Source organism: Pantherophis guttatus, chromosome 3 (assembly GCF_059756535.1).
Source record: "Pantherophis guttatus breed Tessera chromosome 3, ASM5975653v1, whole genome shotgun sequence".
NCBI lineage: Eukaryota > Metazoa > Chordata > Lepidosauria > Squamata > Colubridae > Pantherophis > Pantherophis guttatus.
In genome coordinates, this window is record NC_142065.1 from 207,193,582 (window position 1) to 207,265,670 (window position 72,089).

Below are 72,089 nucleotides of genomic sequence, written 5' to 3' on the forward strand. Positions count from 1 at the left end.
GCGGTGTGAGGCTCCGTCCACCCTCCTGGTTGTCATTACTTCCTGGTTTTTAATGCCTTGGTAGTACAGTGGTCTAAGGCACCCTGTTATTAAGCTGGTTATTAACACCAGCTGCCTGCAATTACTGCAGGTTCGAATCTCGTCAAGGCTCAAGGTTGACTCAGCCTTCCATCCTTTCTAAGGTAGGTAAATTGAGGACCCAGTTGTGGGGGCAATAAGCTGACTTTGTATAAATATACAAAAGGATGAAGGCTATTGCTGAGCACATTGTAAGCCACCCTGAGTCTCTGGAGAAGGGCGGCATATAAATCAAATTTAAAAAAAAAATAATATGCAGTGCGTACACTTCCGAACCGGTAGGGAAGGTAAGTAGATTTCACCCCTGATTGGTTGCAATGGTGAGAACTGATTGTAAGTCACCTTTTTCAGTGGTGTTCTAACTGAACAGTCACTAAATGAATGGTTGTAAGTCGAAGTCTTTAGGACTTAGGAGTAGCTTCCTTTTGTATTTTTTGGACATTTGTCCAGGATAAGAACCTCATGAACCAGAGACTAATGATATTTATGGGGTGAAATGTGTATTTCTCCCTCTTCTCTGAATTTCCCACATATTCTTTTCCATTTTCAGATGCAAATTAAGAACTACAGCTGTGCCATCTTTTGGCCCTTCAGTATAGGAACCCTTATATACATCTACAAAATGGTTCCAGAGACCACGAAGCAAACTTTCCCTGAAATCAAGAGAGTCATGTCAATGAAGACAGCCAAGAGGTTCCATTCCAGAGAGTCCAGGAGAAAACTGAACCTCAGAAGACATGTCTGAATTCTTCTCTCCCTCCCTCTCTCTCTTTTCCTCCCTCCCTTCCTAAAAGGAGAATCCTGCTTATCCTTAATCTTCTTCAAATGTTGACATAAATAGATATAATGTTTCCTCCTGATCAAATAAGACACCGTCTCTGTCTTATTTTGATTTATATTTGCTAAAATGTGTTTTCCCATTTTAATAAAGTTATAGTCCTTTCAAAATATGTTTCAGTTGATTTATTACTATTATGGGGCACATAGAATTATGAGTGTGGGCACGCACACGCACAAACCTTCCCCGCCCCCCCTCCTGGCATGTGATGGCAAAAAGGTTAACCATCACTGTGCAATGTTCAGTTTTGTTTGGGTAAATATGGGTAGTACAACCTTGGGAAAAGCCAACTAACTCTCTCTCTCTCTCTCTCTTTCTCTCTACTCCTTTGTAGTTGCTAAATGTCCAGGACTCCACTAACCTTTCAGCTATACCTCCAATTGGTATAACTCTTAGGAACAAGGCATGTAGTACTGCTTTCATCATAACTTACAGGAGAGATTTAGAGGTATAGATTCTACCTCTATAATTAGATACTTTCAGCTCCCTTTTCATGTAAAATCTATAGTAGTACAAAGATTTTTTTTTTAAAAAACAACAACCCAATTTTAGCTCGTGAATGAAGTAGAAAATTAATTATACAGAAGATTAATGCAACGGTGTTCTAATAAATGGACACTATGGAAAAGTAGAATGATTGAAAATGTAATGCAAATCAAATTTGTTGGAAACGGGAATCCTTAATTTTTATATGATTCACTTAATAGGGTCGCAATTTATTCCAGGGCACATCAATTTAATAAGTAAGTGAATGCTCTGATTCTGGATAAATTGATCATATTTTTAAAAGCTTCATTACGCACATTATTTTACTTGAAGAAGGATTATGCCCATGAATGAGCATATCTGTCATACTATGCACCTATTTCTTTTTCTTTTCTTTTTTTTTTAAATATTGGACCCTATCTAATAAACTGGGACACGGTGGCTCAGTGGCTAAGAAGCTGAGCTTGTCGATGGAAAGGTCAGCAGTTCAGCGGTTGGAATCCCTAGTGCTGCATAACGGGGTGAGCTCCCGTTACTTGTCCCAGCTCCTAGCAGTGGCTAAGATGCTGAGCTTGTCGATCAGAAGGTCGGCAGTTCAGCGGTTCCAATCCCTAGTGCTGCATAACGGGGTGAGCTCCCGTTACTTGTCCCAGCTTCTGCCAACCTAGCAGTTCAAAAGCACGTAAAAAATGCAAGTAGAAAAATAGGGACCACCTTTGGTGGGAAGGTAACAGCGTTCCTTGCGCCTTTGGCATTTAGTCATGCCAGCCACATGACCACGGAGACGTCTTTGGACAGCGCTGGCTCTTCGGCTTTGAAACGGAGATGAGCACCGCCCCCTAGAGTCAGGGCCGACTAGCACGTATGTGCGAGGGGAACCTTGACCTTTACCTTATCTAACAAACTGAAATTCAATGTAAATAAATGTAAAGAAGGTTTTACACTTAGGCAAGAAAAACCAAAAGTATAGGTATAGATTAAGTGAAACCTGCCTCAATAGCAGTAACTGTGAGAGGGTTCTTAAAGTTTTAGTGGACAATCACTTAAATATGAGCAAACAGTATGCAGCAGTAAACTAACAAGCCAATGCAATGTTAGGCTGCATTAATAGAGGGATAGAATCAAAATCACATAAAGTATTAGCACCACTTTAGAATAGAATAACAGAGTTGGAAGGGATCTTGGAGGTCTTCTAGTCCAACCCCCTGCTTAGGCAGGAAACCCTACACCACTTCTCTTTCAGTTGTGTATTTATTACTTTTTAGGGGAAAGGCGAGACAAGAAGCAATGGGTGGAAACTAATCAAGGAGAGAAGCAATTTAGAAGTAAGGAGAAATGTCCTGACAGTTAGAAAAATTAATAAGTGGAACAACTTGCCTGCAGAAGTTGTGAATGCCCCAACACTGGAAATTTTTAAGAAGATGTTGGATAACCATTTGTCTGAAGTGGTGTAGGGTTTCCTGCCTGGGCAGGGGGTTGGACTAGAAGACTTCCAAGGTTCCTTCCAACTCTGTTATTGTATTCTAAGATGTCCTACCTGGCCAGGTGGAATATTGTCTCTGTTTGGAACCAGACGTGGATCTGTGCTCTGCACCTTAGAGACCATTTTAGGGATGATTTTTGAGAGTCCCTTGGACTGCAAGGAGATCCAATCAGTCGATCCTAAAGGAAATCAACCCCAGCTGTTCTTTGGAAGGACAGATACTGAAGCTGAAGCTCAGATACTTTGGCCACCAAATGAAAAGAGAGGATTCATTGGAGAAGATCCTGATGTTGGGAAAGATGGAAAGCAAAAGGAGACGGGGAGCAGCAGAGGATGAGATGGTTAGATAGGGTCATTGACACAATGAACATGAATTTCGGCAAACTCCAGGAAACAGTGGAGGACAGGAGGGCCTGGCATACTATGGTTCATAGGTCTTGAAGAGTCAGACATGATTTAGCGACTGAACCTTGGAGACATCCATCTGAGAGATCATAAAGAGTCCAAAGTTTCTTCTGCTAGAGTCATATTATAAATAACTGGATTAAGTCTTTATCCTTATGTGCAATTAGATGCCGAACGTTTGATGTGATCATTAAATATGCAGTGAAAATAAATGCAGAAGCTTCTGTCTTTGGAGCAATGCCACAGTGAAATAATATTCCAGTTTGGTTGGCAATGTTCTTGATTGAAAGGGGGCGAAGAAGTACAAAATGTCCCAAAGTAAGCCTCCCACAAGGACAGACATGATGAGGAACAACCCCAGAGACATTTAAAAAGATAAACTGAATTACGTAAAAATTCTGAATCCAAGAAGGCTGCAGTAACATCATTCAGGATTTTATCTTGAAGATTTTATCTTCCATTCAATTGTCTTGTAAGTATCCCAGTCTTTTCCAGCCCTTTTATTTTCTAGAATAATACTTCTTTTTGAACTTCATATCAAAGTTCTCTGAGTAAAACATGATGACCAACAGAATCTCTTCCTACGTTTTGGGGGACTCAAGATAACGTTGGTCTCAGTATTCTGAAACAACAGTCGTTTCCAGAAGATAAAACATTTCCATGTGAAATATCCTGTTTTGAGAAAACAGTTGCTTTATGCAAAATTGAGATGGGCGAAAGATTCTCTTTCTCCTTCCCCTTCTCTTTCTCCAGTGGTGAAATCCAAATTTTTTTACTACAGGTTCTGTAGGTGTGGCTTGGTGGGCGTTGCTTGGTAGGCATGGCAGGTGAAGGATACTGCAAAATCTCCATTCCCACCCCACTCCAGGGGAAGGATACTGCAAAATTCCCCCACTCGTGGAGGAAGGATATTGCAAAATCTCCATTCCCACCCCTCTCTGGGGCCAACCAGAGGTGGTATTTGCCAGTTCTCCGAACTACTCAAAATGTCTGCTACCGGTTCTCCAGAATCTGTCAGAACCTGCTGGATTTCACCCCTGCCTTTCTCCCTCTCCTTCTCCTTCTTCTCCTCCTTCTCCTCCTCCTCCTTCTTCTTTTCCTTTTCCTTCTCTCTTCTTTCTTCTCTCTTTCCTACTCCTACTCCTTCTCTTTCTCCTTTCCTCCTTCTCCTCCTTTTCCTTCCCTTCTCCTTCCCCTTTCTTCCTCCTCCTCCTCCTCTTTCCCCTTCCCCCCTCTCCCTCTCCCCCTCTTTCTCTTTTTTTATTTGTCCTCTTTCTCTTCCTTTCCTCTATTTGTTATCAAGCTGATTTCTGATTTCTATCTGCTTATAGTTTACTTAGAGCATTATTCTTGAGTTTTCACTCATGAAAGCTTCTGCACATTCATTTATTAGTTAAACCCCAACCTCTGTACATTAAATGAAGGCAGTGCACATACAGGTATGTGCATTGCGACCATTCAGTCTGAATCCGTTCATACATGGCACTGAAAAAAGTGACTTATGACTGCTCCTCACATTTATAACCATCACAAAATTCCCACGGTCATGTGATTAAAATTTGGGTGCTGATCACCATTTGCAAACTTCTCTGATGGCTTCTGACAAGAAATTACAATCTCTGTGTTACATAATATTAGCTTCCCAAACATCCATTCACAGGCTTAATCCTGTGGCAATTTGTTGTGTTTCTCCAAAAAGAAAAACAAAAAAACCCACAACCCAAAGGTTTTGAAGTTCAAGAGTGGTCTGCAAAACCCTGTTGTTTAAAAACTGTTACTAAAAAATGAACAATAGTGTCAGTAGGATTTGCTAAGCAGGATGTGTGCATGACTGTAAATTCTGTTAACTTAACCTTTACTAACCTAATCTTTAGTGTAGAGTAGTACTAATAAATGTAATCTATGTTCAAAATGGATGGCTAGCAATTGGGACTGGGAGGGATTTCTTTTTAATGTGTGGAAGGGAGGGAGGGAGGGAGGAAGGAAAGACATAAAAAGAGGAAGGGAGGGAGAGAAGGAAGGAGGGAGGGAGGACATAAAAGAGGTAGGAAGGACATAAAAAGGAAGAATGACAGAAATAAAAAGAGGAAGGAAGTATATAAAAGGAAGGAAAGGAGGGAGGGAGGGAGAGAGGGAAAGAAGGAGAGAGGGAGGGAGAGAGGGAGGGAAGGAAGGAGGGAGGACATAAAAGAGGTAGGAAGGACATAAAAAAGAGGAAGAATGAAAGAAATAAAAAGAGGAAGGAAGGATATAAAAGGGAGGGAGGGAGAGAGGGATGGAAGGAGGCAGGAAGGGAGAGGGAGGGAGGGAAGGAGGGAGAGAATGAAGGGGGGATGGAGAGAGGGACGGAGGGAAGGAGGGAGGACATAAAAGAGGTAGGAAGGACATAAAAAAGAGGAAGAATGAAAGAAATAAAAAGAGGAATGAAGGATATAGAAGGAAGGAAGGAAGGAAGGAAGGAAGGAAGGAAGGAAGGAAGGAAGGAAGGAAGGAAGGACCATCCTGAGACACATTAAAAAGAAATCCCTCCCAGTCCTGACTGCAAGCCATCCATCTGAAATACTGTATAAATTGCATTTATTAGCACTGCTCTGCCCTGATAGAACAAAAGTTACAGTCCTGCACACGTCCTGCTCAGCAAATCCCCCTTTTTTCCTTTAACACTTGAAGAGCTACAGAAAGAGTGCAACAAACCATGAAAGCAACAAGATCGAACATCTCTAGGCAGCAAAATGCACCACTGACTGCCTCTTAGAATACTAGATTGGATGAGATTGGAAGGTTATCCGACCAACCTCATGCCCTGCAGACATCACCCGGCCTCTCTTTAAACCCCTCTCTTTGGGAAAGCAGAATAACAGAGTTTGGAAGTCTTCTAGTCCAACCCCCTGCTTAGGCAGGAAACCCTACACCACTTTAGGCAAATGGTTATCCAACATCTTCTTAAAAACTTCCAGTGTTGGAGCATTCACAACTTCTGGAGGCAAGTTGTTCCACTGGTTAATTGTTCTAACTGCTAGGAAATTTCTCCTTAGTTCTAAGTTGCTTCTCTCCTTGATTAGTTTCCACCCATTGCTTCTTGTCCTGCCCTCAGGTGCTTTGGAGAATAGCTTCGCTCCCACTTTTTTGTGGCAGCCCCTGAGATATTGTACACACACACACACATGTAAGTGAGCAGGCCAAGTGCAAGAAAGTGCTGGATTTTGTTGCTATTTTTTTTTTTTTTTGCCTTTTCAAAGACATGCTGAAGTCTTCAAGTCCATTAATCCAAGAGGAGAAACGAATGCAACAAGGTGTGTCCCCAAAATATGGGCAAAAATGGCAAGATGATCAATGCAATGGTGTGATTGAAACGCCCCTTGTTTTGTACATGCATCAAACATGTGACAATATGAAGAAACAGGAAGGATTTGACTCCACCTCATGGCTTCCTTCTTGAGTTTGATTTTACCGTACCCTGTGGATACCCTTGAGGCTTGGAGGCAAGGACAAATGACCAATGGCAGACTTAACAAAGTCCAAAAATTCCTAAAGATAACCAGATTTCACTCAAAGCCAGACCAAGCAATTCTTGTCCACACATTCCCGAGAATAAGTTATTTGAGTTCCATTTGACTTATTAAAATATTTTGCTCTCTGGATAGAGATATACTGGAGTTTTCTTCTCTGTCCTACCTCTATCACTGTCCCACTGAATAATCATTTTAGAAATATTTTCTTACCTAAATTAAAAATAAAAAAACCAGAATGATCACAGGTAGGCAAAAAAAAAAAAAAAACAGCAGGAGTGGGACCAATTTTCGGCTTCCTGCTGGCTTCCCCATTGATCTTTCTTATGGAAAGTGGGAGGGGAACATTGGAAATCACTCCTTCTCCTTGGCTGATCCAAGAACTGCCTGCGACTTTGCTGAGGGGAAGGGGGATAGAAATAGTGAAGGTGCAGGATAGGTTCATTCTCCGAGCTTCTAGGTTAATTTCGGAACATCTTGGCTAGGTAACATCTTCAGTAGAGTTTAGCGTGTCAGTGTTCCTCTGTTCATAAGGGCTTCAGACAGGGGTGAAATCCAGCAGGTTCTGACAGGTTCTGGAGAACTGGTAGCAGAAATTTTGAGTAGTTTGGAGAATCGGCAAATACCACCTCTGGCTGGCCCCAGAGTCGGGAGGGAATGGGGATTTTGCAGTATCCTTCCCCTGCCATGCACCAAGCCATGCCTACAGAACGGGTAGTAAAAAAAAATTGGATTTCACCATTGGCTTCAGGTGTGGGTGTGTCAAGTGAGGGTTGAGTGATGGGTCAGCTGTGAGTCATCAGTGACTCTTGTGATAGAAATAGCATCAAGGAATTGTGCAGCAGCTGTTCAAATGAAGTCAGAAACACTACACAAACTTGTCATAAATACACACACACACACACATATATACACAGACATATATACACACACATATATATGTATATATACTCATACATTATATATATATATATATATATATATATATATATATATATATATATATGTATGTGTGTGTATATGTATGTATATATGTATGCGTGTGTATATGTATGTGTGTGTATGTATATATATTTATGACAAGTTTATATATATATACTCATACATTATATGTATGAGTATATGTGTGTGTGTGTGTGCGTGTATATATAATATGTATGTGTGTTTGTGTGTGTGTGTAACATTCAAACCTTCAGCAGTCTTGGTCATCATCCAACAACAACAACAACAACAACAACAACAACAACAACAACAACAACAACAAAACAAGATAGTCAGGAACACAAAAACATCATGAGGTAATTTAAACAGTATACAGAACACAGGGGGGAAAAAGGAGGGAAAAAAGGGAAACTCCCCCTTTATACTTACATTAGCCAATCAGAGCATAGATTTCCTCATGCATGAATCAGCACTCTCTAACTAATCAACTACAACTATGTGTTCTGGCCTATTGTACATTTTATTGTTTCCAGCAACTAAATTCAATATCCTAACAAATCGGAATAGAACTTAAACTTTTATACCGCCTCACAGTGCTTTACAGCCCACTTTAAGCAGTTTACAGAGTCAGCAAATTGCCCCCAACAATCTGGGTCCTCATTTTACCCACCTCAGAAGGATAGAAGGTTGAGTCAACCTTGAGCTGATCTGGATCAAACTTCTGGCGGTAGGCAGAGTCAGCCTGGAATACTGCATTCTAAATCACTGTATCACCAAGGGAACAAAGGGAACTGTGGATAATGAAGAAAACTTAATTCCCTCTCCATACTCAAGTGTATCGCCATGGCTCCTTCCCTTCAGGGACTAAGAGAGTTTACCTATAGACTGCTGTTGACCCCATCCAGCCAGCCCTACCTCACAACGAAGCATCTGAGTCACTCCATCCTTCCTTCACCAGCCACCATTATGAAGAGATTTCAAATTTTAGAATAGAATAGAATAGATTTTTTTTTTTATTGTCCAAGTGTGATTGGACAGACAAGGAATTTGTCTTTGGTGCATATGCTCTCAGTGTACATAAAAAGAAAAGATACATTTGTCAAGAATCATAAGGTACAACATTTAATGATAGTCATAGGGTACAAATAAGCAATCAGGAAACAATATCAATATAAATCATAAGGAGATGGTGCATATACTCTCATTCATCAAAAATCATAACGTACAACACTTAATGAGAGTCATAGGGTACAAATAAGCAATTAGGAAACAAAATATAAATCGTAAGGATACAAGCAACAAAGTTACAGTCATACAGTCATTAGTGGAAGGAGATGGGTGATAGGAACGATGAGGAGATTAATAGTAGTGCAGATTTAGTAAATAGTTTGACAGTGTTGAGGGAATTATTTGTTTAGCAGAGTGATGGTGTTCAGGAAAAAACTGTCCTTGTGTCTAGTTGTTCTGGTATGCAGTGCTCTATAGCGTCATTTTGAGGGTAGGAGTTGAAACAATTTATGTCCAGGATGTAAGGAGTCTGTAAATATTTTCAGCCTCTGTTCCAAATTAGACAATCATCACTAGACTGTCTGACCTTGCTGCCAGTGGATTGGATGCAACTGGGAGGTGGGGAAGAAGGTTGAGACACAACATTCCCATTTTTCTTTGTTCACAAAATCTAGCATGGTGAGAAGGCATGATGGAGCTGAAGTGGCCACAGCATTTCCGAATTTCATTGCCATGGAAGTCATCGCTCCCAGCATTCTGTAAGTTTGCTCATTTGGAATTACCTTGGTTTAATAACGGTTGCTCTATAAATTTTCAATTTCGCCCAGTTGAAGGTTACAAACAAACAGGAGCTCTGGTGGCTCAGCAGACTAATTAACATCCACTTACATCTGCTGCCTGCAATTACTGCAAGTTCAAATCTCACCAAGCTGAAGGTTGACTCAGCCTTCCATCCTTTCTAAGGTAGGTAAAATGAGGACCCAGTTTGTGGGGGCAATAAGCTGACTCTGTATAAATATACAAAAGTATGAAGGCTCTTGCTTAACGCATGGTAAGCTGCCCTGAGTCTCTGGAGAAGGGCGGCATATAAATCAAATTAAAAAAAAAAAAAAAAAAAAAACCAGACACAAGAGTTTTAGTAGTATTGTAGGAAGTTAGCACCCACCCGTCTCCTAGAAAAATGAAATATTGTAGGAAATATTAAAAGAGCAGAATATTTCCCCTAAAAGGGAGGCAGAAACTCAGACACCCCACCACCTTTGTTAATGGGCCATTAAAACCTGGGCCACTCTATTCTACATAACAAAGATCTACCTCCTTCAGGCAGAGCCATAGCAGGAATTGCCCAAAGCCCCTTCATTACATCATCACCCAGCAAGGCTCAACCAAGCCTGGGACACAGACAACCTACAAAGTCACCCCTGCATGGCCCCATGGGAATCTGACAACCAATCAGAATACAACTCAAATTCAAAAGCCCAGAGAGGGCATAAAACCCAGGCACTCTCAGCATTCTCTTCCCTTTTTTGCCCAGGACCTCAAGCCATGTGGTCCTGTTCACCATTAAACCATCTTTCCAATCAGCCATCATGTTTCTAGTGTCTTTCTCCCCACTTGGAAATGAACCCCAAAGGATATTTCTTCCAACAGTATATAGATGTCTCTAAAAACATCAGGAGCCACGTTTGCACAGTGGTTAGAATGCAGTATTCCAGACTAACTCTGTCCATTGTCAGGAGTTCGATCTTGACTGGCTCAAGGTTGGTTCAGCCTTCCATCCTTCAAAGGTTGGTAAAATGAGGACCCAGATTTTTGGTGGCAATGTACTGACTCTGTAAACTACTTAAAGAGTGCTGTAAAGCACTATGAAGTGGTATATAAATACTATTTCTATTGCTTCCTTAGACATTCTATTATTCTACAGTAGTATCCCTAGAAGGCAGCCCCAGAAAGTTGATCTTGTTGGGTCAATGAAGTTAAGCAGGATCAGGCCTGAGTATTATTTGGATGGGGGACCTCAGTCAGGAACAGATCAGGGAACTGGAAAAACAGTCCCAGAAGAGTAAGATAAATGAACAACCATTTCCATATTACTAGCGTATAAACAATATAGATGCATCTCTAAATTCATAGGGGTTGACCTCAAGTGGAAGGTAACTTTTCTTTTCATTCAATAATGAAGCTTCTTACTAGATAGGACAATAGACTTTCTAGATGCAGTATTATAGGGGATGGAAAACCCCATAATCATTCTACCTTCAATAGCCACAAATTAGCCTGTTTTCCACACTCTTAATTTTGCCAGAGCACAAATGACCATCCTCAAATTGTCCTACTTCAGACACATTGCGTGAAGACCTAGCTCTTTGAAGGGAGGGTCTAATGCTGGGAAAAGTAGAATGGAAGAGAAAATGAAGAGACAAGTTGGAAGGCGGATGGATTCAGTTACAGCGATGACGGGCACATTAATGAAAGACCTGAAACCAGGTTAGGCATAAATCATCATGGAGAAAATCTGTCTATGTTGAAGTTAAGGTTCAAAATGACTTGATAGGACATCATCAATCAACATAATTGGATGCATTCAAATTTAATGACCAATATTATCCAGTGGCAGTATTTAAGTAAGACTCAATGAGTCTTGAGGGCAATCTAAGCCAATAACACACCAAAGAACCGAGGAATTTGCATTATATTGCTTCAAGCAAGCAATTGTCTTGGGCCAACCTCGAGTATTTATAATAGAGCTGAATTTGTCTTCTGCTCTTAAGCTTATCCTTATCCAAATCCCTCCTCAAATATATTTTCCCCCCACAAAATGGAATGAAAGAATAAACAAATACACAAATCTGTCGTTATTCTTTCCTTTTTTACATCCAACTTTTATGCGTAGTCCATAAAGTTTTTTTTTTGTTCTCTCAGGTGTAGATTAATGGTAGATAAATGCTGCAAAGGAATTTTGTTGATGTCACCGAATGCACAAATGCACCACTGTTCTTTACGTGCAGTATTTCTCCAGGTGTGTTCATTGATTAAAAATAATTTTTGAGTCCTGGAAAACAGAGGTCATAAATTGAGAACGCTCTACAGTTGATTGCATCAATATTTTTAGAGACTTTTCACCACCCTTCAAAAGCAAACAGTTTTCTCAAAGCGGTGAACAAGCAAACCCAAAAGTCAATAATACACATCGATTTCTAAATATTACGCTCAAAAAAAAAATAAAAATCCTAAAGAGAATCTTGCCATACTTTCTGCAAATTATTTAAAAAAAGAACACCAAATCAAAACAATGACAAGATGAAAGGCCATAAATTAAAACCAGTCCAATTTCAATACAATAATTTCAAAGCCAAAAGATTTTATAACCTGTCCCAAACTGACAGAGAAGAATGTTAAGTGTACTTCTTGGGGGCAGAGGGCTAAGAAGGGCAAGAAACTTGGGCTTCTGTCAATTTGATAGTATCTTCTGGAAGATTTGAATGCAGGAGCTCAATGGATGACCTTCAAACCTACTTAAAGAGAGTTCTGTCCATTATGGTTGCATGTCATGATGGAAGCTAAGCAAGAAAGCATCACTTAGAACATAGAATGATAGAGTTGGAAGGCAACTTGGAGGTCTTCTAGTCCAACCCCTTACTCAAGCAGAAGACTCTATAGCAGTGTTTCCCAAACTTGGCTATTTTAAGATGCATGGACTTCAATTCCCAGAATTCCCCAACCAGTATGCCTGGTTGAGGAATTCTGGGAGTTGAAGTCTATGCATCTTCAAAGGGTCAAGTTTGGGAAACACTGCTCTATAGCAATAGCACTTTGTAATAGTAATAGCACTTAGATTTACCATATTTTTCGGAGTATAAGACGCACCGGAGTATAATATGCACCTTAATTTTTGGGGAGGAAAATAAGAAAAAGGCTGATTGGCAGGTGGATAGGCCTCCCAGAATACCCCCAATCAGCTGTTCCCAGAGGTGAATTTTAGCAACAGGTTCCTTGGTTGTGAGCTCTGTGCCTTGCTTTTTTTTTTCTTTTTTTTTCTTTTTTTCCTGCCTCTGAAAGCCTCTGAAACAGAGCTTCAGAAAAAAAGCCTCTGAAGCTCTGTTTGGAGGCTTTTTTTCTGAAGCTCTGTTTGGGGGCTTCTTTTCTGAAGCTTCCTTTCTGATGCTTTTTTCAGCTTCTGAAACCTCTGTTTGAGAAGCTGGGCGGGGCACCCAGATTTTCACCCTCTTTTTGGGGGGAAAAAGGTGCGTCTTATACTCCGAAAAATACGGTATACCCTGCTTCACAGCCCTCTCTAAGCAGTTTACAGAGTCAGCATCTTTCCCCCAATAATCTGGGTCCTCATTTTAATGATTTTGGAAGGATGGAAAGCTGAGTTAACCTTGAGATGATGAGAATCGAACTGCCGAACTGCTGGCAGTCAGCAGTCAGCAGAATTAGCCTGCAGTACTGCATTCTAACCACTGCGCCACCACGACTCTTCAACCATTTCAGTCAAATGGTAGTCCGGTCTCTTCTTAAAAACCTCCAGTGATACAACACCCACAACTTCTGGACGCAAGCCATTCCACGGGTTAATTGTTCTCAGTGATCAGGAATTTCTCTTTAGTCCATGTTGCTTCTTTCAGATTATATATTAACAGAGTTGGAAGGGACCTTATAGGTCATCTAGTCCAAATCCCCCACTCAAGCAGGAGACCCTACACCATTTCTGACAAATGGCAATCCAATCTTTCCTTGAAAGTCTCAAGTGATGAAGGTCCCACAACTTCCGAAGGCAACTTCTGTTCCATTGGTTGATTGTTCTCACTGTCAGAAAGTTCCTCCTCGTTTCTAGGTCTCTCCTTGGTCAGTTTCCATCCATTATTCCTTGTCTGGCCTTCAGGTGCCTTGGAAAACAGCTTGACCCCCTCCTTTCTGTGGCAGCCCCTCAAGTACTAGAAGATGGCTATCATGTCTCCCCCTGGTCCTTCTCTTCACTAGACTAGCCAAGTTTCTGCAACCATTCTTCGTATGTTTTAGCCTCTAGTCCCCTATTGCTTCTAGGTGTTGGCAGATCTGTTTTTTTATTATCTTTTCCAGTATCTTCCCAGTATTGATGTTAGGCTGATTGGCCTGTAGTTTCCTGGGTCTGTTTTTTTTTCCTCTTTTTTTCCTTTCCTTAATTTCCATCCATTGTTTCTTGTTCTGCCTTCAAATGCATTGGAAAATAGGTTGAGGCAGGGGTGAAATCCAGCAGGTTCTGACAGGTTCTGGAGAACCGGTAGCAGAAATTTTGAGCAGTTCGGAGAACAGGTAGCGGAAAGTTTGAATAGTTCAGAGAACTGGCAAATACCACCTCTGGCTGCCCTCAGAGTGGGGAGGGAATGAGGATTTTGCAGTATCCTTCCCCTGGAGTGGGGTGGGAATGGAGATTTCGCAGTATCCTTTCCCTGCCATGCCCAGCAAGCCACACCCACCAAGCCACACCACGCCCACCTCATCACGCCCACCTAGCCACGCCCACAGAACCGGTAGTAAAAGAATTTGGATTTCCCCACTGGGCTGAGGCTCTTCTTTGAGGCAGCCCCTCAAATATTAGAAATTTTCCTTGGCTTCATCAGTGGTCCCCGTTTTACAAGCCCTGTGTCTGTCCCCCCCAAGAATTTTGCTCATAGGGGTGGTGTAAGAATTGTCAGGTGGCAGGAAATGATTCTCTCTCTCTCTCTCCCTCTTTCTCTTTCTCTCTCTCTGTATCTCTCTCTCTCTCTCTCTCTCTCTCTCTCTCTCTTTTTTTTTTTTTTTCTGTAGGAAATTACACAAAGTGCCCATATCCGCCTGCAGATGAGGTCTACAAGATTCTCATTTCAGTCTCAAGCAGATGGGGAATTTGATATGTGTTCACCACCTCCCTTTTTTTTTCTTTCTATTGGCTTGCATACTGTCCCTCCCTCCTCATAAAAATGCAAAAGAAGAAGAAGAAGAAGAAGAAGAAGAAGAAGAAGAAGAAGAAGAAGAAGAAGAAGAAGAAGAAGAAGAAGAAGAAGAAGAAGAAGAAGAAGAAGAAGAAGAAAGAAAGAAAGAAAGAAAGAAAGAAAGAAAGAAAGAAAGAAAGAAAGAAAGAAAGAAAGAAAGAAAAAGAAAAAGAAAAAGAAATTTTTTTCTTCCTATTTGACTAAGCACGATCAAGCTGAAAAGGCATAGAGTGGGAGGCCATCTGGAAAAGAATACAGGGCTGATTCAGGATGCAGAAGCCAAACACAAATCTGCTATTTATCTTCTTCCACTTTACAACCTAACAGATTAACAGAGTTGGAAGGCACCTAATTGGTCATCTAGTCCAACCTCCTGCTCAAGCAGGAAACCCTGTCCAATCTTTTCTTGAAAGTGATGAAGCTCCCACAATTTCCGAAGGCAACTTCTGTGCCATTGGTTGATTGTTCTCCTCGTTTCTAGGTTGAATCTCTCCTTGGTCAGTTTCCATCCATTATTCCTTGTCCTGCCTTCAGGTGCTTTGGAAAACAGCTTGACCCCCCTCCTCTCTGTGGCAGGAGGACAAACATTTTTGGCCTAGCTGACCTCCTCTCCCTCCTCTGCTGTAAATTCTTTCCTTGAATGATGCAGAAGGGATACCAGGATAACCGAATAATAGAGTTGAAAGGGACCTTGGAGGTCTTCTAGTCCAGCCTCCTACTCTGGCAGGAAACACTATATCATTTCATACAAATGGTTGTCCAATCGCTTCTTAAAAACTTCCAGTGTTGGAGCATTCACAACTTCTGGAGGCAAGTTGTTCCAATGATTAATTGTGGTCACTGTCAGGAAATTTCTGCTTAATTCTAGGTTGGATCTCTCATTGATTAGTTTCCACCCATTGCTTCTTGTCCTGCCTTCAGGTGCTTTGGAGAATAGCTTGACTCCAGGGGTGAAATGCTCCTGGTTCGGACTGGATCACCTGATCCGGTAGCGATGGAGGCGGGTGGTTCGAAGAACCGGTAGCAAAAATCCCTGCCCCTCCTCCATGCCCAGCTGAGCCGCACAATCATCAGAGGCTTTTTTTTTTTTTTTTTAATTTTAAAAGCATTTTTACTACAACCTCTTCGGCAGAAAAAAGGCTTTTAAAAGTAAAAAAAAAAGCCTCTGATGATCATACGGCTCAGCTGGGATCCTCAAAGGCTTTTAAAAGAAAAAAACCCATTTTTTTTCTTTTAAAAGCCTCTGACGATCCAAGCTGAGTTGCCTGATCGTCGGAGGCATTTCAAAGAAAAAAGGTCTCTGCTGATCAGGCAACTCAGCTGGGATTGTCAGAGTCTTTTAAAAGCATTTTTTTACCACCTCTTCCCCGAAGAGGTTGTAGAAAAAAATGGTTTTAAAAGTAAAAAAAAAAAATTGGCCACGCCCACCCAGTCACATTACTCCCCCCACCAAGCCATACCCACAGAACCGGTAGTAACAAATTTTAGATTTCACCACTGGTTGACTCCCTCTTCTTGGTGGCCGTCCCTGAGATATTGGAACACTGCTACCATGTCTCCCCTGGACCTTATTTTCATTAAATTAAGTATACCCAATTCCAGTAACCATTCTTCATATGTTTTAGCCCTAATCAACTTTGTTGTTCTTCTCTGCACTCTCTCTAGAGTCTCAACATCTTTTTTATATCTTGGTGACCAAAACTGAATGCAATGTTCCAAGTGTGGTTTAACCAAGGCATTAGAAAGTGGTATTAACCCTTGACGTGATCTTGATTCTATCCCTCTGTTAAGGCAGCCTAGGACTACATTGGATTTTATTTCCCTTTTAAAATCATCTAAGTTAACATTGGCTTAATGGGGTATCTTTGAGAAATCAGTTGAATTAAGATTATTGGAAGGTTTTAGCCTAGCTCTAGAAAATCGTGGAAAATAATATAATATAGACAATAAGATAAAATCTACTAGGTTGTGTGTCATTGGTTCCCACCACACTCACCCGTAGGAAACATGTTTTTTTTTTTATGTGGCGACCAAAACTGGATGCAGTATTCCAGGTGTGGTCTTACTAAGGCTTTATAAAGCAGTACTGATACTTCACATGATTTTGATTCTACGCCTCTGTTTATACAGCCAAGGATTCAGTGGTGGGATTCAAATTTTTTTACTACTGGTTCTGCGGCCATAGCTTGTTGGGCATGGCATGGCATGGCTTGGTGGGCGTGGCAGGGGAAGGGTACTGTAAAATCTCCATTCCCTCCCCTCTCCAGAGGAAAGTTACTGCAAAATCCCCATTTCCTCCCGATCAGCTGGGACTCGGGAGGCAGAGAATAGATGGGGGCGGGGCCAGTCAGAGGTGGTATTTACCGGTTCTCCGAACTACTCAAAATTTCCGCTACTGGTTCTCCAGAACTGGTCAGAACCTGCTGAATACCACCTCTGCAAGGATTGTTGTATAACAGTGAGAAGCTGCACACTGCTGGCTCATGTTTAAGTGATTGTCCACCATGACTCCCAAGATCCCTCTCACAGTTACTGTTTTTGAGTCAAAAATTTCTAATTTCTACCTCATTGCAAGGGACATTCTACAGGCTCCATCAGACTCTCGGAGTCTTTACTCCACCTGAGCAGACCGATCCTTCGATTATACCGGCAGACATCTAAGAGACGGGCGACATGGAGAACAAGATATTCTCACCTTTTCCATCAAGTCATGACATCCTGATCTCCTTCTCGGAATGAACAATAGCCAAAAAAATGTTCAGACAAGAACGCGTGAAAGAAAAATCAAGCTGAACTCCAGATGAACATGTACTGAATGAGGCATTTCCTTTTTTTCGCCTCTCTGGCCTCGTCACGCTAATCCTTCACCCTCTTTTCTTTCCATTCTTCCGCGTCTTGCCTTTGTAGATTGTGAGCTGGCAAACAGGGCATGTCCTTTCTACATGAAAGACTCCTTAGTCGGGAGATTAGAATGGCCTGAAAAGGGACATTAAAATGCTGCAACTCATTAAATCCGAGTGCTGAAGCCGGCTGGTTAGATTTTGTTAGATTTTTTTATTTTCCTCTGCATGTTTTGTAGGACTGGGAGAATTGGGACTTTTTTTTTTAGACTAAACTGACAGAGGGAATAAATATTCATCGCTGTTAACGGTTGTTTTTCTTGCTGCTTAGCTTTGATTCCTTTGATTTTAATTTGATTTATTTATTTATTTATTTACAAAACTAGCCTATCCATGCATGTTATAGTATCCATTCCTGTGACTATGGTAGGGAAGATCTGGATTGAGAAGGTTGATGATGGGATATTGGAGAACAATACAAAGCTTTAATTTTTCTTAATTTTTCTTTATTTGAAACATTTTTGTAGCTACCTGTCTTGAAAACAAACTCTGGGTAGCTCATAATCCCCAAATAATACAATATATATATCTACTTAAAAAACTACTGCAGGACTCAGTGGCTCAGTGGCTAAGACGCTGAGCTTGTCGATCAAAAGGTGCAGCAGTTCAGCTGTTCGAATCCCTAGTGCCGTGTAATGGGGTGAGCTCCCGTTACTTGTCTCAGCTTTTGCCAACCTAGCAGTTCGAAAGCACGCAAAAAATGCAAGTAGAAAAATAGGGACCACCTTTGGTGGGAAGGTAACAGTGTTCTGTGCGCCTTTGGCATTTAGTCATGCTGGTCACATGACCACGGAGATGTCTTTGGACAGTGCTGGCTCTTCGACTTTGAAACAGAGATGAGCACTGCCCCCTAGAGTCAGGAACGACTAGAACATATGTGCGAGGGGAACCTTTACTTTTATATCTACTTATAACCATTCATAATGATTATAAGAGCCACAGTGGCACAGTGGTTAGAGTGCAGTACTGAAGGCTACTTCTACTGACTGCTGGCTGCCTGCAATTTGGTAGTTCAAATCTCAGCAGGCTCAAGGTTGACTCAGCCTTCCATCCTTCCGAGGTGGGTAAAATGAGGATCCAGATTGTTGCGGGCAATATGCTGACTCTGTATACTGCTTAGAGAGGGCTGTAAAGCACTGTGAAGTGGTATATAAGTCTTAAGCGCTATTGCTATTTGATATTTGTTTCCTGACCATTTGAAGTTACAACGCTGCTGAAAACAGTGAATTATAACTGGTGACATAATCAAAATTTAGGCTCTTGAATTAATAATAATAATAATAATAATAATAATAATAATAATAATAATAATAATAATAATAATAATAATAATAATAATAATAATAATAATAATAATAATAATTTTATTTCTATACCGCCCTTCTCCCGAAGGACTCAGGGCAGTGTACAGCCTATTTAAAAACACAGACAAAACAACAATTAAAATTTAAAATAATTAAATAAATTGGCTCAGATTTAAAACCCCAAAAAATTTAAATACCCCAATTTAAAACTATTATGTTGATAGTCCAGCCTGGCGGAACAACAGGGTCTTCAGTGTGCAGCGAAACACCCGGAGATCGGAGATCTTACGTATTTCCGGGGGCAGTTCCTTCCACAGGGCTGGAGCTCCCACAGAGAAGGCCCTTCCCCTGGGTGTCGCCCGCCGACATAACTTGGCCGATGGCACCCGGAGGAGACCCTCTCTGTGGGAGCGAACTGGTCAGTGGGAGGCTATTGGTGGCAGAAGACGGTCTCGAAGGTACCCGGGTCCTATGCCATGGAGCGCTTTAAAGGTGGTAACCAACACCTTGAATCGCACCCGGAAGACCACTGGGAGCCAGTGCAGCTCGCGCAGGAGGGGTGTCACATGGGCACAACGGGTTGCGCCCATAACCACCCGCGCGGCCGCATTCTGGACCAGTTGGAGCCTCCGAGTGCTCTTCAAAGGGAGCCCCATGTAGACAGCATTACAATAGTCCAACCGGGACTATGATGGTTGTAGAGTTCTGGATTCAGCGATCCGATCTGTGACTTTCTCAGGTGGCTTCCAAAAAAGCAGAATGAATAGCAGAATCTGGATTCCCTTAAGGAAAATGTGATTTGCTTAACGACCACAACCAGAAAAGTCATAAAATTAAGCATGACTCATTTAATAAACCCATCACTTAGCAACGGAAAATCTAGTCTCAGTTGTTGTAAGGTTGTAAGTTGAGGACTACTTGTACAACAAATTCAAAATGTTAAAACAGAGAAGATCTGGTAGCAGAACCTAATTTTCCCATGCAGCCCCATAACAAAGTCCAACCCATAGATCTCACCCTATTCCAGTATGTAGGGGAAAAGGCTAAGCCAGGCATGAAATGTTCTTCTGAAGGCTAAAGGAGATGTGAGGTCAAAAACATGGATATTACAGTGGAATAACAGAATAGAACAACAAAGTTGGAAGGGACCTTGGAGGTCTTCTAGCCCAACCCTCTGCTCAGGCAGGAAATGTAAGAATAAAATGTAAGATTATTTTTTTTAAAAAACCAACTTGAAGAGTTCTATGTTTCCAAAGATGATAAAGCCATTCCTTGTGCCCATCCCTATATTTTTCATTTTGTCTCTGGCTTCCTCTATTGTCCAGATGTCACCGAAGTGCTGAGTGATATTCAAAATTAAGCTTTTGTTTTTTGTCTCTCGCAAAACAACACAAGAATCCAGGAGGGATTATTTAAACATTGTTCTGTCCCCGTCCCACACACGCACACAAACAGACAGCCGGGGGTTAAATAAACTGGCAGACAACCAATTCTTCCGATAAGAAGCTTGGCAGCAACCCAGTAGCTGCTTGCCAAGAACTTTTACTCAATAAACAAAATACACACAGTCAAGAATTGTCCATTTCGTAAAATAAATCCAAGGCCGATAATGTTGTTTCCAAAGATGCAATGTGACTCAATAGTAGTTAGTTTTGTCCGTCAAAGAGTCTGAATGGCCACCTCACCCCCTTTTATACCCTGTGGGGTGTGGTCCAGTGACTCAGCTTAATCTCTGGCACACCTTTCCTTCTGTTGCGCGCGCTTATCTCTGCAACGCTGCTGAGGATCCAGCCAAGACTCATTACCCTCATCACTGTCCACCTGTGGCTGCATGGATGTACTTGGCCCCGGCCCTATCTCTTGCCCTTCGGCGGACACCGAAGGCATTGCCAGAGAGGAGGGTCCTGGAGAGGGAGGCCTTGCCAACTCCTCTCCTTCACTCTCGGAGTCCTCTCCTGCCGATGACACAGGTTCAGGTAACGGAGCCACAACAAACATGTCCTTAGTTAAGGCAAGGAAAAGAATGGTCATGCAATGTCCTTCAAACCCAAGACAAAGAGGATGGGAAAGACAGGACTAGCGTGTTAGAAACATAGAAAACTGACGGCTGAAAAAGACCAAGTGGTACATCAAATCTACCCTTTGAGGTTTTTTAATTTATTTTTTTTACATTTTTTATCAGGTGATAAACCAGGGGTGGGCTTCAAAATTTTTAGCAAGGGGTTATCTGCCTGGTTGCTGGGTTGGCATGGGCGTGGCCATGGTGGGTGTGGCCTAGTCAACCTCCTGCACCATGGCAGTGGGAGGGCTGTTTTTGCCCTACCCGGGCTCCTGATGTTTTCCTCAAGCCTCCAGGAGGGCAAAAATGGCCTCCCCAGGCTCCGAAGCACCAATTCCAGCCTTTCCAAACTTCCGGTAGGCCCATTTTTCACCCTCCCTGAGCCTCTGCGCATGCCCTGCACTTACCTGCATCCAAAACAGGCTGCGTGGAGACTCCTGGGAGCGGTGGGGTGGGCAGAGCCAGCCACGAGTGGGATTTGGGGGTTCTCCAAACTGCACAGAATCTTAGCTAGAGGTTCTCCCGAACCCCTGCGAACTCCCAGCAGCCCACTTCTGTGATGGACCTGTGTTTATCCCAAGAATGTTTAGACTTATTTACTGAGGATTGATCCAGTACCTCCACTGGAAGTTTGCTTCCCAGCTTCCTCTGCTCTTTCTGTGAAGTAAGACTTTCTAACGTTAGTTTCGAACTTCCCTCCTGTCCGTTCGCGATTATGCCTTCGTGTTCTTGATTTTGACTTAAGACTGAGAATACTGAAGGTTGAAATATTGCTTAATATTGAAAATGTTCTCTTAGTTTTCTTCTTATCAACCCATCAAGAGGCTTGTGTATTTTAACGTGTTTGACAAGCTGTCTCCCAACGTTCTGCCAAGATTGCTGGGCCCACTGTGTAGATCAAAGCTATCTCAGTGGGCTGTTTATCTAACCATTTGTTATTACATGAAATAAGCCCCGTGAGAATGGCTGAATAGATAATTGGCCAAGGGAAGACAACCTGCCTTAAGAACTTTGATTGCTGGGTGATAGGCTAAAATGGAATACCCTGCCCTTCATTACGAACAATTTGCCAGGTTCTTCTTATTTTGTTTATTAAGTTTATTAGATTTCTATACCGCCCTTCTCCTGAAGGACTCAGGGCGGTATACAGCCATATTAAAACACATAGATTTATAAAATTTAAAACCAGTTAAAATTGAATATCTGGAACGAGCTCCCCCCAGAGATACGGAGGATCCCGGATCAGCGCACCTTCCGCCGCGCCTTAAAGACCTTACTATTTCACCAGGCCGGCCTGGCCTAATTTTCCCCCTCTTTTATAAAAGATTTTTAAAATTTTAAACATCTTTTAGTATTTATATATTCAATTTTAAATTGGTTTTAAAAGTTTGAGGTTTTAAATTTGTCGGGGCCAAAATTATTTAATTTGATTTTATTCTATTTTTTAAATTTTGTATTGTATGTGTTTTTATTGTTTGGCTGTGCACCGCCCTGAGTCCTTCGGGAGTAGGGCGGTATAGAAATCTAATAAATGAAATAAATGAAATGAAATGAATATAAAATTTGGCCCACAAATTAAAACACACATACACCCATTTTAAAATTCGTACTAGGCCAGTCCGGCTTGCTGGAACAAAAGGATCTTAAGGGCACGGCGAAAAGTGTGCAGGTCGGGGCTAAGACGAAGGGTTAGGGTTAGGGTTAGGGTTAGGGTTAGGGTTAGGGTTAGGGTTAGAGTTAGGGTTAGAGTTAGGGTTAAGGCCCTGGCCCCATCTCTGCCTCTGACGCAGAGCCATCGTCCGGGCCTTCCCCTGACTCCAGGACAGGCCCATTGTCCTCCCCAGCCTCCTCACTGTCCGACTCCGCTGCCAGATCTGCAGACTGCTGGCGGACTACAACAGGTTGGTTCTACTTACCTTTACTACCAGTTTGCAACGGGAGCATGCATGTCTTCTTGCTTCGCTTGCACATGCACACTTCTGCGCATGATCACACGCTCTGTATGTTCACGCTCCCATTTGCAAACCGGTAGCGAAGGTAAGTAAATACCGCCCCTGGTATGTATGTATGTATGTGTGTATGTATGTATGTGTGTATGTATGTATTGAGTTTTGCTGGAGTGCCTTCACTGTATTTATTGTGCCTTCCTACACAACTTCTTTATCTAGCTAATCAAAACATGACTGCCTTATTCATAGAAAACATTCAATACCCCTCCAAATTAAAGTATAGCGGGGTGCCATGTGATGACCTGGTTCCTAGAATTGGCTAAAATAAGAAGTCCAGATCTGGGAGAAATGATTGGGTTTGATGCATATCAGAATTTTGGAAGACTTTCTTCAAATAGAAGGCAACTTCCCAAGAAGAGAAAATGAAGATATGATCCTGTACAGCATACAGTGAAAAAATTTTCCTCCTTTGACAGTCAGAATCAGGGTTCAGACCCCAGAGGGAAGATGCCATTGTCACTAGGTTCTTATACCTACTCCACTACCTTCCTACAAACATCAAAAAGAGACTTGCGGGGACTAAACCCCAATTCCATCATCAGGTATCTGTATGAGATGGAAAATTAAATTTAGGATGAATTAAGAACTTCCTAATTCTGTGCAGTCACGTCTAAGACTTCCCAGCTTCATCACACTGGAGGTGTCCCAGTGCCTCAGTAAAGAATTCCTAGAGTTGAATTTTACTTCTGGGGACTTACACAACTGTATCCTCTCTTTTTTTGGGGGGTGGGGCGGTATGTGTAACAATGCAGGAGTGATTTGCCGCTTTTTCAAATACTATTCAGGCCTGACTCTGCTTAACATTCAAACAAAATCAGCCAAAGTCTGTTGGAAATTTTCAGGACTTTGGAAGGAATAAATTGCAATTGCCAAATGATATAGAAGGAACCTGGTGGCTCAGTGGGTAAGACACTGAGCTTGTCGATCGAAATTTCAGCAGTTCAGCGGTTCGAATCCCTAGTGCTGCGTAACGGGGTGAGCTCCCGTTCCTTGTCCCAGCTTTTGCCAACCGAGCAGTTCGAAAGCACGTAAAAAATGCAAGTAGAAAAATAGAGACCACCTTTGGTGGGAAGATAACAGCGTTCCGTGCGCCTTAGGCGTTTATTCATGCCGACCACATGACCACGGAGACGTCTTTGGACAGCGCTGGCTCTTCGGCTTTGAAACGGAGATGAGCACCGCCCCCTAGAGTCAGGAATGACTAGCACATATGTGCGAGGGGAACCTTTAGCTTTACCTTTATAGATTTTAGAGAACTAAATGACCCTCCCTCCCTCCCTCCCTCCTTCCTTTCCTTCCTTCCTTCCTTCCTTCCTTCCTTCCTTCCTTCCTTCCTTCCTTCCTTCCTTCTTCCCCCCTCCCTTCCCCCTTCCTTCCTCCCTCTCTCCCTCTCTCCCTTCCTCCCTCCCTCTCACCCTCATCTCCTTCTTATTTCTGTCTTCCTTTCTTCCTCCCACCCTCCCTTCTCTTCTTCCTTTTCAAGCTATGCTCTCATTAAATCTGGTTTGTCCCCACTGCTTCTGTCACAGGGAATCAAGCACCCCTTTGTCACTCCTTGATCAATATTTGCATCCCGTTGTGTTTAGTGCAACCTTAGATGTGCAGTGGTTCACCTACTTCTTGTTTAGCATCAGCCCTCTGGGAAAGTATGAAAGATGGAATTAATTTCATTTGTGGAACATCAGTGTCTTTTTTGAAGCAAAGGCTGCTTTTTCAGTGGACAGATTAATGAGCTGCCATTATCATTCAAGCTGATGGACCAACAAAAATCCTTCAGATGATCAAAACATATTATTTTCAGCTGTGCAGAGGGGGAAGCGCAAACAGGCAGCCTTTTCATATCCATCCCTCCATCCCTCCATCCTTCCATTCAGTCACTTAGACACTCATTCACTCAGTCACACCCTCATTGTAATTATACCATCCTAGCTGTCCAGTCTCTTCTTAAAAGCCTCCAGGGATGGAGAATCCACAGCTTCTGCACAACACTAAAGTAACTTTTAAGCACAAGTGATTAGGACGGTGCACCAAACTGTCAGTGGTGGAATTCAATTTTTTTTTTTACTACCGATTCTGCGTGCGTGGCTTGGTGGGTGTGGTATGGCTTGGTGGGCGTGGCTTGGTGGGCATGGCAGGGGAAGGATACTGCAAAATCCCCATTCCCACCCCACTCCTGGGGGAAGGATATTGCAAAATCTCCATTCCCACCCCTCTCTGGGGCCAGCCAGAGGTGGCATTTGCCTGTTCTCCGAACTACTCAAAATTTCCGCTATCGGTTCTCCAGAACCTGTCAGAACCTGCTGAATAGCACCCCTGCAACAGTGGTGGGTTGTTCCCAGTTCGGTCCAGTTCTTGCGAACCGGTAGTAATGGTGGTGGGAGGCTCCGCCCACCTGCCCGGACATCATCATGAATGATCTGCACATGCACAGAAGCTTCTGCCCATGCACAGAAGCGTGCATGCATGTGTGCTCCCATTGCAAACCAGTAGTGGAGGTAAGTAGAACCACCCCTGCCCTGCAACTCCTTTATCCAATGCATTTCTTGGATTGAAAATTTCTTAAATATATTTTCTAAAGCCTGTCTTATAAAGTCATTCCCTCCTCCTTTCCTTTCAAGAAGCGACAAAGAAGAAAAAACTTCTTCTCCATCTTTTTGTCTTTGTCTTACGCTTCTTATATTGAAAGGATTGAGGAGATTACACAATCATTAATTTAATGCTAGGAAGACCGAAATCAAAGCAGCTTTCCTATGCCTAAGGGCCAGTGGTGATCAGAGCTGTGTGGAAAAACAAAGCTGAATATTTTGCAAACAAAGATGAATACAAATTGCTTTGCTATACTATATAGAATTAGAATTAGAATTAGAATTAGAATTAGAATTAGAATTAGAATAGAATAGAATAGAATAGAATAGAATAGAATAGAATAGAATAGAATAGAATAGAATAGAACAGAACAGAACAGAACAGAACAGAACAGAATAGAATAGAATAGAATAGAATAGAATAGAATTCTTTATTGGCCAAGTGTGATTGGACACACAAGGAATTTGTCTTTGGTGAATACACTCTCAGTGTACATAAAAGGAAAAAAAAGATACATTCATCAAGAATCATAAGATACAACACTTAGTGATAGTCATAGGTTACTAATAAGCAATCAAATCATACTAGGAAACAAATAAAACAATATAAATCATAAAGATACAAGCAATAGAACCGCGGTGACGCAGTGGTTAGAGTGAAGTACTGTAGGCTACTTCTGCTGAACACCGGCTGCCAGCAGTTAGGCAGTTCGAATCTCACCAGTCTCAAGGTTGACTCAGCCTTCCATCCTTCCGAGGTGGGTAAAATGAGGACCCAGATGGTTGAGGGCAATAGGCTGACTCTGTAAACCGCTTCGAGAGGGCTGTAAAAGCACTGCAAAGCGGTATATAAGTCTAGGTGCTATTGCTATTGCTAACATGATTATAGTCATGAACACCTTCTCTACCTGGGCATTTTATAGCTGTACCATCAAGTTGTGGTGAACTGTTCATCTTAGTTTCTCCCAATTATATCTGGCAAACTGATTAGATTACTTGTATTCTAAATTAGTTTTTATGTAGTGGCTCACAAGCTTTGATCCTGTGAAATAGTAGGTCAGGGAATTCTTGTGCCTACTCTCCTCTCCTCTCCTCTCCTCTCCTCTCCTCTCCTCTCCTCTCCTCTCCTCTCCTCTCCTCTCCTCTCCTCTCCTCTCCTCTCCTCTCCTCTTCCTTACCCTACCCTACCCTACCTTACCCTCCTCTTTCCTCCGCTTCCCTCCCTTTCCTTTCCCTTCCTTTCCATATACCCTTCCCTTCTCTGTTCCTTTTCCCCTCCCTTCCCTTCACAAAGTTGTATGTATTGATTTAAAAGACAATCTATGTTCACCCAAGCAAAACAGAAATCAGGGTGGCTTCTGCAGTGACTCAGAGAAACATACAATTTGTAACTTTTTAGGATCTTTAATACCAAGGAAGAAAGACCTTTTGACGTTTTCCTGGACTTTCACGCTGAAACGAAGCCTTGGAACCTGCGTAGTAGTTTGATCACAGTTGTTATTGATAACATGGAGCTCAGGAGAACAGTGCAGTGGGGGTATTCAGGTGGTTCAGACCGGTTCAGGTGAACCGGTAGTGACGACCTGTGGGCAACCACCCGCCCGGCGCTATGCTGTCCTACTTAGCCATATTTTCTAAGCCGTGCACATCAGGGGTGGGTTCTACTTATCTTTACTACCGGTTCACAATGGGATCACGCACACGCCTTACTTCTGAGCATGCATGTCAAGCTTCGATGCTATCTCAAAATAAATGACCTTCCAAACTGCCAATCTTTAAGGAAATTTTCTCTTTATTCAAGTACAGCAACCGGATCATGACTCTATGCGGTCAGTACTGACCTTTGCCCCCAATCCCCCCCTTTCCGATCCCCAATTCTCTGCTTCTCATTGGCTATCTTCCAAGTCACTCTCCTGATTTCTTTTCCTGTCAGTTCACAGGAATGTTCCCCCCTCCCTCTTCATCTCCAAGGAGATCGAAACTTCAAAGGGATTTAGCAGGCGAAAGTTCAAACTTCATCCTCCCTTTTTGTTGTGGCCCCGCCCTCCGAGCCTATCTCATCGGAGGAAGAAGGCTCCGAACATGAAGAAAAGGAGTCAGCCAGGCCTCCCTCTCCAGGCCCCTCCCCTCTGGCACTGCCTCAAGTGCCGGCCGAGGAAGAGGAGATTAGCCAGGAGCCAGGTGTCTCCGATGAGAGCGAGGGAGGTGATCTGTCGTTCCTGGATCCACGCCAACGAAGGCGTGATAAACGGTTGCAGCAGTTAAGGAGGCGTGCCAGGGATTATAACTGAGTCACTGGACCACACCCCAGAGACTATATAAGAGAGTGTAGTGGCCATTTAAGACTCTGTGACGGACAAAAACTAACTCTGGTTAGTCACTTGAACAACGCCTAAATCTGCCGAAGGTTCCTTGTTTCGAACTGGACTATTTGCAATTTGTATGTATTTTCTGTTTATCTGATGAAGTAAAGCCCTTGGCAGTCGATGCTCGTATAGCTGCCAAGTTTTAGATAACAACCTGTGTGCGTGCCAAGTGCTTTCTTAACCCTCGGCTGGCTGTGTTTGTGTGTGTGTGTGGAGACGGGGACAGAACACTTTTCTATGTCAGCGCTGAGATGCTGACATCACGCAGAAGCTGCTGTGCATGCACAGATCGCCAATGACGACATCTGGGATGGTGGGCGGGGGCCTCCCACTGGTTTTACTACCGGTTCTTGCAAACTGGTCTGAACCAGGGGCAACCCACCACTGGTGCACATGCATGCAAACCATGTGCATGAATGCAAGACATGCGCATGAGCAAAGCGCATATGCTGCGTGCATGCATGGAAAGCACTCTTACATTTTCGGTGCGTGGCAAACAGGTGGTAAAATTATGCGAAACCCACCTCTGGACCAGTGGGTGGCAAGACTTGGCCCAACGATTGTTATTTGCTTTCCAACACCATGCAGGATTATTAGCAATGCTTGTATGAAGTGATGAAAAAAAAATCACTTGTCCATGAAAGCACTCGCTGATAACAAACGTCGGGCTGGAAAAGTAATTCACACCATACTAACAGTTGGTAACACAAACTCTAGGTAAAGCAATATCAGGAGAGTGATAACATTGCAAGGATTCAATTTAAACAGTGTCACGACAGCTGTGAATGTTATGAAAAGTGAATTTGTTTACACTAGATTGCCTGGCTGGGTATAAATCCCACCTTTTCTCATCCCCCTGATGGAAACACACCTTGAATCAAAATAAGAGAATGGAAAGAATTGCTATTTCCATTAAGGAAAGGAATCCACATTTATTCCCTAAAGTTCTAAAAAAAAAAACAAAGCAAAGCAAAAAAGACGCTTGATCAAAATGCGAGCATGTTCTACATTATTTTGATTCACACCCTTGCAAATTCAGCTGGAGCCTTTCTGATGGATTTTGACATGTTTATTTTCTGCGCCTCCAGCCTCTCTTTTAAATACATCTCCAAAATTCCAAAATAATAATCATAATAATAAAGTCAGACATCTAATCTCTTACAACGATGCTTTTATAATATATATATATATATATACATACACACACACACACACACACACACACATATATATATATATATTTGCTGCTTTGGGGCTGCTGTTTTGTCATCGTTGCTGATAGAATCTTCGTTTCATTATTCGTTTGATATAAAACTAAATGGCAACAGCACAATTTTGAAAGCCGAGGCTTGACTTCTTTTACCGACCATGGCTTGGTTGGTTTGTTTTATAACGGGGGTATTTTGGGGCGAACCAGGAGCCTGGTTTAGCTCAACAGACAGAAGCACTGTAATTTAACACCAGCTGTCTGCAATTAAAGTAAGATCGAATCTCGCCAGGCTCAAGGTTGACTCAGCCTGTATCTGGAAGGTACCCAGAAACCTATACTTAGATAAATGTACAGAGCCTGTAGTACAGTGGACTAAAGCACTGTTATTAACAGATTAACATCTGCTGCTTGCAATTACTGCAAGTTCAAATCTCACCAGGCTCAAGGTTGACTCAGCCTTCCATCCTTTCTAAGGTAGGTAAATTGAGGACCCAGATTGTGGGGGCAATAAGCTGACTTTGTGTAAAATATACAAAAGTATGAAGGCTATTGCTTAGCACATTGTAAGCCGCCCTGAGTCTCCGGAGAAGGGCGGCATATAAATCAAATAATAATAAGAAAAAAACATCACTGTGGTTTTGCGAGGGGGAGGGGCTGGAGGGACCTGGAGAATTGCTACTTAGCTCTACCCTGATTATGGGATGTTTACAAGGGAATGACTTCAAAGCTTGGCTTCTTTAAAAAAAAAAAAGAAGAAGAAGAAGAAGAAAAACTCGGCAGATCTTATATGGGTCAGCCTCATTTGAGGGAATTATCCTGCCAAGTCAACTGGGGGAAAATGTTTTTTTTTTTTTTTTTTTTTTGTAAAATATCACAACTTTTTAAAAGAGAAGCTGGCTGTTTTTTCACATTGCAGCATCAAAGAAATAGATTTAGTCAGCCAGTTTAGGATGGTGTTGCAGAGAAGAGCAACCAAGATGTTGGTTAGGGAGCTGGAGGCTCAAACATATGAAGAATGGTTCCAGGAATTGTAGGTATGTCTAGTCCCGTGACGGCGAACCGATGGCACGCGTGCCACAGGTGGCATGCATAGCCATATCAGTGGGCACATGAGTTCAACTCCGCGGTGCATGCGCGCACTGGCCAGCTGATTTTCGTACCATTTATTTATTTATTTATTTATTTATTTATTTATTTATTTATTTATTTATTTATTTATTTTTATATGCCGCCCTTCTCCGGAGACTCAGGGCAACTTACAATGCGTTAAGCAATAGCCTTCATACTTTTGTATATTTTATACAAAGTCAGCTTATTGCCCCCACAAACTGGGTCCTCATTTTACCCACCTTAGAAAGGATGGAAGGCTGAGTCGACCTTGAGCCTGTTGAGAATTGAACTCCCAGTAATTGCAGGCAGCTGGATGTTAAATGCTGCCTTAGTAGGAGGCATTAGCCTCCTATGCCACTCAGGCTCCTTCTGGGCCTACCAGAAGTAGGGAAACAGTCTGTTTCCTGCCTCCGGAGGGCCTGGGGTGGGTGGGGAAGGCCATTTTCACCCTTCCCAGGCTCCTATTTATTTATTTATTTATTTATTTATTTATTTATTTATTTATTTATTTATTTATTTATTTATTTATTTATTGAATTTGTATACCGCCCTACTCCTGAAGGACTCAGGGCGGTGAACAGTCAAATAAAATACATATAATACAAATGTTAAAAAACCATTAAAATACAATTAAATAATTGGCCTGGAAAAACAAAATTTAAAACACCCCAAATTTATAAGACAAATTTAAAATTTAAAAATTTTAAATTTTTTTAAAAAGTTTAAAAGAGAGGTTAGGCCAGGCTGGCCTGCTGGAAAAGAAATGTTTTGATGGCACGGCGGAAAGTGCACAGGTCCGGGATCCTCCGTATCTCTGGGTGGCGCTTGTTCCAGATGGCGGGTGCCCCCACAGAGAAGCCTCTTCCCCTGGGGGCCACCAGTCGACATTGTTTGGCCAACGGCACCCTGAGGAGCCCCTCTTTATGGGAGCATACTTGTCAGTGAGAGGCTACTGGTGGCAGAAGGCGGTCTCGTAGATACCCTGGTCCTAAACCATGGAGCGCTCTAAAGGTGGTAACCAAAACCTTGAAGCGCACCCAGAAGACCACTGGGAGCCAGTGCAGCTCATGCAGGAGGGGGATCACATGGGAGCGCCCCATCGCTCCCAAAACCACCCGCATGGCCGCACTCCGGGTGCTCCTCAAGGGGAGCCCCATGTAGAGAGCATTGCAGTAGTCCAGGCGGGAAGTGATGAGGGCATGAGTGACCATATTTAATGAGTCCTGATCCAGAAAGGGACGCAACTGGCGAATCAGGCAAACCTGATAAAACGCCCTCCCGGCCACAGCTGTCAAGTGCTCTTCTAAAGCCTCTCCTAGGTAGGCTTTGGAGCTTGGGAAGAGCAAAAAATGGGCCTATCGTACCATCACATGCCAAAAGCAGGGGTAGTTCAGGGTGGTCACACAAGCATGGGCGGGGGGTGGGGCACATAGAATTATGGGTGTGAGCACACATGTGCACGAACCCCCCCCCCCCGCGCTCCCCCTGCTTTTGGCACACGATGGCAAAAAGGTTAGCCATCCCTGCTCTAGTCTAATGAGATAAATAATAAATAATAAATAATGAAAAAGCTTGTCGATCGAAAGGTCGGCAGTTCAGCGGTTCGAATCCCTAGTGCCATGTAGTGCCGTGAGTTTGACACCCCTGCTCTATATCAAGGTGTCCAATCTTGGCAACTTTAAGACTTATGGACTTCAACTCCCAGAATTCCCCATTCAGGTTAGCTGGGGGAATTCTGGGAGTTGGTCCACAAGTCTTAAAGTTGCCAAGGTTAGACCTCCCTGCTCTATATACTTACTTTTGGACTACAAACCTTGTTATAATGAGAAACATTAATCTTTTCTCTAATGAGAACTTCAAATCATGATTCTAATCTGGCTACTAAAAGTAGCTATTAAGCAAGCATAATCCATATCCAATTCTGAAGATAGAATGTGGTATTTCACACATAGATCCATCAGAGATGAATGAGTGGCAGACAATTCTTCTGGGCAAGACGCAAATTTAGATATACCTAAGCATTAAGACGCTGAGCTTGTTGATCAAAAGGTCGGCAGTTCAGCAGTTCGAATCTTTAGTGTCATGTAACGGGGTGAGCTCCCGTTACTTGTCCCAGCTTCTTCCAACCTAGCAGTTCAAAAGCACGTAAAAAATGCAAGTAGAAAAATAGGGACCACCTTTGGTGGGAAGGTAACAGTGTTCTGTGAACCTTTGGCATTTAGTCATGCCGGCCACATGACCATGGAGATGTCTTTGGACAGTGCTGGCTCTTTGGCTTTGAAACAGAGATAAGCACCGCCCCCTAGAGTTGGGAACGACTAGCTCCTATGTGCAAGGGGAACCTTTATCTTTAAGTGTAAAGCTTCTGGAGCCTGCGGAGGGTGAAAAACGGGCCTTCCAGTTCCACCAGAAGTTGGGAAACGGGCCATTTCCAGCCTCTGGAGGCTTCAGGGGGGCCTGCTAGACCAAAAATGGGGTATGGGAGTGTGTGTGTGTCACACGTGCACGCGCAGGAGGAAGGACGCAGGGGATTGAATTATAGGTGTGGGCATACGTACACGACCCCCGCACTCCCCCCCCACACTTCTGGCATGCGACGGCAAAAAGGTTAGCCATCACTGCGATAGAAAGCAGGATTTCCTGTTTATAAATATAAATTGCGCGGCACAGCTGATCGTTGAAAATACCGGTTTCGAATGAACTTTTTTTTACTACCGGTTCGCCCAAACTGGTAGCTTTTATCACTACCGGTTCACCTGAACCGGTGCGAACCAGTAGCATTTCACTCCTGGTTCCAGTTCAGGTTTAGTCATTGTTGTAAATCTGATGAATGATGGCATTGTATGTACTTCAGAAATATACAGCAAAGGAGTTCTTGTATATTTAGGAAGATAGATACTCAGAGCTTGGTTGTCACAGTGTCAAAGAGATCACGAGCAAAGCATCGAAGTCAATACACAATAAAATTAGGCTTATTAAACATTTATTAAGCTGAAAACATTAAGGTCACTTCCTCAAGCAAACTGTTTAAAAGTAGCTCTGGACCTCTGTCAACCCACAATGTTGGCTGTACTTAAAAGTTGGATTGATTAATTTCAGGATCAATTGCAGGGTTTTTAAAATCATAATAAAAAGCTAGTTTTATATTATCCACAGCCATAGCCATGTGGGAGGCAAGGAGAGATGGAATGAAATGTGCCTTGTAATGTCACAATGCAAATCCCACCTCTTGTGGACTTGTGTGCAATGGTGTAATGCAAGTATGAAAAGGCAGAACATGTGTTGTGGTGTTACAACATACATTTTAGCTTCAGCAGCTTAGGAACAGATACCTACATGAGATAATACAAAAAAAAAAGTTGCTAGATACCTATTCTGCACAGCATCTATGTCTTGTTATCCATCTCACAGTTAGAGGAGTGGTGTGGTGGCCTAGAGGTGAAACTCTCACCTCACAATGAGGAGGCTGTGAGTTTGATCCTAGGTAGTGGCAGATATTTTTCTCTCTCTGAGCACAAATTAAAAAAAAATTGCTGTGAACTCTGCATATGTGTCAGGAAGGGCATCCAGCCAGTAAATGCTCAGCTCCATTAAGTCATCCAACTCTATCCTGATGCAAGGGAGATATATTGATATATATAAAGCAAAGCTCCATGGTCAATATTCACCAGGGGAAATTGCCTTTGAGGGAAAGTTGACCTTCTATTTGTATTACCAGAAAGATCCTTCTAGTTAAAAGAGAAGCTAAACAGATAAGTCATCCATTGACTCATTTCTTGGCAAATAATAATTGGGCACTTAATGGGCAAGAGTTTGGGTGGATCAGATTTGATCCAGAAGAAATGCAGAATATTTTAGTTCCAGGCCTGAGGGTCAGTCAGCCTCATCCCATTGAACTACATTTCCCCTTCTTGTTATGAGTTGCTCTCTCTTTAAGATGATATATGCAGGAGAGAGTGGCCTCTTTGAGCAATGTTTCAGTAACTAGGACTGTCTTTGATTAACGTTTCCAGTTTTCTGAAGTAAGAAAGGAAGTTTTCCATGAGAAATGTGGGGTCTGATAACAAGTGGTTCAAACCAGCTAAAGACAAGGACAAACTCATTATTTATTTATTTACCGTATGATGAGAACATGACAGAGGTGGTAAACAAATACACACAATCCACATAATTATATACAAAACTTCTATGGGGTAAGGCACAGGGGTGAAATCCAAATTTTTTACTACTGGTTCTGTGGGCGTGGCTTGGTGGGCGTGGCAGGGGGAGGATACTGCAAAATCTCCACCCCACTCTGAGGCCAGCCAGAGGTGGTATTTGCCGGTTCTCTGAATTTCTCAAAATTTCCACTACAGAACTTGCTGGATTTCACCCCTGGTACAGGAGTGGTCTCATTACTGGGTGTCCAATTCAGCTAACTAAGAGATCGCCTCTGGCGTTACTTCCTGCAGACTTTCTAGGAACCAGGGAATGCACATCTGGGCAATTGTGCATAGTGTGCTTAATAGTTTGCATATCAGCACCACAATCACAACCAGGGGGATCTTTGCCAACTACACTGATACAGGACAGAGGCACTTCTTCCAATATAACACCTAATCCTGTTCAATTTCATCCAGACGGAGTGAGGAAATTGAACAGAATCAGATGTGACCCTATTATGCCTCATAGAATAGAATAGAATTCTTTATTGGCCAAGTGTGATTAGACACACAAGGAATTTGTCTTGGTGCATACGCTCTCGTTCATCAAGAATCATAAGGTACAACACTTAATGATAGTCATAGGGAACAAATAAGCAATCAAATCATATTAGGAAACAGTCAGTATAAATCGTAAGGATACAAGCAACAAAGTTACAGTCATTAGTGGAAGGAGATGGGTGATGGGAACGATGAGAAGATTAATAGTAGTGCAGACTTTGTAAATAGTTTGACAGTGTTGAGGGAATTATTTGTTTAGCAGACTGATGGCGTTCAGAAAAAAACTGTTCTTGTATCTAGTTGTTCTGGTGAACCTGTTCTCCAAAGCACCTGAGGGTAGGACAAGAAGCAATGGATGGAAACTGTTAAGGATATTGGTGTTGTGTTACCAACCAGCAGAGTAAATGCACAAGGAAATGTTGCTGAGAGCAATGAATAAGAGTTATGCAAACTGGTTTATCAAAAGCTTACTTTATAGTAGAAAAACAGTCTCATAGTCTTTAAACAAATTACAAGTCTTTGCCAGTTAAATCATTCCAGTAGTTAGATATCTTCTTACCAAACAGACATTAGTTGGTTAGAATAACAAACTCACTCTGGTGCACAAACCACGATGGTAGCAGATCCATCAAACCGATGATTAGCAGATAGCATTAATGGTAGCATATCATATCAGCTTCATCATCAAACTGAATACGTTACAATACCTTGCTTAAATACTCTAACAACCAGTCATTACCTAATTACAGCATGACTCAGCATTACAATGAATACCTTTAAAGTAACATAATACATTTACAGATTAAAGTTACAGTACACATATATTACCTGGACAATTTAGTTAGGCTCAAACCATATCCTAACAGAAACTAATCCAGGAGAGAAGCAACCTAGAACTAAGGAGAAATTTCCTGACAGTGAAAACAATTAACCAGTGGAACAGCTTCCCTCCAAAAGTTTTGGGTACTCCATCACTGTAGACTTTTAAGAAGAGACTAGAGAGCCACTTTCCTGGAATGGTATAGAGTCTTCTGCTTGTCCAAGGGACTAGAAGATCTGTAAAGCAAGGGTGGGCTGCTGGGGATTCACAGGGATTTGGGAGAACCTCTAGCTAAGATTCTGTGCAGTTCGGAGAACCCCCAAATCCCACTCCTGGCTGGCCCCACCTACCCCTCCCTGCCCCTCCTAGGAGTCCCCACGTGGCCTGTTTTAGATGCAGGTAAGTGCAGGGCATGCACAGAGGCTCAGGGAGGGCGAAAAATGGGCCTACAGAAGTTTGGCACCATTTCTGGTCTCTAGAGGGCCTCTGGAGCCTGGGGAGGTCGTATTCGCCCTCCCGGAGACTCAAGGAAAGCCTCCAGAGCCTAGGGAGGACAAAAACACTGCCCCCTCACCATATTGCAGGAGGCTGACTAGGCCATGCCCACCATGACCATGCCCTCCCAGCAACCAGGCAGAGAACCCCTTGCTAAAATTTTTGAAGCCCACCCCTGCTCTAAGGTCTCTTCCAACTCTGTAATTCTTACCTTTCTGGCTTGGATTCTATTTAGGCAAAGTGTACTGGCTAACAAGTCTTGCCAACACTTATGGTTAACAGTTTAGCTTAGGAGGAAAGAGGCTGAAGAAATACAGTAAGATTTTCCACCTTGTGATTTTTTTTAATTAAAAGCAGGGATAGACACGTCTCCCCCTTCTCTGCAGTTGTCTATCAGAGGGAAAACAAAAATCTCGATCATCAACTGCTGTGCAGAATGTAACTCACAGTCTGACTAAGCCCCTTAAACAGTGAGAACAAAGAACAATGTGTCTTTATGCCATCTTTTCTAAAGGAAAAAAAGAACAAGTCATCTTGTCTGACTCCATCTGTTAAGAGATGTTTCATGGCCTACACACCAAAAAAGAACTTTCTTTCTTTCTCCCCTTTTTTAATAATTCAAGTACTCTATATTGATCTCTTCGTAAACTTGGGAAAGTTTTTCCACGGTTATTAGAATTGTGTTGTTTTTGTTTTGTTTTTTTTAAATTTCCTTTCAAGCTAAACTCCTGGAATTGCTTGGATGACTTGGAAGTTACAAAGGGTTGGATCTCATTAGGATCTAAATGCAGAAAGTGAAGGAGATGACTTTGAGAGACTTGGGTAAGAACCAGAGGTGGTATTCAGCCGGTTTGTACCAATTCAGGCCAACCGGTAGTGGCGACTGCGGGTTCCGCCCACCCACCCTACCCCAACATAATGTCATCCTATTTAGCCACATTTTCAAGTCTGAGCGCATGCACAGAAGACATGCACGCAAACCGAGCGTATGAACATGCGGCAAAATGGTGGTAAGCATATGTGGAACCCACCACTGATAAGAACTATTATTTGGCAAAAAGGAATGAAATAACAGAATAAGAGAGTTGGAACCTTGTGTTGTGACCTAGGCCCAAGTAAGTAGTAGTCGATGCAAACAGTTCCAAAACAAACAGACCGTAAATGTAATAATTTTAATAATTTTTAAATTTAATTGGGATTTGTATTGTGTTTTTTACTTGGCTGTGCACCGCCCCGAGTCCTTCGGGAGAGGGGCGGTATAGAAATAAAATTATCTATCTATCTATCTATCTATCTATCTATCTATCTATCTATCTATCTATCTATCTATCTATCTATCTATCTATCTATTAGGACAACGGAGAATTAACCCATTCTCAGCGTAATCCAAACTAAATTAAAACAAACTCTTCATAACACCAATTCTTCAGTCTAATCACCAACCTTGGTATAATTAGGCAAACTGCCAAAGGCTTCTCTTGGCAAAAGTTCAGAAGCAGAAGACGCCGACCAGAGATAAGTGCAGCAAGAGAAGAACAAGTCTATCAACATTGTTTTCTGACAAAGAGCCCAAGAATTGTTGCTGGTCTTTTAAGCCTTATGGGAGGGGCCAATCACCTCTTGGCCCTACTCCCGAGTCGTCCTCTTTGCTGTAGCTGCTCTTGCCTTCTGGCAGCTCTTCTCATACGTGCACTAGGAACGGGCTCCTCCTGATCTTCTGCTTCTCTACTGTCAGCCTCTGGAGGCTCCGAAGTCCGCACATCACTCCCCAATGGCCCTGGTCCCATCTCTGCCTCCGATGCAGAGCTCTCATCCGGGCCTTCCCCAGCCTCCAGGACTGGCCCATGTTCTTCCTCAGTCTCATCACTGTCCGACTCCGCTGCCAGATCTGCAGGCTCTTGGGATCTTTGTAGGAAAGCAATGTTGCTACATTTGTTTCTTGTCAGCATCTCTTGCTTCTGAACTTCTTGGGGTTTTGCCAAGAAAAGCCTTTGGCAGGGTGCCAAAGAAGACAAAGATTGGTGATAAGGCCGAAGGACTGTTTATGAAGAATTTGTTTTGGAATTAATTTGGATTAAGCTGAGAATGAAGTAATTCTCAGCTGTTCTAATAAAATATGTTTGTTTAAGACTGATTGTGTCTGGTAATAACTACTTGGGCCTAGGTCACAACACTCAGCTGCTTACCTTCCATGTGAGCAAAGGTAAGTAGAACAGTGAGGGGGAGGAATCAGCTGTGCTATGCGATTGAGATGAGCTAGAAAGCAGGAAATAAAGGACAGGATAGGGCGGGGGCAGGTGGGTGATCGTCGGTGCTACCAGTTTGCCCGAACTGGTCCGAACCAGCTGAATTCCACCTCTGGTCTTCTCTAAGGAATCCTCTCTTCTCATTTGGTGGCCAAAGGATTTGAGCTACAGCATCAATATCTGTCCTTCCAAGGAACAATCAAAGTTTATTTCCTTTAGGATTGACAGTTTGGATCTCCTTGCAGTCCAAGGGACTCTCAAGAATCATCCCTAACATGGTCTCCAAGGTGCAGAGCACAGGTCCATGTCTGGTTCCAAACAGAGACAATATCTTACCTGGCCAGGTAGGAAATCTTGGCTGAGAATGTTCTGGATAGGAATAAAGTGGGACCCAGAAGCTTCAGAATTCAATAGGGTCATTCATTTCTCCTTTATCTTTTGGAGCTTCATGACAATGGTTTCTCCATACATACTTCTCACAACATCAGAATCTTCTCCAAGGAATCCCCTCTTCTCATTTGGTGACCGAAGGATTTTTGCTACAGCTTTGATATTTTATTTTATTTTTATTTTATTTGTCAAGAGCGTATTAGATAATAAGTATAAACATAGATTGGATACATAAAATAGATACAAATAGAGGAAATATTAGGACAGGGACAGTAGACATGCTGGTGCTCTTATGCACGCCCCTTACAGACCTCTTAGGAATGGGGTGAGGTCAACAGTAGCCAGTCTTAGGTTAAAATTTTGGGGGTTTTGGGATGAAACCACAGAGTCAGGTAGTGCATTCCAGGCTCTGTTGCTGAAGTCATATTTTCTGCAATCGAGTTTGGAGCAGTTCACTTTAAGTTTGTATCTATTGTGTGATTCAATCTCTTTGCAGTCCAAAGGACTCATGAGCCTTCTCCAACACCACATCTGCTTATTTCCCTTATCTATTTTAATGATGCATCGGAGTTTCCAGCGTTAAAAAAAAAAAGTGGTCTTCCTCCCAGTCCAACTGTTTACATTTTCACCCCAGAAGTTAACATTATCCATTACTAATTCATGAAATCAAGCATGAGTTGATAGTCTACCCAATTAAGCCATTAAAGCTTGGAGCCATACATGAAATCGTGCATTCTCCCACCCCTCACCCCTCCCCCATTTCAGCTGAATGCTTCTTCTTCAGCACCAATTCATATTTTCCTACCGCGCTTCCTTGCACAATTGAATATTCCAGTTCGGGTTTTTTTGCAACCCGCTCCTTTTGCAACGGGCTCTGGAATAAAATCTAATTAAGGAAAATGTAATCAAACCTGAGAAAGCTGGCAAGGGAGAAAGAGAAAGATGGAGGAAAGAGAGCGAACAGGATTAGTTTCATTTTATCAACTCTAGAAAGGCAGCCAGAGTGGTTTTCAATGAAGATAAATGAAGAATTCCATCATCTCTCTTTGTAGACTTAGTTAACCAACAGACTTTCTGCTGAATGATTTGTGATGGGTTTACACAGTGGAAACTAAGTGAGATATATCTAGTCTGCCAAATCCTGGTATTCCTGGGGGTTTCAGATTTAGCACAATAGAACAACGTTCATTATCTCTTTGTTACAGATAATGGATAATAAAATATCCTACCGTACCCAGAGGAGATCCTCATAGAGTCCAAAAACACTCCAATTATACAGGATGTGACTAAGACCTTTTGCCTCTTTTCTCCTATATTTTTTTTCCTCCAAAAAGCGGTTTTAAATTAAAATAAAATAAATTTAAGGTTTCTGAATGCAATAACCATTCGCTGTGTAGCCCTGAATCCTTTCAGTGCATAAATGTGGTTTTTATAGCATTATCCCTTTATATGCTAGTCCCTAGTTCCACCAAATGGTTTTAATTCTTCCTTAACTATAAATTTTAATTCAGCCCCATAAAAACATTGATCTATTCTAAAGAAAAAGACCTTCGTGGCCTCTCAAAAGACTGCACATTTTGTTTTCCCTAAGAGTAGTGAAGTCCTAGATCTGTGTTCTTGAGTTGTGAGTTAATTAAGCATGACCAAGTTAAGTGTGACCAGATGAGTTAGTTAGGCAATATCCAAGTGCCTTGGTTATTGTATTACAGTTATTTTCATAGTATTTATTTTATTTTGATTGCAGGGTATTTGTTACTTATTATTTTTCTATTGTGTTATTGAGCGGTGCGGTGGCCTAGAGGTGAAAATGCTTGCCTCCCACTCGGAAGGTTGAGAGTTCAATCCTAGGCAGTAACCGATGTTTCTCTATCAGGGCATAAAAAGAAAATATCTGCTGTGAACGCCGCATAGGCATCAGAAAGGGCATCCAGACAGTAAACACTCAGCATTTACTAGTTGGAAATGGCCAGTTTTCAGGGCTTGACTGAAATGCACTTCCTTTTTTTTTTTTTTTGCCATTTTTAAAATTAATTAATTAATTAATTAATTAATTAATTTTGTAAGATCTGGTGCGGTATTATTTCATTCGACCAGTTTACAATTTATCCAGGAAGTTATCCAGCGTGGGGATGCCTTCTTTCAGCCCTTTCCACTTGCGTGTCTCGCTGACCGCTTGAGAAGGACGGCTGGCACTGTCGAAGGGATCCCCAGGGAGAATCTGCCAGTGATTGAACTGCGGTAAAGCCTGGCCTCCAGTGTTCCTGCACTGCGGGAAAGCCTGGCCTCCAGTGTTGGATCTCAAGTCGGCTGTGAAACTAAAAGTTTCGTTCACAGGCAGGTAGGCCTGGACCACAAACATGGGGGTTCCAGCCATCTGGGACTCTTCAAAAACGTGGCCTCGTTTCCTGTTCAGCACTCCATAAATGCCACCCACTACTTGTTCAGGGCACTGGATCTCCACCAGATAGATTGGCTCCATGAGGTGGGGCTGAGCTGTCAGCATGCAAGCGTAGAGGCACCGCCGGGCTGTGGGGATGATCTGGCCCCCGCCACGGTGGATGGCATCGGCATGCAGGGTGACGTGCAGGGTGAAATGCACTTCCAAACCATCCGTATGAGAGGCGACTAGTGTTTCTCAAACTTGGCAGCTTGAAGATGTGTGGACTTCAATTCCCAGAATTCTCCTGCCAGTATGCGGGCTGGAGAATTCTGGAAGTTGAAATCCACACACATTTTTTTTTAAGTTGACAAGGTTGAGAAGCGCTGGATGAAACAATTAAGATGTACTTGCAACCTAAACTGCATGCAAGGATAACACAGAAATTATAGAATGGCCCAGAGGGAGAATGAGGAAAGAATTCAAAATATGGCACTAATTAGGCATACCTATAAATTATTGTGCCTTTCAGTATACAGAAAAAAAAATACTCTGGATTCTGACAGCCACTCACCACAAAAGAAAAGCTTTAGGCTTTGCTAATTTGCAAACATCAACTCTTAGATAAATGAAGTATTCTGCCACCCATGGGCCAAAAGCAGTGGTGAAATCTGAACCGGTTTGCTACCGGTTTGCTGGCTGCGTATGCGCACCCCATGCCAAGCGTGCACTGCATGCACACATGCGCAGTATGCGGCAAAAGGAGGCTTGGGAAGGTAAGTAGAACAGCAAGGGGGGGAATCAGCTGTGGTGTGTGAGCTTGGGAACTTTTTAAAAACTTTTTTAAAGCATTTTTTACTACTGGTTCTCTGGAACCAGTAGTTAAAAATGCTTTAAAAAGTAAAAAAAAAAAAAAAGTTCTGACCATCACACGTCGCTCAGCTGATCTTTGAAACCTTTTACTTTTTTTACTACCGGTTCAGAGAACCTGTAGCATTTTTTACTACCAGTTCGGGCGAACCGGCCTGAACTGGTAGCATTTCACCCCTGGCCAAAAGTCTCTAAAATAGATCCACAGGAAGAATATCTTTTGGTCTGAAAACAATATTCAAAGGATTCAACAGGTAATCCTTTTATTTTTAAAAAAATCCTTTAGAAATAATACATTACTAATTCTGTAGTAGCATTAGCTGTCAAGTGCAAATAACCAGGAACAGGAGTTGAGTTCAAAGCACTAAGTTTATTCTTGCCACCTATAAACAAGAATCTGAGCAACTAATGGTCCAAGCTAAATTGGCGCTAGATAAGGGTCAACTGGAGGTTGTGACAGATTTTATTTTCCTGGGCTCCAAGATCACCGCAGATGGGGACTGCAGCCAAGAAATTAAAAGACGCTTGCTCCTGGGGAGGAAAGCCATGGCAAAGCTAGACAGCATACTAAAAAGCAGAGACATCACCCTGCCAACAAAAGAGTGCATAGTCAAGGCTATGGTTTTCCCAGTTGCAATGTATGATTGTGAAAGTTGGATCGTAAGGAAGGCTGAGTGCCAAAGAATTGAGGCCTTTGAACTATGGTGCTGGAGAAGACTCCTGCGAGTCCCTTGGACTGCAAGGCGAACAAACAAGTCAGTCCTAGAGGAGATCAACCTGACTGCTCTTTAGAAGGCCAGATCCTGAAGATGAAACTGAAATAATACTTTGGCCAACTAATGAGAAGGAAGGACTCACTGGAGAAGAGCCTAAGGCTGGGAAAGATGGAGGGCAAAAGAAAAAGGGGATGATAGAGAATGAGGTGGCTGGATGGAGTCACTGAAGCAGTCGGCGTGAGCTTAAATGGACTTTGGGGGATGGTAGAGGACAGAAAGGCCTGGAGGAACGTTTTCCATGGAGTCGCAATGGGTCGGACACGACTTCGCAACTAACAACAACAAAGGGTCAACAGAATTCATGGGGGGGGCTGGACTTTGGTCTCCTGTGGCTGTACAATGATTCCAGACTAATGTCACATTTAACCCCACCCTCCTGTTCAGCTCCTATTTTAGCTGTTCAGTGTTTTCTGATCTCTGAAGTTGAGCAGGTTGGAATCTCATTAGTATTAGAATGGGAGACTCCCAAGAAGTATCAGAGGTATGGTCTACATTCGAAAATTTCCCAGAAAGTAACACCTCAATATTGTTGCTGGACAAAACACATAGATGTGTCATCAAAGGCCGTCAGAAGTCATAGTCACAGAGAGATTTTGTGTTTTCTGCTGCTTCATATAATATGGCAGGGAGATCAAGATGTTTTGGATTTTTGAATCCAACATGAGAGAAATGTTCTACTTATTTAAAGTATTTCCTTGTCATGACATATACACACTCTCTCTTGATATTTACAGTGGAAATAAATCCCTGCATTCTCTTTTCATTTCTTTATTGTTGAGATTGCCGAAGACATCCACACACATAAAATCAAATTACCGCTGTACCTTTAAAGTCCCTAAACGACAGAGGACATGATCATGGTGCTACTTTGGGTTCAAGAGCCTTCCAACCTCACAATGGCCTTCTAGAAGTTAATGAAGATCATCCTTTTTGAAGAGCCTTTGGAGAAGGACTATGCACCATCTAGAACTGGATTGTATTAGTCTGTTGTCTATTTCATTGGTATTGTATAAAAGACTGTTGTTGTTTTTTGTTCTTTTGATATATGAATTGGGATGCAGTTATTCGGTCACGTGGATTTTTTTAGCCTAACAAATTTTATGGCATAGAAATGCCCTTGTTGAGAAGATAATAATGAGGAGGAGGATCATGTCAAGATGTTCAAGAAGAAAGAACTCAGAGCCTGCAAAAGAAAAGGAACTATTTTCATACATGTCCAACAAAGAGCAGATGGATAGTTCCTTATCATCTGGTAAAGGAACAGTTAGCCTCCCAAATAAACAGGGACAAATAAATCCAAATGATTCATGGAGATCTTGCCTTAATGAAACAAAATTCATGCGGAAGTGTGAGAAAGCGAGTTTTACTTATCTGCTTTCCAAATTCTGAATCGTAACCCTTTTCTCCCGCATTAAATATGAGTAATGAAATATGGTATAAATCTTGAGTCCTTGGCTGTGCATTACTGCAGAGGGACTTGACAGATGTTCTCAGGACTTTATCTGCTGGTGAGCTGTTAGCGTGCACGATGATGATCTTCTGGTGTTGCCAGTGTGCACGACTCAAAGCAACGTGATCTTGACAGGCCTCCCTTTTCAGCTGCTGATTTGTATTTAAGAGCTCCATGATGGAAGCGGAGGAAAACGGAGACAATCGCTCTGCTTTGCAAATGATCATACATTATTGATTTTTATTTCCCCGTGATTCTCTTTTAGCCTTGTGCTTTCATGACAGACAAATCAAATCTCCTTTTTCACCCTTGGCTGCAAAACGTTTAGTAATAGTTCCAGGTGAATAATGGGAAGCAAAGAAACAGTTTTGGAATAAACATAAGCCAAGGTAAAGAGTTTATCAATGCTGCAATCTATATTTATCCTCCTTGTTGAGAAAGATATAAGACCTACAGAGTACAATGGAGCACTTACTCCGTGGTTGTGTATTCAGGTTTATAATTCCCTATTACTGGATTACAAATCCAACAGGATTTGATTAGGGCTAAACATCCTTTCAAATAAACAAAGCAAGGAATATGGGGGATCAAAGAGATCCTGAAGGCCACCTACTCTTGGATCTGTTGAGTTCAAACTTGATGGTTCACATTCCTCTAGCTAGTGCCTATGTAGCCTAATTGACAAGGACATGGTAAGTGGGGATGAATATGTGAGCGTGTGAGAGAGCAAATGTGGACTCCTTGGTACTCTCTAAACTTGGTTGTTTTCTTGCAGATGTTTCATTATTTGGCTGGACAACATCATCAGTGCTATCTAGCAAAACAACCAAGCTCAGAGAACACCAAGGTCCCCCCAGTTCAACCCTGAGCTACAACTATCCTCTTCTATTAGAGTAAATGCATATGGTCACCAGTAAGGTTTTGCTACAACTTTGAATCCATCAATTCTTTGTGTATTCCATCAGAAACTTGAATAAGTGAGAGATGATAAACTGCACCTGGGTGCGTGTATAACATTTGCCACCAATATGATATGACAAGAATGCAAAAATACAACAAGTTATGTATTGTGGCCCATTGGCCGCCGGCCCCTCCAGCAGCCAAATTAGAGGAGGAGGAGGCATGGGAGTCAAGGTCAGCATCAAGGCAACCTGAGAGCTCCCAGGGGGAAGAGCGAATGGAGCTGGCAGAGAGAGAGAGAAACAAAGGTGGAGCCTGGGCTGTCCGTCAGCCCTCAGATGGAGAGTCAACAGCCGCCAGGTCTGGAGGTGGCTGATGAGGAAGAGGAGGAATAGCTGGGTCCAGTGCCTGACGTGTGGATGCGCAGAAGGCAGAGGAGAGGAGAGCAGTGGAAATCTATGAGCTGATCCTTGGGATGGAAGAGCAACCGCTGCTAGCAAAGACCCACCCTAGCTCTGGGGATAAGCTCTGGGCACCTACGATCTGGAACGAGCTCCCCCCGGAGATCCAGAGGATCCCGGATCTGCGCACCTTCTGTCGCGCGCTCAAGATTTTTTTATTTCATCAAGCTGGCCTGGCCTAAATCTTTTCCCCTTTTAAATGTAAATTTTAATTTGTTTTTAAATTATTGGGTATTTTAAATTTGTCTCAGCCAAATTATTTAATTCGTTTTTATTCTATTTTAAATTTTTGTATTTATGTGTTTTATTCTGTGGCTGTTCACGCCCTGAGTCCTTCGGGAGTAGGGCGGTATATAAATCCAATAAAAACAAAAACAAAAACAACAAACAAATAAAAGGCAGGGGGTGGAGATGAATAGATGTGGCAGACAACTATTCATCTTCCAGCCAGATGGACTTGTTAGCCTGAGTTGAGAGAGAAACTTTTTGCCAGAGCTGCCGGCGCTCCTAATAAAGGAATCTTTTGAGTTCACTTCAGAGGGTTTGTCATCTTTGGGGAGCTGGGTGTCAGAACATTAAGATGTATTTTGCTTGTCTCTTCTTTCCTGACAGTAAACTATTTCCTCCTCCGATAAACTAGATAATATTCCTTGCTTTACCAATGGTAGATTTTATTGGCCAAAATAAATCCCCCACCCTTTTTTTTTCTATCTTAGCTTGCGAACCGTTGTGTGTGACAAAATATTCATTCTGGGTTTTACTACGAGTCCGTGGCAGCGCTGAGGAGCAGGGTAACAGTTTTTCCCCCCTATAAAAAGGCAGATGCAACTGTTTCCCATCTATCATCCTGTTAAGGTTCAGAAGACCACAGCTGCACTCAGTCTAGGCAACAATTTACTCAACGGACCTGTGTTGTTCTTAGTTTTCCTCGATCGTCTGTCGATCTGACTGGTTTAATAAGGTGGTAAATTTTACAGCTGGCATTTTGGCAAGCAAAGGTCACCAAAGGCGGGAGAACCATTATGGTGAACAATAACCTGGAATGTCCAGACACTTTATTTATCTAGGTTCTCCCAGGGCCAATAGGTTTTCCCAGCTGTGCTTTATCAGCTGTTGTTATAATTCATTTCCTCTCTTTCTCTTTGCAAGTGGCTAGTTCCGGAGGAGGGGGAAAGTAAATCTTGCCATAGCAGCTCACATTGTTCCTAGAGGCAGGGATTGCATGCCGCCAAACATCTAATAAATAAACAGGCCATATGGGTTGTCATTGGATGATCATTTATAATGACCACCCCTTATATATGACTGTAGAGCTGCAAAATCCGTCACCTTAATAGCTGAGTCCAGCTGTAAGTTCAGCTTTCCGTTACTTAGGAGATGCCATTTCGAACAAATGCCAAGGTTGCCATTGTTGAGGGTAAGAGGATTCCATGTTCTGCTGGCAATGCTTAGAAAGAATAATAGAATAATTGAGTTGGAATAGATCTTCTGGTCCAACCCCTTGCTCAAGCAGAGACCCTGTACCATTTCAGACAAATGGCTGACCAGTCATTCTAAAAAGCCTCCAGTGATGGAGCATCCACAACTTCTGAAGGCAAGCTGTTCCACTAGTTGATTGTTCTTGCTTGGTTAGTTTTCATCCGTTGCTTCTTGTCCTTTGGAGGCGTTTTGGAAAATAGATTGACCCCCCTCTTCTTTGTGGCAGTTCCTCAAATATTGGAACACTCTATCATATTAGAAAGAAGGAAATGAAGGAATGACCCCACTAAAGAAAACATTTAAGAGGAGAATCTGTCCCACCTTGTCAGGCATTTTGAATATCTCTGCCGAGCAGCAGAGATAGGAAATGATGGTGCAGAGAAAGAAGGAGATGGTGCGTCATCACTGGAAGTTTTCAAAATAGATTGGAGAACTATTTGACCAGGATGGTATAAACCAGGGGTGAAATGCTCCTGGTTCGGACCGGCTCGGGCAAGTAGGTAGCGATGGCGGCGGGCAGTTCGGAGAACTGGTAGCAAAAATCCCTGCCCCCGCCCCCCATGCCCAGCTGAGCCACACGATCATCAGAGCCTTTTTTTCCCTTTTAAATGGCTCTGACGATCCAAGCTCTGACGATCCCAGCTGAGTTGCCTGCCGATCAGGCAACTCAGCTGGGATCGTCAGAGCCTTTTGAAAGCATTTTTTACATGGTTTTACATGTAAAAAATAGTTTTAAAAGTAAAAAAAAATGGCCACGCCCACCCAGTCACATTATCCCCCCACACCAAGCCACACCCACAGAACTGGTAGTAACAAATTTTACATTTTATCCCTGGTATAAACCCATGATGGCAAATCTATGGCACTTGTGTTACAGGTGGCATGCAAAGCCCTCTCTGCGGGCACATGGGCTGTTGCCCAGCTCAGCTCCTCTGCTCATGTGTATGTGCCTCCAACTGGCTAGTTGATTTTTGGGTCTCTGGCATGGGGGTGGGGCGCAAGTGGGAGATACATGCACATGTGCGGAGGATCTTGCACTCATGTGTGAGGGGGTCTTGCATGCATGCGCAGGGGAGGCAGAGGGTCTCATGTGCATGTGCAGAGGGTGGGGGGAGTGCAGAGTGAGCGGTGCACCCCGTGCACCAAAACAAGCTGCAGGGGGTGCAGTGTGCCCCCCGCGGCCCTTTTTTGGTCCCAGGAGACTTCAGGGAGGTCTGCCAGGCTCAAAACAGGCTGCAGGGGGAGTGCGCATGCACGGGAGGTGGGGGCACAGGGGGCATGTGAAGGTGCGGGGGGGTGGGGAGCATGGGTGTCACATGTGCATGCGCAGGAAGAGCATGGGGGTTGATGTGCACATGCGCGGGGGGGCAGAGGATGCGGGGGTTATTGCACTATGGGTGTCGGGAAACACGCTCCCCCTGCTTTTGGCACGCAACGGCAAAAAGGTTAGCCATCCCTGGTATAACCTATCGTGTCTTGAGCAAGGTGTTTGATTAGAAGGTTTCTTCCAGCTCTATGATTCTATGTTCTAGAAGTGGTGTTCTTCAAGAGACTATCTATGAAGGTTGAATCTTTGTAGGACCTCCATTGCTTCTAGAATTCATCCAAGGTATCTCTTGGATATTTCTTCAGTGTTGAACTTCATCTGATTTGGAAGCAATATAAGCCTGGATAGCTCAGCAGACTAATGCATTGTAATTTAACTCCAGCTGTCTGCAATTAGTAAGTTCGAATCTCGCCAGGCTCAAGGTTGACTCAGCCTTCCATCCTTTCTAAGGTAGGTAAATTGAGGACCCAGTTTGTGGGGGCAATAAGATGACTTTGTATAAAATATACAAAAGTATGAAGGCTATTGCTTAACGCATTGTAAGCCACCCTGAGTCTCCAGAGAAGGGTGGAATATAAATCAAATTTAAAAAAAAAAAAAAAAGCAGCAACTGACGTAGTACCTAGAAAAACATATTTCCCCCCCCTATAAACATGTGTTATTACCACTTTATAATGCCTTGGTAAAATGACATTTAGAACATTGCATCTGGTTGTAGCCATAATACAAAAGATGTTGAGACTCTAGAAAGAGTGCAGAGAAAAGCAACAAAGATGGAGGCTATAACACATGAGGGGGAATTGGGTATGTCTAGTTTAATGAAAAGAAGGATAAGGGGTGACAGAATAGCAATGTTGCAAGATGTAAGGGGCTGCCCCCAAGAAGAGGGGTTCAAAATTTTCTCGAAAAGCTCCTGGAGGTAGAACAAGAAGAAATGGAGGAAATTAAGTTAAATTAATTTAAATTAAATTAAATTAATGGAGAGAATCAACTTAGGAGCAATTTCCTGGCAATTAGAACAATTAATCAATAGAATGGGTTGCCTTCAGAAGTTGTGGATGCTCCATCACTAGAGATTTTCAAGAGCTTGGACAACCATTTGAAATAGTATAGAACAATAATGGCTAATCTTTTTGTCGTCGTGTGCTGAAAGCGCGCATGTGCATCCATAATGTAATGCACATATGACCACCATGCGCCCCACCCCCCACACCTGTGCACGTGACCCCCTCATGTGCCCCACCCTCTGCGCATGCACGCATGACCCCCACACTCCCCACCCCTGTGCATGCGCCTGTGACTCCCCCCGCATGTGCCCTGCCCCACACATGTGTGTGCATCTCCCGCATGCACCCTGCCCAATCGCATGCATGGCACAGACCCAAAAACCAGATGGCTGGCGGGAGGCATGCACGCACGCGCGGTGGAGCTGAGCTGGGGTGATGGCTCATGTATTCACAGAGAGGGCTCTGCATGCCATCTGTGGCATGCGTGCCATAGTTCGCCATCATGGGTATAGAATCTTCCACTTGAGCAGGGAGTTGGACTAGAAGACCTTCAATGTCCTTTCCAACTCTGTTATTCTGTTAAACGTGGCACCCTTTCCTTGCTGGTTCCTGACCCATTTTCAAGTTTGGTTGCTCTGCAGGAAGTTCTAGAATTCTCTGCTTTGGATCTGCAGATCGAAAAACTGGGCACTATTTATTTATTTAGCTATATCCTCTGTTCCAAGTCAACGATCATTTCTTCAAATGGTATTAACAGAAAAGTTTGAGAGGTGCACTTTTCAGATTTCCGGAAAAGCTTCCGTTTCTTGTGTGTCTCTACCTGAAATGCAGTCGCTTCTTATCTTCTCTTTCCTACATCAAGGAAATAAATTGGCTCAGCTGTCCAACTTTCACACTGTGTTGACTTTTAACACATGCCTGTTTCTCCTTTCCCTTGACGTATTGAAATGAATGAAAGGTTGCATCCCAGCTGTAAAGAAAGGAATGTTGTTAGTAAAAGAGCAAAACACAAAGTTTCTTGTTAGGTGTTGTGGTCCACCAGCAGCCTGCGGAGCTGGCAGCGGAGTCGAACAGCGATGAGGCTGAGGAAGAACATGGGCCAGTCCTGGAGGCTGGGAAAGGCCCGAATGAAGGCTCTGCGTCAGAGGCAGAGATGGGGCCAGGGCCATCGGGGAGTGATATGCAGACTTCGGAGCCTCCAGAGGCTGACAGCAGAGAGGCAGAGGAACAGGAGGAGCCTGTTCCTAGTGCATGTATGAGAAGAGCTGCCAGAAGGCAGGAGCAGCTAAAGCAGAGAAGATACTTGGGAGTAGGGCCAACAGCCATAATAAAAACAATGTACAAAAATAGAATTTAAAAGCAAATTAAAATAATTAAATCATAGGCCGAATTTAAAACTCTCATTTTAAAACCCATTTTAAAACCCCATTAAAACCAAATTAAAATCATTTATCCCATCAGAGCGGCTTGCTTGAATAACAGGGTCTTCACTGCATGATGGAAGGCGCGGATGTCAGGGATCCTTTGTATGTCCAGGGGTAACTCATTCCAGAGGGCAGGGGCCCCCACAGAGAAGGCTCTCCCCCTGGGGGTCGCCAGTCTACATTGTTTGGCTGACGGCATCCTGAGAAGGCCCTCTCTGTGTGAGCATACCAGTCGGTGGGAGGCAATCGGTGGCAGAATGCGGTCTTGTAGATAGCCAAGTCCTAAGCCATGGTAAAGGTGAAGGTTCCCCTCGCACATATGTGCTAGTCGTTCCTGACTCTAGGGGGCGGTGCTCATCTCTGTTTCAAAGCCGAAGAGCCAGCGCTGTCCGAAGACGTCTCCAAGGTCATGTGACCAGCATGACTAAATGCCAAAGGCGCATGGAACACTGTTACCTTCCCACCAAAGGTGGTCCCTACTTTTCTACTTGCATTTTGTATGTGCTTTCGAACTGCTAGGTTGGCAGAAGCTGGGACAAGTAACGGGAGCACTAGGGATTCGAACCGCTGAACTGCCGACCTTTTGATCGACAAGCTCAGCATCTTAGCCACTGAGCCACTGCATCCCACAATGATGAGAACATGGCAAAAAAGAAAAAGAAAAGTTCAAAAGCATAACGGCATAGCTATTGTACCTTTGATTGATGTGACTTGCCTTGTTATGATTGTCATGCTCTCAAATAAACTTCACCTCTGCTTCCGATGCTTGTCCTGTGACCTTTGCGAGACCCAGCCTGGATTGAATCAGAATTGTCTTCCAACAGATATTAACCTACAATTTTGTCTCATAACGCCCCCCCTCCTCTCTTTCAATTTTTATGTCCACTTTGAAATACAGCTCCCAGCTGTCTTAAAGCTTGCTTACCCCTGTCCTAGGTGGTGGGGGGGGAAACCTTTGATAGTCATCCTACACAGTTTCTGTGATGCAGGTTTTTTTTAAAAAAAAGCAAAGCTTAAAAGCTTACCTTCAGAAAAGCATTTACAGTGAAACGTTTGAAGAAATCATTTCCGTCAGGCGCAAAGAATCCGGACCATCTGTTAGACTGCAGCCTAGAAAATTTATTCAAGCTTGTACACAAGAATCCGATCCACTAATGTTCAACACTAAATTGGCTCCAGATAAAGAGTCAAGAAAATTCAGGAGGAGTTGGAGCACTTATGCGAACACAATGATTCTAAGCTGATAACATACTTGACTCTTCCCGCCCTAGTTTTTATTTTATTTTATTTATTTAAATTTCTATACCGCCCTACTCCCAAAGGACTCAGGGCGGTGAACAGCCAGAAGATAAAACACATAAATAGAAAAATTTAAAATAGAATAAAAACGAATTAAATAATTTGGCTGAACCAATTTAAAATACCCCATAATTTAAAAACAGATTAAAATTTGCATTTAAAAAGGGGAGAAGATTTAGGCCAGGCCAGCTTGATGAAATAAAAAAATCTTAAGCGCGCGACGGAAGGTGCGCAGATCCGGGATCCTCCGTATCTCTGGGGGGAGCATGTTCCAGATCGTAGGTGCCCCCACAGAGAAGGCTCTCCCCCTAGGGGCTGCCAGTCGACATTGTTTGGCCGACGGCACCCGGAGGAGCCCCTCTCTATGGGAGCATACTGGCTGGTGGGAGGCTATTGGTGGTAGCAGGCGGTCCCGTAGATAACCAGGTCCTAAGCCATGGAGTGCTTTAAAGGTGATAACCAGAACCTCTTCTGGTTCTGGTTCTGCCTCTTCTTCTCCTACAATTTCAGAGGAGGATAGATGACTTTCTCCTCAATTTCCATTGAATAATGTCACGGCAGCAATTTACATTAACTGTCCAATGACATCACCATAGTTCCTCCAAGTGGCAGGAACTATGTCATCAAGGTCACTGGCAGAATGCCGTTCTACAAACGAAGTAAATTACATCACTTGTATCATCTCTGCGATAACATCATTACCAGAGGTGGAATTCACACATTCCCAGCACTGGAAATGTGCGGGCGTGCCATCCGCCCATGCGTTCAGCAGCACAAAACACGGCAATTCGCTTGTGTGCACCATCCACAAATGAGTACACCATCAAAAACCCAGCGATATAGGTGGGCGAGTGGGTGAGTGGGCCTGAACCAGTTGAAACCGGCTGAAGACCACCTCTGATCATTACCCCAAAAACATAAACAGCTGTAGAAAATTAATATGAATAACTGTTGCCTTGTTAAGACAACTTTGAAGGCCAGTGACTGCTCAGTTATTTTAACCAATGTCCAGATGAAAAGCCTTGGTACTACAGTGGTTTAAAGCACCCTGTTATTAACACAGCTGCCTGCAATTTACTGCTGGTTCGAATCTCTCCAAGGCTCAAGGTTGACTCAGCCTTCCATCCTTTCTAAGGTAGGTTAAATGAGGACCCAGTTTGTGGGGGCAATAAACTGACTTTGTATAAATATACAAAAGTATGAAGGCTATTGCTTAACGCACTGTAAGCCGCCCTGAGTCTCCGGAGAAGGGCGGCATATAAATCAAATTAAAAAAAAAAATGTAGTCCATTGCATTGCATTTAGTCTGCTAAAAGGGCTGAGGGTTATTAAATCAAGTTTTCATTTAGGTTAGGATCAAGCGTGAACATAAGGTATATGTTAGTCAGTGATGCGTTGCCCCTGGTTCGGACCGGTTCGCAAGAACCAGCAGTAAAACTGGCGGGAGGCTCCGCCCACTGACTTGGACATCATCATAGATGATTTGCACATGCGCAGAAGATCGTGTGCTCACGCTCGCAAAGCAAACATGCACGAAAGGGCGCAATACAAACCGGTAGTAAAGGTAAGTAGAACCCACCCCTGATATTAGTGTGGGAAACAGAAAAAAAAGTATTATGTGTTTAAATAAATATTTGCAAATTAAGTTTTTATTACCAAATAGTATAACTACATTAAAATCATGCACACTTGTATTCATATTTCTGCAGGTAAATTTATTTGTTTTAATTACAATTTGTACAGTATTAGGATGGAATGAAGACCGGGTTGTGATATTACTAGAACAATTTTTAAGGCAATCATCCTGTTTTATATATCAGCTGCTTTATATATCTCCTGCCTTATTCAAAACAGTAGGAAGGATCATGCTTTTTTTTGAAAATATGAATATACAATGACATTCTAGAGAAAAATATTAACTTTTTATTTATATTCTTACCTTTTCCCCCTTTTTTACCTGTGTTCATTAGCCTTCAATAGTCTAGCACTGCAACAGTTTAAATCAGCGGTCACCAAGAAAATTTTGGTGGTCCGCAGAAAAATTATTTGCATTTTTTATCTTGCACTAAATCAGGGGTCCTCAACCTATGGCCCCTGGGACGGATAAGTGCAATGAACGCTTGTGTTGCTGCAGAGAGTCTCCCCCTTCGGGGTCTTTTTCTGTGGGTCGGACAGGGGAAGAAATTCTAACTTGGGGTCTGTTTCAGCCTCCTGGTGTGGGGGTTTGGGCAAAGGCTGGAGGGAAGTGCCGCTGGTGGCGAAGAGCCGGAGGGCCTTGTTCCGGTGGGACTGCATCATGGCCTGGAACTGGCTGACCATCTCAGCCCACTGAGCCTCCAGACGCTGGTACCTGGCCTTGCACTCCCGCAGGTCTTCCCTCTGCTTGGAAAGCCTATGCTCCTAGTCCTCAGTGAGGTGCTTCTGCTGAGCTTCCTTCTCGGTCAGATCCAATTTGAACTGAGTTGTTTTGCCAACTCTTTCTTGTGGTGGCTGCTTAGCTCCAACAACTGCTTCCTGTTGGGGCCCTAAGGAGCCTCGGCGGGGAGACGAGGAGCGACTGGGAGGGGAGGGGCAAGTAGAGGCTGGCGAGGAGCCCCTCGACATGAGTGACACCGAGTGGGCCACGCCCACCCAGTCACATGACCACCTAGCCACGCCCATGCAGCTGGTCATTAGGCAGATCATATTAGTGGTCCGTGGGATTTACAATTATGAATTTAGTGGTCCCTGAGGTCCGAAAGGTTAGTGACCCCTGGTTTAAATACTGGGAACCTGTTTTTTACGAATCAAAAAGAATATATAAATTTGCCTCAATTCAAATCAAATTGTTGATTCAGTTCAAGTGAATTTGTCCCAAATCAGACTGATATAATATTAATCACTTACATATATAAAAATTAATATCTGTGTTTTATAAAATCTTCTAAATCAAACTGACCAGCATACGAATATTTCTATTTCAATTCAAATTAAATTTGCATTTTATAAAGAAAATTAATTCTATTTGGAGATTTGATTAAATCATTTTAGAACTGGATTTCTGATTCAAACCTTTGCATAAAGCTATGAATCCACACAAAAAATGTGTGCGTACATGTATGTTAACAAAACCTGGAAGTATTTAGTTGCTTTTTATCATTTATTTAAATTTATGATAATCATTTAATACACAGTCTGACATTTCTTAACTGCAGATTGAAGTAGAACATATTTCAAACTGATGTGCTGATTTTCCAAAGAGAAAATGCAGTGTCTTTAATGAAAATATTGATCCTTAACTCAATGTAATATTTTGGTCTTTTGTTCTGCATAAAGATTCTACATTTTCTCACATTTCTCACATAAAGTCACATTTGTGCGGCTATAATTTTAACTTCAAATATAACATTTTATCCAGCATGCACATGCAAATTGTATTACAATATTCCAGTTGTCTCACATTACTAACAAACAAACGACATATTTTTTTAAAGGATTAGCCGAAGTGATGAAATATTGATTTGCTTACTTAGCCGTTTCAAGTGCAGAAAATATGTAGACTATGTAAGTATCCATGTGTTTACAAAATGCACATAAATATTAGCTCAGCATGAGTTTTCTCTGTCTGGAAACAAGGGGATAAAAACAGAAACAGAAAATGGTTTTGTGAAGTTGTTTAGGCAACTGCCATATAAAAATGATTCATAATTTGATTTGAATTGTTCAATTGAATGGATTTATGGTCCTTTAAATGGACGCGGTGGCTCAGTGGCTAAGACGCCTGAGTTTGTCGATCAAAAGGTTGGCAGTTCAGCTGTTTAAATCTCTAGTGCCGCATAATGGGGTGAACTCCCGTTACTTGTCCCAGCTTCTGCCAACCTAGCAGTTCGAAAGCATGTAAAAAATGCAAGTAGAAAATTAGGGACCACCTTTGGTGGGGAGGTAACAGTGTTCCGTGCGCCTTTGGCATTTAGTCATGCCAGCCACATGACCACGGAGACGTCTTCGGACAGCGCTGGCTCTTTGCCTTTCAAACGGAGATGAGCACCGCCCCCTAGAGTCGGGAACGACTAGCACATATGTGCAAGGGGAACCTTTACCTTTACCTTATTTTGCTATATTGTATCCAATTTATGATTTTATCTTCTGACAGTTTTATTTTTATGATTGTAAGCCACCCAGAGTTACCCTGGTATAAATTGTAGTGAATATAAAAATTAGTAAGTAATATATAAAATGTATGTGTATATAGTTGGTTATAGATATTATCAAAGATTCCGGTATCGGAAAGCTGTAAAAATGCAACAAGGATTTTAAAGATGTAAATGTTGAATAAAAAGTATTTAAAAAATAAAATAAAATAAATAATAAAATAAAATATAAAATGATTAAACTAAACTAAACTAAACTAAACTAAACAATTAAATTAAATTAAATTAAATTAAAATTAATTTTTTAATTATTATTAAAAATAATTAAATAGGTTTTATGGGTTAGTTTCTTAATTGTATTGCTAGGGGTTTTAAATTGGAGCGGCCGTTTAATTTAATTTATTTTTAATTATTTTAACTTTTATATTGTATGTTATTTTAATTCTCGGCTGTTCACCGCCCTGAGTCCCTTCGGGGAGAAGGGCGGGATATAAATTTAATAAATTAAATTAAATTAAATTAAAAAATTAAATTAAATTAAATTAAATTAAATTAAATTAAATTAAATTAAATTAAATTAAATTAAATTAAATTAAATAATTAAATTAAATTAAATTAAATTAAATTAAATTAAATTAAATTAAATTAAATTAAATTAAATTAAATTAAATTAAATTAAATTAAATTAAATTAAATTAAATGCATAGGGCCAGAGTCCCTGATGAGTGAGTTTGTCAGGGAACTGTGTAGCAGGTATCCAAATAAAGCCAGAGACGCTGACACACATTTGTAGTTTTATATAAATAAGTATATTTTACATCTAACTAGATAGTCAGGCAAACAGGAGCATCATGAGTTAAATCTCAGAGCACTCAGGACACAAAGAAGAAGAAAAAAGGCGGGAAAAAGGGAAACCCACAGCAACCAATCATTGTGCAGATTACCTCATGCAAGTGCCACCACTCTTCAACTAATAAAATTTAAGTGTGTGTTCTGGCTCACTGCATAACCCCATTCCTCCAGCTGCTAAATTTAAACATCTTAACCAAGTTCCTTTGTAACATTGACAATTTTCCTTTGGTGGAAGTGAATGTATGCATAGGCGAACTGAACACAGTTAGAGAATGTCTGAAGCTGTCATACATATGCCTGATGCATGGGTCTAACAAGATTGTGCCACTATTAAATCCCCAAAGAAGTGCAAAGAAATATTTGTGCGATTTCTGGAAAGTTTTTCCTCCATTGCAGAAAAGAGATTTCTGTCTTCCCCCACTCCCAATCCTTTTACCTTATTCTCAGGATGCTGGTGGATTACTTTCAAATTTGTCTTGGCGGTGTGTTTTGAGTTTCCTTTATTGTAGTAAGAGGCATCAGGGACTATTGGCAATCTTGTTATTTCCTGTTATTATCTTTCTGTCCCTTTGAAGTCCTTGAGTAGCTGTATTTTTTACAGTCTGAAAATGCCACACAGGAAATATTCGTTCATGATCCTTCCAGAATTTCATGGAAACATGGCAAGCCCAAGAGCATGTTGGAGCATGGAACACACATTGAATGAAAGGACACAACATTCACTTTATCCTTCTTCCGTTATGAGAACTGCAGCAAAATATTTTACCTCTCACAAAAGAAATTTCACAAGCAGAATCTTCTCCATCAGATGGAATCAGAGCTGAATAAGGAAAAGAACAGAGAAGCAGTCTGCACGTCACTATTAAATTATATCATACCATGCATTTTCATAATGTCACCATTCTCCTTAAAGCAACATGAAATTTTCATTAAAGCAATATGAAATCATAGCAAAGACTTGACCATTAAAGTTCTAGATATTTTGTTATTGTTAATCGTGAAGTCCTGTCCAGTCCATCGCGACCCCATGGACAACATTGATTCAGGCCTTTCTGTCCTCTACCATCCTCAGTGTTGTGGCTCCATTACCTGAGCCTGTGTCATCAGCAGGAGAGGACTCCGAGGGTGAAGGAGAGGAGTTGGCAAGGCCTCCCTCTCCAGGACCCTCCTCTCTGGCAATGCCTTCGGTGTCCGCCGAAGGGCAAGAGATAGGGCCAGGGCCAAGCACATCCACACAGCCACACATGGACAGTAATGAGGGTAATGAGTCTTGGCTGGATCCACGCCAGCGTAGCAGAGATAAGCGCGTGCAACAGAAGAAAAGGCGTGCCCGAGATTAAGCTGAGTCACTGGACCACACCCCACAGGATATAAAGGGAGCGTGGTGGCCAGTCAAACCTTGTGACGAACAAAGCTGAAAGCTTCCACGCCATTCTGCATTGCCGGACTTTTTGCTATAGACTTTGCTGGATTATCTCTGGACTTGATTGACTCCGTAATTATTGAGCTGTTTCTTTTGATGTACCAGAAGTGGGGAGAAGTTATCTCTCCTCTTCGTAAATAATAAACTCTTGGCAGGCAGCCACTAGGTTGTTGCCAAGTTCCGTTATCATAAGGAAAAGGATTTTGCCGGCTGGTTTGGTCTTTAACTCTTGAACGTCTGTTGGTGTGTGTGCATGTGGTTGGGGACAGAACACTCTGGAGTCCATTTAAGCTCACGCTGATTGCTTCAGTGACTCCATCCAGCCACCTCCTTCTCTGTCGTCCCCTTCTTCTTTTGCCCTCAATCATTCCCAGCATTAGGCTCTTCTCCAGTGAGTCCTTCCTTCTCATTAGGTGGCCAAAGTATTTTCTAGATATTACTTAGCCATTAAAGCTGCCAAAAAAGCAACACAATCCTAGGCTGCATTAACAGAGGGATAGAATCAAGATCACGTGAAATGTTAATGCTACTTTATAATGCCTCAGTAAGACCACAAATTGAATATTGTACCCAGCTTTGGTCACCACAATGTAAAAAAAAAAGATGTTGAGACTCTAGGAAGAGTGCAGAGAAGAGCAACAAAGGTGATTAGCAGATTGAAAGATGAAACATAAAGAAGGTTGCTGGAATTGGGTATCTCTAGTTTAATGAAAAGAAAGACTAGAGGAGACATGATAGCAGTCTTCCAATATCTAAGGGGCTTCCGCAAAGAAGAGGGAGGAGGGGGAGCAACCTATTCTCCAAAGCACCTGAATGCAGGACAAGAAGCAATGGATGGAAACTTCCTGATAGTGAGAACAATTAATCAGTGGAGAGACTTGCCTTCAGAAGCTGTGGGTGCTCCATCACTGGAGGCTTTTAAAAAAGAGACTGGACATCCATTTGTCTGAAATGGTATATGGTTTCCTGCCTGAGCAGAGGGTTGGACTAGAAGACCTCTGTTATTCTATTAGATGTGAAGAGTTTGAGGTAGCTTAGCCAAGGAGAATAATGGATGAAATGGGGGGTGTTATTTTTTCATGGGTGGAGCAAAAAAAAAAAAAATACTTGAGAGGGAAGTGGAGAATGGTTGAAAAGTAGCAGCTTGGGCAATACACACACACACACACACACACACACACACACACACACACACACACACACACTTACTTTTGGATCCTAGTTTTGCTACTGAAGGTCTCTTATCAGTAGCTTAGATACTTTCTATCTTGCCCCAACAGTAATTTAGAAGAGGAATGATATGGTAAGGCTCACTGACTACCTAAGAGTGATTTCGGACTGGCTATGCACAAGACCAGGCTTCCCAATTCATACCTCTTTTGTTAAAATGATGGCATTCAAAAAGCTGTCCCTTGTAAGAAAGGATACCGTCTGTGATTGAGAATACGCAGTTCTTAATGTCAATAGTTTTGCTAATTTACCATGTTGAAGCAAAGCTATAAACACTCCTGATTTACTAATCCAAGCTAATCAGTGTGATATTAGATGTTCAGTTTTAATTAGAATTCCTTGCCAGCTCGATCCAGGACTTACGATGCACTGAATGCTCTTAATTTTAAACCTATTCAGGGTGCGAGAGACCAAAAGCTGTGTATTACTCGATTGCAAACAAAGACTTTGTTTCTGCGATGTTCACTGAAAGGACTCAAGAAAAGAAAAAAAGGAAGTAAACTATAAAATAGGAGCTTCTTTTGCCACCAGCACCCCTTTTTAGAAGTGACCTATCTTTAATTGGCTGTTCACCGAGAAGAGATAAAAGGAGATTAATGGAATAAGCAGAGAAAAATAGTGGGTCTGTTTAGTTCTTGATAAAAAGGGATACTATTGATTTGGTTCAATAAATGCCTGGGAATGAATTGAAGGAGAAGGGTGTTAGAAGAGCAGGGAGACACCAACAGTAAAGTTTCAGAGATGGAGTTATGTTTATTTATTTATTTATTTATTTGTTTCCATTTCTATATTGCCCTTCTCCAAACAGGACTCAGGGCGGTGAACAGCCAAAGTAAAAAACAGAACATACAAAGTTTAAAAACAGTTTAAAATAATTAAATATTTTGGCCGTAAATTAAAACAACCCAATTTAAAATCAATTTAAAATTTAACTCAAGCCAGCCCAGCTAGTTGAAATAAATAGGTTTTCAGGGCCCGACGAAAAATCCGGAGGTCTGTTATTGTACATATCTCTGGGGAGAGGTTGTTCCAGAGGGTGGGCACCACCACAGAGAAGGCTCTCCCCCTGGGGGTCGCCAGCCGACATTGTCTGGCGGACGGCACCCTGAGGAGGCCCACTCTGTGCGAGCGTACTGGCCGGTGGGAGGCTATTGGTGGCAGAAGGTGGTCTCGTAAGTACCCCGGCCCTAAGACATGGAGCGCTTTAAAGGTGGTCACCAACACCTTGAAGCGCACCCGGAAGACCACCAGGAGCCAGTGCAGCTCACGCAGGAGAGGTGTCACATGGGAGCGCCTCGTCGCCCCCATAATCCCCCGCGCAGCCGCGTTCTGGACCAGCTGGAGCCCCATGTAGAGAGCGTTGCAGTAGTCCAGGCGGGAAGTGACGAGTGCCTGAGTGACTGTGTGTAGGGAGTGGCCAAATAATGCTCCTTTGAGTTCCACCAAAACCCTTTTTTTAGAACAATTTCTCAAGAATTTCCAAAAGGTTACCATTTCCTTCTCCAAAGCTCTTTGCAGTTATCTGAATGGGAACAGCACTGGCTGATTCTACTGTTTTGATGCAGGGCAAATATTTTGTTTATTGTGGCGTTTTTGGTGCTCCCTGAGTTTGGCTGTTTTCTTGCAGACATCTCATTACCCAACTAGAAAACTCTTTCAGTGCTAGTAGGGACTGGAGTTTGCTATCTCCCAAGGAGGCAACCTAATCTCATTGTTGTGGTCCGCCAGCAGCCTGTGGAGCTGGCAGTGGAGTCGGACAGTGATGAGGCTGAGGAAGAACACTACTGGTTTGCAATGGGAGCACACATGCATGCACGCTTCTGTGCATATGCAGAAGCTTCTGTGCATGTGCAGATCATTCATGATGATGTCCGGGCAGGTGGGCGGAGCCTCCCACCACCATTACTACCAGTTCGCAAGAACTGGACCGAACTGGGAGCAACCCACCACTGTTGCAGGGGTGAAATCCAGCAGGTTCTGACAGGTTCTGGAGAACCGGTAGTGGAAATTTTGAGTAGTTCGGAGAACCAGCAAATACCACCTCTGGCTGGTCCCAGAGTGGGGTGAGAATAGAGATTTTGCAATATCCTTCCCCCAGGAGTGGGGTGGGAATGGGGATTTAACAGTATCCTTCCCCTCGAGTGGGGTGGGAATGGGGATTTTGCAGTATCCTTTCACTGCCACAACCACCAAGCCACACCCACAGAACCGGTAGTAAAAAAATGTGAATTTCACCACTGGTTTTGAGTGAGGATTAAGAATGCTACAAGAACTGAACCTGAATTGAATACTTTTAATTCTACGTAATGTCTTCCTTTCTTGGTTCCTTGGAATACCAAACACGATGCTGAGCAGAAGGCTTCAATATCACCATAGAAAATAGTTGTGTGTGTTGGCTCCAGATTGCTGTATGACTAATTAAATAGCTCTGCCTATCTCATGTCATATTTAAAATATGATCTACCACCATCTCTGGAGCATCTCAGCGGAGATGGTCCTAGCTCGATCGATGCAATTGAAGTGACTGTCAAAATGGGGAAAAGAGATGTTTTCTGAATAATACAGGGACCTCAACATCTGCTTCGCTTCTACCCAATGCAATAAATTCCAATCAGGTCCTCCAGATGAGCTTTGGAGATGGTCCTATCTGAATTGCTAAGGAGGCTGCATGTCAGTTCGGCAAAGATATTCTTTTACAAGTGAGCTTTGGCATTGTTGCCATGGAGACTATCTTCCTCACAGGCGTATGAAAGACTATGACATCTGTCTTGCTTTGTTCAGGACTCTGAAGGAGAAACCTCCCACTGTGACACCAGAGATAACCAAATAAAGTTCTAATAGCCACACACAGAGGCATACACCGCTGTAATACGGGTATTAAATTTATTTTAGGTTGGCTTCAAAGGGCAGGGATTTTCATAGACTCTGTAAAACAGCAGCCATTAATTGTGTCTAGACACAGGAAACCAACTGTGAGAAGGCAAGCCAGTAGCAATTAAGGCTTTCTTTAAGAATGGTTCATTGAGAATTTACAAGCCAATGAACGTCTCCCACTATGTCACAGAAAAAGGAGTTTGTTTTTCACAGTCGGCCTTAATTTCATTGGCCAACCTCAAGATGGTTGAGGAGCCATAAAAACGGCGAAATGAACTAGTGAGCAATTCCTACAGAACTCTGTAGAATGGCTTTGTGTTAAGGATATTGGTGTTGTGTTACCAACCAGCAGAGTAAATGCACAAGGAAACGTTGCTGAGAGCAATGAATAAGAGATATGCAAACTGGTTTATCAAAAGCTTACTTTATAGTAGAAAAACAGTCTCATAGTCTTTACACAAATTCCAAGTCTTTGCCAGTAAATCAGTCCAGTAGTTACAGATGTCTTCTTACCAAACAAACATTAGTTGGTTAGAATAACAAACTCACTCTGGTGCACAAACCACGATGGTTGCAGATCCATCAAACGATGATTAGCAGATAGCAACTCCTCTCAATGGTAGCTTATCATATCAGCTCCATCATACAATGGCAGCATATCATAGCAGCTTCATCATCAACAGCAGCATATCATAGCAGCAACTGAACATGTTACAATACCTTGCTTAAATACTCTCACAACCAGTCATTACCTAATTACAGCATGACTCAGCATTATAATGAATACCTTTAAAGTAAGATAATACATTTACAGATTAAAGTTACAGTACACATATATTGCCTGGACAACTGTTAGGCTCAAACCATATCCTAACACTTTGCGTTCAACTTTAGAGGGATGTGACATCTGAAATTAAGGCATATTAGCTTTGGTTGGCAGAAATAAATGCAAGGAAGCAAGGAAGGATGCCTACGTCCCATTAAATGCCTTGGTTATTAAAAAAAAAGAAAAAGCTAGAGACAAATAGGAAACCAATTTATAATCTGAAGCTCATTGCCTTTATTTAGGGAAATTGGAATAGAGAAATATTCTGGCTTCTAACTTTGGCCTATTTAGCATACTGTGAAAGACAGATGAGGAAAAAGTGTCAGGCAGTTCCTGGTGGGGAAAAGGTCAGGCTGTTCAGTATTCAGACCTTTCTGTCCAGAACATACCAGATTGACATCTTCTTCCAGCTCAAAGGATGAAGTCAAGCAAAACCTTCATCGTCAAAACTTCATGGTTGTTTGGCATTGCGAAATCTTGTGAAAGCCCTTTCATGGTTCTGACATCACCTCCCAAGCGTTTGCCACATTTTCAAATCACGGTTTTTCCACCTAAGACTTCAGTTCTCTTAGAGTCTTTCTAACATTCTCTTACCCAAATGCACCACTTAAGAAGACATTAAAGGCCCTACAGATGATAATATAATCAAAAAAAAAATTTCTGGAATGCGCAGAAATGGATAGGTTAACTCTAAAAATCAAAGAAAAAAAAAGATTCAGAATATTTTATTTAATATTTTATTTATTTATTTATTATATTTCTATACCGCCTTTCTCCCATAGGACTCAAGGCGGTGTACAGTCAAGAAAAATATAGACACACAAACATCATAAAATTGCTAATTAAAATTATTACTTAGTTTAGTCAATTAAATAAAACCCAGAATTAGATAACATTTTAAAAAATTCATTCACATGTTCATATGTTTAGCCCCACCTGTTGGAACATCAGGGTTTTGAGGGCACGGCGGAAAGCACGGAGATCAGGGATATTCCGTATCTCCGGGGGCAGTTCATTCCAAAGGGTTGGAGCCCCCACAGAGAAGGCCCTCCCCCTGGGAGTCACCAGTTGGCATAATTTGACTGACGGTACCCTGAGTAGTCCCTCCCTGTGAGAACGAACTGGTCAGTGGGAGGCTATTGGTGGCAAAAGACAGTCTCGTAGGTACCCAGGTCCTAAGCCATGGAGCGCTTTAAAGGTGATAACTAACACCTTGAATCGCACCCGGAAGACCACCGGGAGCCAGTGCAGCTCGCGTAGGAGAGGTGTTACATGGGCGTAACGAGCTGCACCCATAATCACCCGCGCGGCTACATTCTGGACCAGTTGGAGCCTCCAGGTGCTTTTCAAGGGGAGCCCCATGTAGAGAGCATTACAGTAGTCCATACGGGAGGTAACTAGGGCATGAGTGACCGTGCGCAAGGTATATAACAGTGATGGCTAACCTTTTTGCCGTTGCATGCCAAAAGCGGGGGGGAGTGTGGGGGATCGTGAGTATGTGTGCCCACATCCATAATTCAATGCATCCGCCCTCCCACGCATGTGCACGTGACCCCCCCACACACACACTTCACCCTGCTTTTGGCACGCAATGGCATGGTGGGCCTGGTAAGCCCATTTTTCCCCCTCCCCAGGCTCCAGAGGCTTTCTAGGAGCCTGGGGAGGACAAAAATAGCCTTCCTCATGCCCCCAGAGGCCTTGCGGAGGCCGGAAACAGCCAGTTTCTTGACTTCTGGTGGGACTGGAAGGCCTGAAAATCAGTTGGCCGGTGCGCACATGCGCGCTAGAGCTGAGCTAGGGCAACACTCGTGTGCCCACCAATATGGCTCCGTGTGCCATCTGTGGCACCCGTGCCATAGGTTCGCCATCACGGTTTTATAACATGGGAGCTATTCTACAAATGGTTAGCTGGTGGGGCAGTGGCTTGCATTGGTTGGTTGAGGGTTGGTGCTGTCTCTGGTTGACTGTGCAGTTGATTTTGTCAGAGTTTGTTGAAGCACACACAATCAGACAATTCAGCAGGATTCAAAGCATCTTTATATATATATAATAACACATAAGGCAAATATACAATACCCATGCTGGTTTTTCCAACATGGTAGAGAGAAGAGATTGTAAGTAGGTACAAATACAGGCCGGTGACAGCAGAGACAAGACTTCTCCTATATATAGAACAGTTGAGCTAAGCCACGCCCAGGGCCCTAGCTTTCTGAACCACCAAACAGCCCCCATTGGCTGACCTTGTTGCTATGCCTATTCCAACTCATGAACTCTTATACACTGACAGATTTGGATTCTGAGGGGTTCGTAGGCTGGTTATAGGTCAATGTATCTGTTGATGGAATTGCTTGTGGATTACAAGACCCATCACAAGACCCATCACAAGACTCACTGATGACTCACAGATCACAATACTTGACATATGCACACCTGAAGTCCTTCTATACAGAAGAACACTGACATCCCCTAAACTCTGTTGAAGATGTTACCTAGTCTGGTAATGAAATGTTTGGAAACCAACCCACAAATAAAGAGAATGAACCTTCACCCTCATCCTATACCCAAGCTACAGATATTCGCCACTATTGCACATCTGATACATTGCTGTAGCAGTTTTGGTAAAGTGTACTGAGAACCGAAGACTTCAATGTTTCCCAATTAACACAAATTCCCTTTATGTTTCTATCTTGTTAACATGCTCCCACTTTTCCAAGAACTTCTTGTTCCAATACTACAATTTCCTTTTCTGTTTCATGACTTACATTTGTAATGGGAACCTGCATTTCCCATTAAACTAGTCAATTTTCCCCAAAGATCCTTCAGTTGAGCTTCTTTTTCCTTAAGCTCCAATCCTACAGAACCAAAGAAGCTTATTGAATGAAAAGTGAAAGGTTTTCAAAGAAAAAAACAAACAAGAAAATCCAATTGCCTTTTGAAAAAAAGCACCTTTGGGAAAACCATGACATGGATGATTGGGAAACTCCATAGACCTTAATCCTGTAACTATCCTACTCTACAATATAGGGAAAATGTATTGCCTCTCCTGTATTTTGGAAGGACATTGGATATCCCTCAGGCTACTTGTTGGAAGGTCTCTGTGTTGACGCAAATATCAGCAAAGTTATAATACTTGCATCTCAATCTATACAAGCACAATTCCATTTGAATTTAATTCCTAATTAAATAGAAGTTTTTCTACATCCAGGAGTAGAAGCTGGAGGATGGGCATTTTTAGACCTGACTTAGTTACAACCTGCTTATATATGGGAACAAGCTCTTATTTCAAGATGGGAAATCTGGAAAACAAACATCCTGTTCTGATCAGCATTGATGATGTTACCTAGTTTGGTTCATGAAACAAGGAAAAATCTGCAAGGAAAAAAAAATCAAGCTCAGAGAGCAGCAAACACCCCTCATTGTCTTCTGAATTAAACAACCGTCTGATTTTAGAAAGCCAAATGCATTTTATCAAATACATAAATAACCGTTTTGGTCACTACATTATAAAAAAGATGTTGAGACTCTGGAAGGAGTGCAGAGAATAGCAAGAAAGATGATTAGAGGGCTGGAGACTAAAATATAAGGTGAACGGTTCCAGGAATTGGTTAGTTTAGTGAAAAGAAAAACCAGGGGAGATATATGTTTTCTGAGGTTTTCGCGGGTGTTTGTATGTAGATCTTTGGTTATTCGGGTTTTCTCCTGTGTAAAATTGGAGGTTTCTTGGCAACGTTTCGACAAAGTCTCATTCGTCATCTTCAGGCTGGTGTCTTTGACTTCGTGCTTCTAGGAACAATGTGTGTGATCACAGCTGTCTCTTCCTTTTAACTGCCAGTGGGGGTGTGAACTGATTGGGTGGGATCTTGGCTGTGTTCTGATTGGGTGGAGGTGTGTTCTGATTGGTTGGGGGTTTGGCTGTGCTCTGATTGGATGGTGTTCAATATTTCCAATATTTAGCCAGTGGTGGGTTCCTCCCGGTTTGGCCAACCCGGTAGCGGTGACGATATGACATCACCGAACCAGTTCTATTTGTTTGGGAGCTGGGCCCTCCTGCCCCGCTCGCGTTATTCTTACCTTTTATTTGGCCCTGCCCCCAATCTATTCGTTGCCTCCTGAGTCCCAGCTGATGGCTAGAAGGAAAAAAACTGTTTAAACTCTTGCCGCGGGGCTTCAAAGGGCCGCCCTACAGCTGATCAGTGTTAAAAGGCAGTGTGGTGGTAGAACGGTGCCTCCAAAAACAAATGAGTAGACCGGGACGCTTGAAAAACAAATGGGTAGACCGGTACAGCTCTGCAAGCAGTTAAAAGCCTGGTAGACCAGTACCTCTGCTAAATCCTAAATAATTGTCACATGACCATCAAGTCACACCCACAAAATAAGCCACACCCACAGAACCGGTAGTAAAAAAATTTAGAACCCACCCACGCTCCCTTCCAACTCTGATATTCTATGCTCTAAATAGTCTGGAAAACCCACAACACGTATGCTTATTAAAAGTATCAATATTTAGAACTGTGAAACTTAGTTTGGAATTTACATTAGAAGAAAAACTGTTTCAGAGTCTAATGGAAAAGTTATGTGCAAAAAATATGTGTAAAATATATTTATGGACTTCTGTAGAATTCATAAACAGAGAGGTGGAAAATTAACAGCTGGTAAAGAGGCAATTGGTCAAAATAAATGTGTCAAAATATCACAGGAACATGGAAATACTTTAGTACCACTCTGGTTATTTCTCTCTTACTTAGTTACACCTCTCAGAAGTTAATATTAAAAAGTTAGTAAAATAAATGAATTGAATATATTTAATTCTACTTATTTTTTTTATTCCGTACAATACCAAAAAGAATGCTGATTGGAAGATTTCCGTATCACCACAGAAAATAGTTTTGTGTTCGGTGCAGAATGTTGTATTTGGTGCGAAATTGTGAGCTGCACCACCTACTTAGTGAGATCCATTGAAGTCACTCATCTTTAGAAATAGAATAATAGAGTTGGAAGGGACCTTGGAGGTCTTCTAGTCCAACCCCCTGCCCAGGCAGGAAACCATACACCACTTCAGACAAATAGTTATCCCACATCTTCTTAAAAATTTCCAGTGTTGGGGCATTCACAATTTCTGCAGGCAAGTTGTTCCACTTATTAATTGTTCTAACAGTCAGGAAATTTCTCCTTAGTTCTAACTTGCTTCTCTCCTTGATTAGTTTCCACCCATTGCTTCTTGTCCTACCCTCAGGTGCTTTGAAGAATAGTTTGACTCCCTCTTCTTTGTGGCAACCCCTGAAATATTGGAAGACTGCTATCATGTCTCCCCTAGTCCTTCTTTTCATTAAACAAGCCATGCTCAGTTCCTGCAACCGTTCTTCATATGTTTTAGCCTCCAGTCCCCTAATCATCTTTGTTGCTCTTCTCTGCACTCTTTCTAGAGTCTCCACATCTTTTTTACATTGTGGCGACCAAAACTGAATGCAATATTCCAAGTGTGGCCTTACCAAGGCATTATAAAGTGGCATTAACACTTGATGTGATCTTGATTCTATCCCTCTGTTTATGCAGCCCAGAACTGTGTTGGCTTTTTTGGCAGCTGCTGCACACTGCCGGCTCATATCTAAATGGTTGTCCACTAGGACTCCAAGATCCCTCTCACAGTTACTACTATTGACCCACCTATAACTCAAAAGAGAACTTGGGCCTCACAAACAGTAACTGAAGCACTCATAGGCTGAAACTTTATGGAATCAGGCAACCACATAGATGGTGATATTGCGGCAACAATTTCTGCAATAAGTCAACATGTCCCATTAGTAACTCAGAATAAGGAATGGAAACATTTCTGTTCATTAAATCAAGTTAATAATCAAAGTCATTAAACAGAAAGGCTGATTGGTACATTGGACAGCTGCTTTATCATGGGGACTCTTCTGGATATGTTTTTTCCCTGCCTACCTCTGTCTTATCTCAAGCATAAACAAAAGCATAAAAATATTTAACACCACCGACAATGCTGCTACTCTTCAAAAAGACCTTGACTATGTGTCGGAATGGTCAAACAATTGGCAACTCCAAATCTCAACCAACAAAGGCTCTGTCTTACACATTGGCAAAAAAGAACCAGAACACAAAATACAAACTGAGTTGACATGACCTTGTAGATGACCCTCAGTCTGTCAAGGACCTTGGAGTACTCATCTCTAAGGATCTAAGTGCCAAAGCCCACTGTAACAACATCGCCAAAAAGGTATTAAGAGTTATAAACCTAATCTTGCGTAGCTTCTTCTCCAGTAATATTACACTATTAACCAGAGCATACAAAACATTTGCTAGACCAATTCTCGAATACAGCTCATCTGTCTGGAACCCGCACTGTATATTGGACATTAATACAATTGAGCGAGTCCAGAGATATTTTACCAGAAGAGTCCTCCACTCCTCCGCTCGCAACAAAATACCTTATGCCACCAGACTTGAAATTTTGGGCTTAGACAACTTAGAACTACACCGCCTTCAGTATGACCTAAGCATAGCTCATAAAATTATCTACTACAATGTCCTACCTGTCAATGACTACTTCAGCTTCAACCACAACAATATACGAGCACACAACAGATACAAACTTAAAGTGAACCGCTTCAAGTTCGATTGCAGAAAATATGATTTCAGCATGCTGGAAACTCTGATGCATTATTAAAATAGATAAGGGAAATAAGCAGATGTGGTGTTGGAGAAGGCTCATGAGTCCTTTGGACTGCAAAGAGATTGAATCACACAATAGATACAAACTTAAAGTGAACCGCTCCAAACTCGATTGCAGAAAATATGACTTCAGCAACAGAGTGGTCAATGCCTGGAATGCACCACCTGACTCTGTGGTTTCATCCCAGAACCCCCAAAATTTTAACCTTAGACTGTCTACTGTTGACCTCACCCCATTCCTAAGAGGTCTGTAAGGGGCGTGCATAAGAGCACCAGCGTGCCTACAGTCCCTGTCCTAATGTTTCCTCTATTCGTATCTCTTTTATGTATTCAGTTCATGCTTATACTTATATATACAGTATTACCTAATACGTTCTTGACAAATAAAATAAAAAGCAAGCTTAGATTACAGTTCAAACATCCGTTTTGATGAGAAGATGTCTGAACAAACCTGTTTACTGTATTTCAGCATCATTGTTACTGCTGTTCCCAGGACATTACTTGATTGTTTGTATAAGAGGGAGGACATGTAAGGAATAAATAAATGACTTTCCATTCACCCTCTGAAATGCAGAATCCTGGAAACCAAAATCCTTTTTCATATCTTTCAGAAATTAACTCCAAGAAATAGGCTAGAGTCACTTTTTTTTTTTGCTCTAAGCAGCACATAAACTGCAGGTATAGGTAGGGGAGCGATGGCTCAGCGGATAAACATGCTGAGCTTGTCAGGTGGAAAATTGACAGCTGGAGTTCGAGACCCCAGCACTGTGCAATGGGAGGAGCTCTTGTTACTTGCTCCAGCTCCTGCTCACCTAGCAGTTCAAAAGCATGCAAATGCAAGTAGATAAATAGGCACCACTTCAGTGGGAAGATAACAACATTCCATGTGCCTCAGTATATAATCATGCTGGCCACATGGCCATGGAAGTGTTTTCAGATAATGCTGGCTCCCTCAGCTAAGAAATCATCCCCTTGAGTCAGACACAGCTAGATGGAGAAACCTTTAGCTTTACTAGGTGGGCAAATTATGCCCAATAAACTATATGCTTCTTCTATTCCCTTAATAAAGATAAAGGTAAAGGTTCCCTTCGCACATATGTGCTAGTTGTTCCCGACTCTAGGGGGCGGTGCTCATCTCCATTTCAAAGCCAAAGAGCCAGCGCTGTCCGAAGACGTCTCCGTGGTCATGTGCCCAGCATGACTAAATGCCAAAGGCGCACAGAACGGTGTTTTCTTCCCACCAAAGGTGGTCCCTATTTTTCTACTTGCATTTTTTACGTGCTTTCGAACTGCTAGGTTGGCAGAAGCTGGGACAAGTCACAGGAGCTCACCCCATGACACGGCACCAGGGATTTGAACCGCTGAACTGCCGACCTTTAGTAATGAAACCTTAATGAGACCTTAATGATAATGATAATTAATGATTAATGACCTTAATGAGAGCTTAGTAATGAAACCTAAAACATTTGAAATCTGAACCCCCCCACCCCCCAATCAGTTAGCAACATGTTAAATTTGGGGTTACACCATTGTTTGGTTTTTACTTGAAATTCAGAATCACCTAAATGGAAATACAGAAGGTGTATCCAGTTTCTGAAGGGGTGGTGGTGAAAGAACGAGATACTGCCTAAGAAACAATCAGACAAGAGGGGGGAAAAAGCCCTCAAAGACACACTCCCTAATTAATCAGATGTCTATGGAGACTCTCAGTCATCCAGGTCATAGTTGTCCCAAAGATGCTTTTTCAAGAGGCAACTGGACTTTATGGTTTTTTTGTCTGAAGACGTTTCAACT

General features: G+C 42.4%; 1 protein-coding gene, 1 long non-coding RNA gene and 1 pseudogene across 2 annotated transcripts in view; 1 reads left to right on the forward strand and 2 right to left on the reverse strand.

The window, feature by feature from the left end:
* LOC117675825 (solute carrier family 2, facilitated glucose transporter member 5-like) overlaps positions 1 to 1,026 on the forward strand; it is a 35,243-nt gene extending 34,217 nt beyond the window's left edge. Inside the window, exon 12 of the mRNA XM_087890917.1 lies at positions 629 to 1,026. Within this exon, the coding sequence (XP_087747043.1) occupies positions 629 to 823 (195 nt within the window). The 3' untranslated portion in view covers positions 824 to 1,026. The remainder of the gene's footprint in view (positions 1 to 628) is intronic.
* Positions 1,027 to 8,736: 7,710 nt separating this feature from the next.
* On the reverse strand, positions 8,737 to 17,615 carry LOC148114966 (uncharacterized). Its single transcript, XR_015732926.1, has 2 exons — positions 17,399 to 17,615; positions 8,737 to 11,801 (listed from the first exon to the last, which is right to left on the reverse strand). It is a non-coding gene; the product is annotated as an uncharacterized LOC148114966 (long non-coding RNA).
* A 23,340-nt stretch (positions 17,616 to 40,955) lies between these two features.
* On the reverse strand, positions 40,956 to 44,549 carry LOC117676513 (elongation factor 2 pseudogene; annotated as a pseudogene).
* Positions 44,550 to 72,089: the final 27,540 nt, after the last annotated feature.